General features: G+C 32.7%; 2 protein-coding genes and 1 long non-coding RNA gene across 3 annotated transcripts; 1 reads left to right on the forward strand and 2 right to left on the reverse strand.

Moving 5' to 3' along the window:
- Positions 1-16,136: 16,136 nt before the first annotated feature.
- LOC145324043 (D-alanine--D-alanine ligase-like) lies at positions 16,137-26,435 on the reverse strand. Its single transcript, XM_080166672.1, has 9 exons — positions 26,398-26,435; positions 23,841-23,913; positions 22,794-22,876; positions 21,687-21,726; positions 21,149-21,204; positions 20,568-20,613; positions 19,722-19,793; positions 19,365-19,459; positions 16,137-16,605 (listed from the first exon to the last, which is right to left on the reverse strand). The coding sequence occupies exons 3-9, from the start codon at positions 22,829-22,831 to the stop codon at positions 16,584-16,586; spliced, it is 369 nt and encodes a 122-aa protein (XP_080022798.1). The 5' UTR covers positions 22,832-22,876; positions 23,841-23,913; positions 26,398-26,435; the 3' UTR covers positions 16,137-16,583.
- Positions 26,436-26,491: 56 nt separating this feature from the next.
- On the reverse strand, positions 26,492-36,609 carry LOC145324068 (D-alanine--D-alanine ligase-like). Its single transcript, XM_080166695.1, has 8 exons — positions 36,523-36,609; positions 33,610-33,646; positions 32,457-32,522; positions 30,860-30,944; positions 29,563-29,649; positions 27,556-27,672; positions 26,871-26,960; positions 26,492-26,510 (listed from the first exon to the last, which is right to left on the reverse strand). The coding sequence occupies exons 1-8, from the start codon at positions 36,592-36,594 to the stop codon at positions 26,492-26,494; spliced, it is 573 nt and encodes a 190-aa protein (XP_080022821.1). The 5' UTR covers positions 36,595-36,609.
- A 31,476-nt stretch (positions 36,610-68,085) lies between these two features.
- LOC145324647 (uncharacterized) lies at positions 68,086-71,237 on the forward strand. The gene is made up of 3 exons (XR_013881295.1): positions 68,086-68,754; positions 69,544-70,121; positions 70,361-71,237. It is a non-coding gene; the product is annotated as an uncharacterized LOC145324647 (long non-coding RNA).
- Positions 71,238-72,089: the final 852 nt, after the last annotated feature.

Genomic DNA, 72,089 nt, shown 5'->3' on the forward strand with positions numbered 1-72,089 from the left:
CTATTTTGTGTAAGGGTACCACGCACCACTCTTAAAAAAAAACATTTTATTTTCCAAATTTATCTTTTTAAAACTAAAATTCAAATCGGGGGGAGTGCCCTTAGAGGCGAAGTCGCTAGTTTATTATAAATTAAAAAGATAAAGTAAAATCTTTTTTTGGAGGGGGGGAGGATATGTGTATTTTTTTATTATGTTATTATGTTATGTTTTGTTATGAACCTTCCCAGGACCTATGAGAAGCTACACTGTAAAGGAGAAGGATATCGGTTCAGCGGTTATCAAGATCCTTCGGTACACAAAGACAGATATACACTGATTATGTTACTTTTATATAAAGATTTGTTAATTAAGAAAATACTGTTCATAGTTATTTCTCGTATCGTATTATAAATGGCTTTCCGCGGATATAGAATGTACAATTATAAGATTAAAACTAGTTTTTTTAGCCCCGTGGTGCCGAAGGCACCGGCTAAAAAAAACTGGTTTTAACTAAAAAAACTAGTTTTAATCTTATGATTGTACATTTCTATATTCGTAGAAAACTGGATATAATACGATGCTAGACATAGTTTTTTCGTATTGATGAGAACCGGTTCATATCCACCGGATTCGAATGAATACGAGAAAAATCTTTATTGAATAAAAAACCTTATAGGTCCACTGGTTATCAGTATTATAAACAGGGAGGGAGGGGATATTGGACTGTTAATTATACTAGTGCCCAAAGTTTTAAATACATACTCCCTTATTTTTGTATTCAAAAACTTTTGGTACTTTTATAGAAATTGTTTTTAAACAAGGATGACAACATCCATAAAAGCAAAGCTCTGAAACGGTAGGACAAACGGACATTAACACTTGTATAATGTCAGAACTTAATAATCAGAATGCGAATGTATAAGAGTCAAAGCAAAATTGTTAGTAAATTTGTTGAAAAACTGCTTGATACAGGATAATGATTATGGACATACTTACATTTTTAGGACTTGATTATAGAGTTGCTTTGCTTATAATATTGTACTTTGTTGTTCCAGGAATCAGTATACCAAAAATCAGACCAATCGGATAATTAGGTCACATACAAATTTGTTGTTAAAAATGTAAAAAAATTAACATGTTTAAAATGGACGTTCGGACATTCTGGTAATGATTATAGAGTTGCTACGCTTTCTAACTAGTACCTAACTATTACAGGAATCACCATGCAAAATTTGAAATCGATAGGACAATTCTAACATGCCTAAATTAACGGAAAAAGATATTTAAGTAAGTAAAAAAAATCAACATGTTTAAAATGGACGTACGGACATTTTGGTAATGATTATAGAGTTGCTACGCTTTCTAAATCATACCTAACTACTCAAGGAATCACCATGCAAAATTTGAAATCAATAGGACAATTCTAACATGTCTAAATTAACGAAAAAAGCTATCCGTGACGGACGGACCGACGGACGGACCGACCCTAATTATAGAAAAGCTTCGCTTTTAAAAATACTCAAAACCAACCCAAAGCTTCAATGAATTAAAGAAACCAAATTGGTCCGCTGATCCTTGCATAGAAAAAAAGTAGGTATATAAAGGGATAAGACAATGTAAAATAAATTAATGTACATGATTCACAAAATTAACCCTTCTTTAGATTACGATTAGTGGTTTAAACTTTGAAAACTCAACTTAATATAAACCAACCAAACAAAATTCTCTCAGGTCCCCAAAATTCTTATAAACATTATTAAAAAAAACTTTGGGGACAAATGTAATAAACAATCCGTTGTCTCATCTCTCTCTGAGAAAAAGAAAGACAGTTAGACATCCTGTTACTTTAATATAAGAATTAATTGCACCAGTAGAAATAGAGAGAGAGGGACAATTGGCTGTTTATTACACTAGTCCCCAAAGTTTTATAATAACATTTTCCTATGACACCAACAAAATTAAGATAGATGGTCAAACATTTACCCCCCCCCCCCCCCCCGGTATGCATCTATTATGACACCCTGTATGCATCAATTTGGACACCCCGTATGCATCAATTTGGACCCGGTATGTATCAATTTGGTCACCCCAATTTTTTTTGCTTTATTGCAAATAGCTTGCCTCTTTTGTGTCCATCACATGACAAGGGAAGGAGATGGTCCATTTTATTGAGCAGTCTAATCATCTCATAACTCCATTGAGGATGAAGCCTCAGCTATTCCAGGCCAAATTTCAGGCCCTATATATTAGTAACAAAATCTCCCACTAGGAGTCTCAATTTTTAAATAAAACAAGGCACAAACCTACAAACTTTCATCAATGTTAGGTAAAAAAAATGACATATTCTACACCACACACATATTAGAATACAATTTTATTATACAATAAAGTCAGTTTAATACAAAACAACATATGGATAGTGGCAGTTGTCTAACTATATACCTCCTTATCAATAGAATATCACCACATCATACAACTCTTTCCCCTCTTTGAAATAGAATAGGGGTTAAAGATGTATCTCAGTCCAGAGGAAATTCGCGCGCGGAACGACCTCAATGGACACTAGGATTATATGGGGGGGGGGGGTATCCATTTTGACACTCACCGGGTGTCCAACTTGTTGCATACCGGGGGGGGGGGGGCTATATGTTTGACCCTTTATCTTTTTACCCCTTATCTTTCATTTTATACCCTGTATGCTTTAATTTTGACCCACTATCCATTGTTCATTACCCATTTGTCTGTTTTAAGCAAAAAAGTTGAGGTGACCAAATTAATATATACCGGGTCAAAATTGATGCATACCGGGGGGGGGGGGGGGGGGATATATGTTTGACCCTTTATATTTTTACCCCCTATCTTTAATTTTGTACCCTGTATGCTTTATTTTTGACCCACTATGTATTGTTCATTACCCATTTGTCTGTTTTAAGCAAAAAAAATTGGGGTGACCAAATTAATATATACCGGGTCAAAATTGATGCATACCGGGGGGGGGGGGGGGGGGGTATATGTTTGACCCTTTATCTTTTTACCCCCTATCTTTAATTTTGTACCCTGTATGCTTTATTTTTGACCCACTATGTATTGTTCATTACCCATTTGTCTGTTTTAAGCAAAAAAAAATTGGGGTGACTAAATTAATATATACCGGGTCAAAATTGATGCATACCGGGTGTCAAAATAGATGCATACCCCCGGGGGGGGTTTAATTTTCATGATACCGGGTATCTCCACTCCTAAACTAGGATGCTGCCGGTTCTCTCCACCCTCCCATTATAAATCCATCTTAGAAAAAAAATTCTAATGCCCTACTAAAAAATTGAAAATTGGGGGGGGGGGGGAGGGATGTACTTGATTTTATTAAATTTCACTGCCATCTTTAGTGCCCATAGAGGCTTCTAGTCCAGTTGTCTATTGGACAAGATTTCTTAATTTGTAAAAAAAATAAGGACTTTGAACTTAACGCCATCAAATCTTTTTTTATGGGAGCGGGGGGTGAAAATGATAATCTCTCCCCCTCCTCTTAAATCAGGGGTTTTAGTGAGGGAGAGAGGTCGATTCTAATATATTTCCAAAAAATTCACAATAAAACAAAAAAAGATATCAACAACACGATTTTCTATTATATATAGTTTAATTTTTGGCCGCTAGATGTCTCAAATCAAAATTTATTACAATAAGAATATCTTCATGTAAGGAAAAAAGACAATTATATTTTCTTTCAAATGTTTAATATCAACTTCAATTGTAAAGGTGTTTACGTTAATTTGGTGTTTTAAATTGTAATAATTTTAAATGAGCCTAGTTTGTAATAAAAACAAACTAATATATCAATAAAAAAGCTGTAATAAAACTAACTTTACTATAAGCCTATTATTATTTGTATTCAGTGAATTAATTTGCTGCTGATATTGCCATAATATAGCAATCAATAGGTATAACTTGCAATGTAGTATAAACAGTTCTCCGCAGTTATATAATATTTATTAAAAGATTAAAGCAAGTTTTTTAGTCTGTTGCTTCAGCATGTCCGAGCACCTAAATGCTAGGGGCGCAATCGCTAGCCTACATTTTATGTGTGAAAGGACAAGATGATTTCCTTAATTGAATAAACTAAGAACTTTGAACGTAACATGAACAAAATTTTTGAAAGTTTAATGTTTTTAAGGAAGAGGGGGGTTAAACACCTACTTCCCCCCCCCCCTCCCCCAACCTACCAACCTACTCGTGGGTACATTTTATATCAGGTAGGGAGAGAGGTCGATCCTATTATATTTCAATAAAATTCGCAACAAAACAAATAAAAGATATCAACAACACGATTTTCTATTATATATAGTTTTATTTTTGGCCGCTAGGTGTCTCAATAATAAAGTTATTACAATAAGAATATCTTTATGTTTTAATAAAAAAAACAATTATATTTTCTTGAAGACGTTTGATATTATTTTTAAAGGTGTTTACATTAATTTTATGCTTTCAATTGTAATATGTTACAAAGGTAAAGTTTTAAATAAATACAAATCATTTAGATAACCAATAAGCTCTAATGTTTGTAATTGTGGTAAAAACCTGGTAAAATCTATTATTTGTATGCAGTGAATTAATTTGCTGCTGTTAATGTTATCAAATGATGTCCACGCTACTTGCACTTTAGCCCCTAGAGGCCCCTGAAAATGGGGGAGTAGAATCTTTAAACTAAAGAAGATAAAGTATGGAATAAAATCCAGATTGAGTATTCTGCCTGGCTAGCCTGAAACAAAATTGGAACTTTTGAAGGAACATTAAAGCAATATATAAATTTATTGTGCGGACTTGGATATTTTTATATTTCAGACGCAATTACCTGATTTAAAAGACCCAATACAAAATCAGGACAGGTTCTCCGCCCTTTGGGCAGAGTTACAATACACATTCACATTCATGATGTATAATTGTAACAACTACCTAAACCAAATAAGAAAGGTCCTTTCGCAAGCATGTGAAAAAGAATCCAAAAAAATCTATCTATCTATCTTCATACAAACATATTTATCTATCTACCTGTAACCTACCCACCTATTCAATATTCATATCTATCTATCTACTTATTAAGTTGTCAAAGTAGCCTTTAAATTACCCAAATAATGCTCGACTCTTTTAATGACATATCTATCTATCAATCCATCTACATATCCATATCTATCTATCTACCTATCCATGCATATATATCTATCTATCTACCTATTAAGTTGTCAAAGTAGCTACTAAATTCCCTCAATAATGCTTGACTCTTTTGTTTTAATCTTCCGTTTATATATCTATCTATCTACCTATTTATCTTTACAGACAAATCTATCCATCTACCTATTAAGCTGTCAAAGTAGCCTCTATATTACCCAAATAATGCATGACTTTTTTACAACAAGTTTTTACAAAGATGGGGATACAAAAAAGACAAAAATAAAAAAAAAATTGTTTGACTGTTTGTCTGTCTATTTTTAACAAGAGATTTTGCTTCATCCCTGCTTATATAGTTCTCATAAAGCTTCACAAAGATTATTGAAAAGTTTTAGGATCTATTTTTTCTCAGATATACTGAAAAAATCATGTATAGCAACGAATTACTGACAATTTTCCACAAAAAGTAAACTAAATAAGATTAAAACTAGTTTTATTGGCCTAGGCCTTCAATTTAATAATTTTCTTATTTTATTATCCGTGGAAAGCTGTCCATAATACGAAACGATAAAGGCCTATTCCAAACTAAACATATTAAATTACATTTTTTAAAAATTTCTAAAAATATGTATATTTTTTTGTAGCCTAACCAAAACCCAAATTTTGTTGTAGGGTTTACTCCCAAAGTAAAATAATGGGAAAAATTATGGCTACTTTCTCTATATCTATCTATCTATCTATCTAGCTGTCTTGTTGAGGGAGGGGCTGTAATTTATACTGGTTAAACTTCTAGGGGCGCTTTCGCTACTATTATTTGAGTTTGTAAGAACCTAGTAAAAGTGTTTGACTCTGATTATGACGTAAACAAAAATTAGTCAATGAGAGGTCACTATAAATTTTACCATTGGTCAATTACAGTGTATACTGGCATCTCATTGGCTAATTTTTTTTTACGTCATAATCATAGTTAGACACTTTTACTAGGTTCATTTGTAACTGTTCTAGCTAACCACTGATCCTATTGGGTTATTCATTTTAGAGAAGCTTCACATATGTTCTGGGATGGTTTTAGGCTTTTATTTAGAATTTAGAGCCACAGCCGCTAGTATAAAATGAAGCAAATGTAAATTGAAAATATAGTGAAATCTTTATTAGATAAAAAAGTTAGCTTCACTTTTCAGAAATTTTAATAAAACTTATTGTTTTGATTTTCTTTCAACTGTCATTCAAAGTGGTATGTATAATTTATTAAAATGCAGGGAGGGAGGGGACAATGGGTTGATTAAAACAAGTCCCAAAGTTTTTTAATAACGTTTTCTTATGTATAAATTTGCTTATCAATTTTAGGGACTTTTATTGAATTTTGATTGGTTGATTAAGATGAGTGTCTAAAATATTCAACCACTAATTCTACTATACAAAATGAATTTGAATGAAATCATTCAATTTATGGGCCATTATCTTATCCCTTTAGATCCCTGATAAATATGCCTTGTTAATTTTTATATTTAAACCACATATTATTCCAACAATTGCGTTTGTTTGTGTTTGCTGCGCCACCAGCATCTAGGGGCTTTTTTGTTTTCAAATGGTGTATTGAGAGGGGCAGAAAAATAGCCTAAAACAATCCCACGCTTATATTTAGTAAAACAAAAAATAGCCTAAAACCATTATTAATTTAGGGGGGAATTAAAATACCCCTCACTTTTTTATTTAAAAAAAAAGTAAAAAAAAATTGAGGGGGAGAGGAGACCAACCAACCACCATTTTTTTAAAGTAAAAATGTGTGGGGGAGTATTTTTCTTCCAGGGGCGATTTTTTTTGGGTGGGCAGTTTTACTCGCCCCCAATATAGTTATTGGCCTGACCAGCACCTATGAGAGGCTACACTGTTAAGGAGAATTTTATCAGTTCAGCAATAAGCGATATAGATTATGAATTATTTACACTTAAATACATCCGGGTATAGTTCCTTTCGTGGCAATGCTCCTTAAGGGGCGTTTCTTCTTTTTTTTTCACAGTAGCATTTTTTCTATTTATAGCCCCTGCGGGGGGCTCTAACAATGTCGGGCAATCACCTTTCCCAATATAACCTGACCAATCCTAAAATAACCTATGAAAAGCCATTTTAAAAATACTACGAATCGCCTCTTAATTTTCCCATACATCCTGTTACTTTAAACATTAATATGATAGAACAAGGGAGGAAGGGGACATAGTGCTGTTTATTACACCAAAGTTTTCGTACTTGTTTAATAACTTTGGTGATTTAAATTGGTTGGCTCATCATGTTGAGTGTCCAAACATTTAAAGCACTAATTGTAATTTACAGAAGAGGTAGTTTTGTGTACCATCATTGGGAATGTACATAAGTTAAACGGGCTAATTCATATCCCTAAACAAAAACATTACCTTTTACTGCCCACCGCATATCTCTAACTATCTATCTGTCAAGCCATTTATTTATCCATCTATCTAATATTGCCCACGGCACATCTCTACATTTAAATACGCTGATTTGATTAATCAGCGCTACAAAAATTTTTATCAAGCAAGATAAAAAAAACTGTGCAAAATATAGAGTGTCCAGACTATTTAAAAGCTTTATAAATATATATTATATTACTTGTTTTTGATTTCCATATAATAAACAAACGCTTTTACAATTTACTTTTAAAATTAATTTCAAAACAAATATTTTACCAAAAATTAATTTGTATTTAGTTTTTTGATAATATCTTATTTCACATTATTAAAATGAGACTCCTAGCGGCAAAAATTACAACAACATATGATACAAATTTTGATAATTTCCACAATTTTTTAGTTTAATGACGGATGTAATAGGGGCTAATTCAGATACTTGATCTATTTATCTATCTGTCTATCTATATATTTATCTATCTATCTACAGATCTATCTATCCATACCCAGCTAACAAGGTCCTTAAAGATTGCTTATTAAAGATTCTGCTAAAGGAAACTTGCTCTATGCATAATCTATAATACAAAGTAGAACGATGTCTGTCTGTTTGTTTGTCTGTTTGTAGCGAAGGATCTCGTTAACCGCTGAACCGATCGGGTTTTCCTTTACAGGGTAGCTTCTCATAGGTCCCGGGAAGGTTTATAACTATTTTCTTGGGGAGTGGGACATCCCCAACCCCTTCCTAAAAAAAATTCTGTTTAAAACTAAAATTAAAATAGTAAGGTCGACTACCCCCCCCCCAAAAAAAAAAAAAATCCCCCCCCCCTAAAATTTTTTTTTTAAATTTTTCTTTTAAATCTAAAATACGAAAAATTGGTTTAATTAAACCTCTTGGAGCAAAGCCCCACGAGGCTGAGGGAGAAACCGCTAGTATATATATATAGGAGTTTATTCATTAAAGTAAAATTATAGGGTGGGAATGTACTATATGTAACTCCTGTCCCAACTTTGAATTGGGTCTTTTAAATCAGCTAATAGTTTTGGAAATATAAACACAGCCGAGTCCCTTTGACAGAATAAAGAAATTGTTATTGCGGGTTGATTTTATGCTAGATGTCGTCCATTTGTAAAGACTTATCTTCAAAATAATATACCCCCTTTGTACTGTTATCATTTTAGATTCATAAATCTTAAAAAAAACTCCTTTCTCTTGAATGACCCTGTACAATTATATATCCTTACATAAAAGTAATTATATGTCCGCTTAGCTGTTTTAAGAAAACGCTTATAGTAAAAAAAGATCTCTTTATCAGAAGAATGTTAATTTACTGAAGACTTTACAAATCAAGAACGACAATATACACAGGGAGGGAGGGGACATTGGGCTGTTTATTACACTAGTCCCCAAAGTTTTATAATAAATAATATTTGTTGACTTAACAACTTTAAAATTGGAGAGGTTGGTTTAATAAGTTGATAGTCCAAACATTTCAACCACTAATTAAAAAAGATATCTTTTTTGAATTGTAATTGGTTCACCTATACAGAGAAACCGAGAAAATCGCCTTTGCCAAAAAAACCACCAGATATTTTATTTTTAATTTTTCTTTTTAAACTAAAACCCTCCACTCCCCCCCCCCCCTTCCCCCTAGTAAATCCCGCAGTGTTAGGTACCTCAGAGGTAAGGCATAGAGATAAAACAAAATAACCCATATTTTAACCCTTACAGATCGGGGGGGGGGGGGGGGGTCATTTTTTTTGTAGGCGTCCGGTCAAAGTCGGTTGGGTAGCACCAAACTTTAAAAAAAATTCTAAATAAATCTTAATTTCTATATTATGACTTTGTATATAAGGTAGAAACCTAAATTTTTTTGGATGAATACTGATATATCAATGACCTTATGAGAAAAGTGGTGTTATGACCGTTTGACCGCACCCTGACCGACTTTATGACCGATTTTTATCCGGCTTTTACTACAGACATATATCATGAATATCGTGGCTTCTATTACAGCTAGAGACCTATAAATTTTTTGGTAAATCCTTGAGCAACAATAAACGGATAAAAATATTAATTAACGCCGCCAACCGCCGTTTTACCGCCGTAACCGCCGAAAATGGCGGTTTCCGTTATTTGCCGTTTTTTGGCGATGATCAGAAAAAGTAATTTTTTTGATATGAAAAATAAAAGTTCGTCCTAAAATTTGGTCATCCTAGCTGCAAAATTGGCCGCTCTACAGCTGTTTTAAAATTTAGCGGCTGGCCGCTAAAAAGCGGCTAAGGAGCGGCCTGACCGCTACGACTAGAAAAAGTAATTTTCTCTAAAAATACACATGAACCACCAGAAAAAAATTTTACGTCTTTATCTGTAACAGAAGCCGAGATAGAGGGGGGGGCTCAATATGACCCCCCCCCCCCTCCCGATCTATTAAGGTGGTAATAGGGGCCCGATCTGTAAGGGTTAATAGGTAAATTGAGACAGCAAATTAGTGGTTGAAACACTCAATTTAATGAAACAACAAATACATGATGTCCATGTTAGCAACCTATCAAAAATTTTTCCCTTGTCATATTATCCACAAATGTATTCTATATCCATTACCAAAACTTTTAGGGGATTTTTAGTGTCGCTGTCAATTACTTAGGCCATAAATCTACGGGGAGAAACAAAAAGCTTTTCGACATTTAAACACATCTACTGCATTTTAAATCAGCGTGTCCAAACATCATTGAAAAATTATTAAACACAACGTTTCATAGACAGTTTTCCGAGGATATAAAAATAAAATAAATATATTAATAAACCCAGTTTTGTTTGCCCTCAGGGGGTGTTAATCTATTTTAATTTTGGTGGAAAATTGTCTGTAATACAAAGCTATACATAACTTTTCAGTATGGCTGAGAACCGGTTATAATCCAGCGGACATTAATCGGATTGGAAACCATACTGGAATAGGGTTTTAAAAATGCGGTTTTGCAAAGATAGGCAGACATCCTATAAAGTTGAAGCCAGGGATCTAAAGGGATAAGACAATGGACAATATAATCATTTAAACAAAATTTCCCCATTCCTAGATTACAATTAGTAGTTGGTTCAACTTACTGAACCAACCAATCAAAATTCAATAAAAGTCCCCAAAGTTTGAAAGCTAATGAATGAGACCATATTATTTTAAAACTTTGGGGACCAGTGTAATAAACAGACCAATGTCCTCTCCCTCTCGGAGTTGAAGCACATTACCACTTACTAATGGGTTAAAAGGGCCCGCCGGAAAAAAAGTTATCTTGGAGTGAAGCTACTCCATATATTTCTGTATATTTCTTACGACCCTAGAGGCCTTATAGGAGCTTTTGAGGAGGGAGGAGTTGAATTCGATAGACAAATTTTTTATATTATGACAAGAAGTAAAAAAAAGTTTTATTATTTATGTTTGTTTTATTACTTTAGGTTAGGGTAGATACCCACACCTCCCCTCCCCAGGGTTTAGGCCTAAGTAATAGGAATAAACTGCCTCCTCTCTCATTTTCAAATTACAATTTTTTTGAAAAAGCAATCCAATTTCTTCTTTTGGATTCAATTTTCCTTGATTTTTTATTCTTTGTTAAAGATAAGGCAGGGAGAGAAGGGGCATTGAGCTGACTATTTCATTAGTCCCCAAATCAGGGATAAGGGATAGGAAACCTGGCCATAAATTAGGTCTCGGCCTGGTTTTGAAAGGGATCATGCAACTTTTACCATTTGCCTAATTTAATGACCTTACTGGCGGACGGCTCATATTGGCTACCGCTCTAAACCAATAGTGTTCTGTGATTTGGGCTTGTTTTGTATCAACCAATCACCAATTGGAGGAAAGAAGGTGTATCAACTTTTTTTTTTATAGCTAGCCGGTTCTTTTAGTAAGTAGTAGATGTAAAATTTTTCATAGAATTCAGATATGCAATCGGTTTTTTTTGTAGACCTCTTATTTTTTAAGTAATTTAAGTTTTTTAAAAAAATAATTAAGTCGGTTTTAAGGTACTAAAACGCAACAAAATAGAAGAAGAAAATGGCCAGTAAGAACAAAAATAGTAAGATCTTTAATTTGACACCTTACTTTTAAAATTCTGTTGAGTAATTATTGAAAAAATCTATTTTTTCAACCTTGGTTTAATAAAAACTTTAGACCTAAATATTTTCTCAAACAGACATAAAAAACATGGGTTCATATATACCTTTAGAATCAGAAAAATATTATGAATCGATTGTAAGCAAAATTGAAAAAAAGTAAAAAAATAAAAACAAAAACAAATGGCCAATTATATTTTTTGTTCAGGCAACACTATCGTCTTCCCTTTTTTACCCCCTCTTTACCCCCTTCCCATTTTTATACTCAATTCAAGAATTAAGACGTTGCCTGTACAATATAATATGATATTTTCATATAATTCCTTTTATTGTAGTTTATATACTATATTGTAAACTTTTTTTTTCAATTTTGCTTACAATGAATTCGTAATATTTTTCTGATTCTAAAGGTATATATGAACCCATATTTTTTTACCTGTGAAATAATAAAATCAAGTTCAAAGTTTTTATTCTCGTGGGTTAAAAAAATCGATTTTTTCAATAATTACCTGACAGAATTGAAAAAGTAAGGTGTCAAATTAAAGATCTTACTATTTTTGTTCATAATGGCCATTTTCTTTCTTTTTTTTGTTGCATTTTAGTACCTTAAAATCGACTTAATTTTTTTTTTTTAAACTTAAATTACTTAAAAAATAAGAGGTCTACAAAAAAACCAATTGCATATCTGAATTCTATGAAAAATTTTACATCTACTACTTACTAAAAGAACCAGCTAGCTATAAAAAAAAAAGTTGATACACCATCTTTTAGAAGCAGACAATTCTAGAAAAAATAATGATTTGTCTGCTACGAAAAAATAAATATAAATGGTGTTAGATCACATTAGTTTAATTATTAAATCTGCTTAGAGTTAAACATTAAAAAAGGGCCATATAGAAAAAAAACAAAAATAACGGGATTATTTTTTTGGAAAGAAGGTAGCTACGAATTTTCATTTGTTTAGTTTAAATTAGATGTTGTATTTTGAATTTTAAAAATTTAATACGGAATTGATACAACACTTTAACCATAATATTTGTACAATACAACACAGTACAGATCTATCATTACATAATAGTATCCAAAGAACTTGATAGAATGTTACCAAAGTGCATATTTATTTATTTATTTTGAATTTTAATTAGCAATGAAATTTTCAAATAAAATTTTTACTCATTAATAAAAATGCAAATAATACAAACTAAAATCTGTCTGAGGGAAACCCAACGATAGCTTTCTGACAGTTCAAATTACCAAATTAAAAGATAAAAAAATTTTGGGAGAGAAAAAACTTCATTTTAACAAAAGCCATTAATATATAGGTTTATAAAAAGTTATGTTTTTTACTTTAAACTAGCTACCTGAATTTGATTCTATACTTTATCTACACACACACACAGCTTTTTCATTAGCGTTTAGGACGAACCACTGCGCCATCTCAAAACTGGTTTATTAGGCCTAGGCTTGAAATAGGCCTGAAATAATATTTTCCTACGTTTCCCATCCCTTATCCCTGCCCCAAATAAAGTTGGCTTAACAATCTTGATGACTTTTAGTGAATTTTGATTGGTTGGTTCATTGAGTTGAGTGACAAAACATTACAAATACTAATTCAATCTGCAGAAGTGAAATTGTGAATCATCATTGGGGATGTACATAAATTTATAGGCCATTGTCTTATCCCTTTAGATCCCTGGATAGATAAGGTCACCATTCTGAAGCCATTTGGATAATTCTAATTACTTGAAAATAGTTTTTGTTAAAAGACATGATTCATTTTAGATAGACGTGGCTTTTAACAGTTTTGTTATACTTGGCAGCATATAAAAACCAGGGATCTAAAGGGGTAAGACAATTGCTGATAAATTGATGTACATCCTCTAAGATATTACAAAAAGTTACCCTTCTGTAGATGAAAATTAGTGGTTGAAACGTTTGAAAACTTAATTAACCTATCTCTCTATCTTCTTTTTACCCCAGTTGTTTTCTGCCAAAGAATTACTATCAATTGAGACAGAATGTTTTGTTTTTCTGACACTAGTTCCTTGTCGAGTATAGAAATCATCAGCCCTTTATTTTGGAACAAAAATTAAATAAGGTGGGGGTACTAGTTTTTTATTGTATGTTTTATTTCTTGGGTTAGGTTATATTGGTGTGTACTGGGTAGCCCCCTTCAGGGTTAATGCCTAATAATACAGGCATATAATACGGTTCCTCTTTAATTTCAAGCTTTTTTAGGTTTTGGGGTATTGTATAATAATGTTAATGGGGTATTGTATAATAATGTTAATGGGGTATTGTATACAATCATCCTTGTTTTTTTCATAATTTGAAAAATATGGTCCATTTGGATAATTCTAATTACTTGAAAATAGTTTTTGTTGAGACACATGATTCATTTTAACAGTTTCTTTATCTTTGGCAGCATTTTAAAACCAGGGATCTAAAGGGGTAAGACATGAATGATACATTGATGTACATCCCCAATGATGATACACAAAATTACCCCTTCAGTAGTTTAAAATAAGTGTTTGAAACAACCCCTAAGGACGTAAAGTTCTTTAGTCAACAAATAAGAAAACGTTATCAAAAAATTTTGGGGACTAGTGTAATAAACAGCTTTCTTTCTGTACTATATATAAAGTCCACAGATGAGAGGAAATGTTCATAAAACTTTGGGTACCATTAAGTTTTCCCTTCGATTGTAATCAATACCAATATTACATTTAATATTTAGGAACTACCAATCTACATTTTCAGGGAGGGAGTGGACATTAGACTGTTAATTACACTAGTACCCACTACACTAGTACGAATAAAAAACGTTAGTAAAAATATTTTGGGAACTAGTGTAATAAATAGTTCATGGTCTCTGTATAAAACCTATAAATAAAGTTAACAAATATGAGGATATTTACATTAAACTTTGGGTACCAGAATGTTTTACAGTCCAATATACCTTTCATCTATAATACAAAGTAGAACGATGTCTGTCCGTCCGTCCGTCCGTCTGAAGCTTAAGATCTCAGTAACCACTGAACCGATTGGATTCTACTCTATTGGTCCTGCGGTGGTTTTAAGCTATTTTCTTGGGGGGTTGGACTCCCCCAACCCCCCCAAAAACAAAAAAATACCCCCCCCATTTTTTTTTTCCTTTTTGTTTTGTAGAAGATTTCCTTGGTTCTTTTTTGTTTTGTAGGAGATTTCCTTGGTCCTTTTACGAATTTCGCCTCAATTTTTTTATCACCTCTTGGGGCAAAGCCATTGTCTTATCCCTTTAGATCCCTGGTATTTTTCTTCATGTAACCGGAAAGAACTATTTTTGTGATCTATTTCTAATTGAGATCTTTGGTTTCCGTTTACACATAATTTTACAAGCGAAGCTTTTCTATGGTTAGGGTCAGTGCAATCTAGAAAGATTTAATCTTTATTGTAATACTGATTCCTTGGACAACAAAGTACAATATAATAAGCAAATCATCTCTATAATCAAGTGCTAAAAATGTCATTTAATTTACAAATTTACTTACAATTTTGTTAAAACTTGTACATTTTCTGGTTATTTAGTTCTGACACTCTACTTAAAGGAAGCCTGCAAGAAATGCCACGCTTTAACTGCTGAAAGACTGCCACAAGTAGACCCAATACCCCAAATTTAAAGCCTTCAGCTTCTATAACAAAAAAGTTCTAGGCATTTTAAAATGATATTTTATGTACAATGGAAATTTAAAAGAATTGCAGTGCTAATGTTAGAAATTTTGAAATTAAACTACGTGGTCTAGAAACAAAATTGTAAGCTTATTTTTGCCATAAATTTCGGTTGCCAGTAACTAATTATATTTTTACAATAAAAATACTCATTTTTATAGTCAAAATCATTAAAAAAAATTAAGTTTAACTTGCGTTTTACCGAGTGTACTGTAGCCAATCAGAAGGCTGAATCAGCTAAACAACCAATCACAGCTGAGCTTATCTTAGTTTCCCCCTTTGTTTCCGTTTGATTTTCATTTAAAAATGCAATTTAAATCGAATTTTTTTCATTGATTTTGACTATGAGATGTGGTGTTTTTATTGTAAATATGTAATCAGTTACCGGCAATCTAAATTTCTGACAAAGATAAGGTTATAATTTTGTGTCTAGGCGACGTAATTTAATATTGTTTTTTCTTTTATAAGCATTGTAAATCTTTCAAAATTTTCATTGTAAATGAAATGCTATTTTGAAATGCCTAGAACTTTTTTGTTATTGAAGCTGAAGGCTTTAAATTTGGGGTATTGGGTCTACTTGTGGCAGTCTTTCAGTAGTTAAAGCGTGGTATTTCTTGCAGGCGTCCTTTAAGTGTTGATTTTTATTCTCTCCCAATTTTAATTTTGTTTTTTAAAACTAAAATGCACACTCCTTAAAGTGCTCCTAGAGGCCTCTAAGGGGCGTAGCCGATAGCAAGTTAAATAAAAAAACACATTAATTAAGTTTCAATTAATTTATTAATTTCAACAAAAATTTGATTAAACTTTAAAACAATAACATTTTAACCATCTATATATTTATTTAAAACTTAGATTTCAAGACTTGATATGTTAGATTAATGTATATGCACATTTGTTTTATGATCTTTACTAAACCGATCATTATCCGCTGGATTAGAACCGGTTCTTAGCTATAATAAAAAATCATGTATAGCATCGTATTACAGACAATTTTCCACAAATATCAGAGTAAAAATTATAGGATTTATATCTGTTTCGTTAGCCAGAGCCTTCGTTCCCTTGGAGCTTACAAAACTAGTTTTAATCTTATAATTTTTCAATTTAATTTCTGCGGAAACCTGTCTGTAATACGATGCAATTAATAACTATTCCTATACAAGATTTAAAATTATTTTGATATTTTTCTGTTTCTTGATAATGGTTCTTCATAGATGTTGATTACCAAGCCTATAACAGATATATCCTTGTTAGATAGATAGATAGATAGATAGATAGATAGATAGATAGATAGATAGATAGATAGATAGATAGATAGATAGATAGATAGATAGATAGATAGATAGATAGATAGATAGATAGATAGATAGATAGATAGATAGATAGATAGATAGATAGATAGATAGATAGATAGATAGATAGATAGATAGATAGATAGATAGATAGATAGATAGATAGATAGATAAATATATATAAAGATAGATATATAAATATATAGATAGTAACAGGGTGTCTATCTGTCTTTTGCTTAAGATCTTGAACCATCCCTCAATGTAGTTATAAAACTTCAAGAGACCCATGAAAAGCTACCATGCAAAGGAGAACTATAAGGGTTCAGCGGTTAGCAAGATCCTTTGTACAGATATACACAAACAAGCGTTCTAATAGTTTGATATATATATATTTCATTTCATTCGTTTAATCCTCGACTATAACAGTAGTGGTTAATACCCTAATTACAAATAATGACTTTTTAAATCATTATAGTGCAGTGCCGTTAGCTTGGTTGTATGAATAAGTTTTTAGATGTTACATAAACAAGAAAAAGTTTTTAAAATAATTATAGTTTAAAATAATTTAATAGTTAGTTTTAAAGATTTATATTAATTTATTATAGAAAAACAAAATCTTTTATAAATAATCAATAAATGTAGAAGGTTAATTAAAGATAAATATTAAAATATTGGACCCCTAGCGGCAAAAATATTAACTAAGTATTATACATGTTTTTACTCATTAATGATGAATAACGCGAAGCTTTGTTTTTTTTTTGAGGGGGAGGTGATTCTAATCTCGGCCCAACACTGTGTTATAACCAAAGATATTAATGATAGTTTCGGATCAACTGTAGTTCACGGTAAAATATTCCTGGTAATGAATCTATGAATTTAAAGGCTGTTAGCTGCCAAACGGCTGAACGTACATATAATACCTGCACACCATTTTAAGCGTCATATGAAGGCCAACAAATATTCTGTAATAGCCAAGATACAATAATGCACGGGGAAAGCTACGCTGCAGAAAAAACGTGTAAAATAGGTCTTTTTCGCGCATGTCTCTTCACTGCGAGATAATTATGCATTATTGATTTATGGCTATTCCAGATTATTTGTAGAACTTCTCTTCTTATGCCGCTTAAAACAGTGTGCGGGCATGATCTGTACGTTCAGCTGTTTGGCAGCTAGCAGCCTTTAAAATTCATAGATTTTTCGAAATATTCGTTACCAGGAATATTTTACCGTGAACTGCAGTAGATCCATGGTTTCTACTACTGCTATATCAGGATGTTTATCTTTTCTTATAAGGCATTATAGAACCCTGAATATGTACTACTGAATATGTACAATATATTAAAATAATGGAAAAAATATACTTCAAACGTCTTCAATTTAGGTTGCAAAAATATTAAAGTAATATATATAGAGCGATCAATAGTATATGTAACAACCACCCCTTTTCAAAGACCTTCTACCGACTTTGGATTGGGTCCTTGAAATCAGCTGAATCTTTCAAAAATGTAAATACAGCCGGGTGCTGGCAAAAGAACCAAGAGCAAATTGTAAACTAATGTTAACGCAAGGACGCCCAAGCTTTTTACTTTGTATTGGGGTAAAATTAGGGGTTCTATACGTTCAAGGGGAGTAATCTAACATATTTAAAAACAACTTGAGAGGTGTAGATAAGAGGATTGAAAGCCTAAAGGGATAAACACCCCTTTACCCCTTTACTTGGACGTCTATGTATCAGCTATAATGATTTCTGCATTTTACCTAGTTAATTTCGTTTTTGCATTGTTTAAATACTGTTCATTTGTTGAAAAATATTTTGAAAATTATCTATTGATCTCATAAAACTGACAATAACCCAATTACTTAAAATAAGGACATAGTTAATTTGCCACCACCTCAGGGAGAGTTCAACCCTTTATGGAAAAATAATTGAAAACAACGTAAATTCAGGCGAAAAATAAATTTGGGAACATCTGCAATATATTAGTTCTATATTTGTCGCTAGACGTCACTAAAAACTTGATAATTTTGATTTGCAACAAAGTATTCACATCATTAGGAAAAATGTCTTGTTAATCACAAATAACTAGATTTAAAAATTCAGTAGTGTAAATCGGACAAGATGATTATTAATATAATTTCATAGTCAGGAGCCTAGTTGTAAGAAATTGATAATGGGAGTTTTAAATACTTCACATAAGTTTAGACAGAAATGACAATTTTTCACAAAAATTGTCCCTTTCTTTTTCAAAAAGCAGAAGAAAGCATTAAACAGCTGAATTTAGAAAGCAAAGTTTATGGAAATTATTCTCGTCTGCTGAGCTTTAGGGTCTTTGCCATCGGATATCATTTAGTAATCTGTTTATACATCTATACTATAAATTTATTGCATAAATAGTTATCATTTATTGCTCAGTCCGTTCATCCAAGAGAAGGGGATGGGATTCTAAGAAATTATAGATTGATAGATAGATACACAGATAGATAGAAATATAAACAGATAGAAGGATATACCTAATAAATGGAAATGTGTAGAGAGCATGATCTACCAAAATATCATAAAACTTGGTATAGATAGATAGTTAGATAATAGATAGATAGATAGATATACCTAATAAATGAAAATGTGTAGAGGGCATGATCCACCAAAATATCATAAAACTTGGTATAGATAGATAGTTAGATAATAGATAGATATACCTAATAAATGGAAATGTGTAGAGGGCATGATCCACCAAAATATCATAAAACTTGGGCATACTTCTTTGCCAGGAGAGGGATAGGCCAGCTTTTATCTGTAAATACATAATTATAAAAGTACTCAATATTGAATGGTACCCAAAATATTATAAAACTTGGGCATATTTCTTTGCCAGGAGAGACATAGGCCAGCTTTTATCAATATTACAAAAATCAAATGAATGGTATAAAAATTATCATACAAAAAGTAAAAAACTATAAAATGTCTGAATAAATGAAAAGAGCTTTCTGTTATGGATGGACATACTGTCGGACCGACCCTAATTATAGAAAAGCTTTGCTTATAAAAATTTGAACCTGTTTTTCCACAATGCTATTTGGTCCAATAGAGGGCACAGGGTTTATTTCTAGTAAAACTGGCAATTCGTCCTAAGATTAAAGTAATATAAAGTCTACAAAGTTTTAGGTCATTGAAAAATAGAAGCATGTAGTTATCTGTTTATACAGATATAAATCTATTTTTTTCTAAATAATGATTAATAGAGGGCACAGGGTTTATTTCTAGTAACACTGGCAATTCATCCTAAGATTAAAGTAATATAAAGTCTTCAAAGTTTTAGGTCATTGAAAAAGAGAAGCAGGTAGTTATCTGTTTATACAGATATAAATCTATTTTGTCTAAATAATGATCAATATCGAGCAGGGTGTTTATTTCTAGTAACACTGGCAATTCATCCTAAGATAGAAAGATAGATAGATAGGTAGATAGATATATAGATGGATAGATGGATAGATGGATAGATGGATATATAGTTTTAGATAGATAGATTAAGAGATAGATAGATAGAGTATAAATACATTTTGTCTTAATAATGATCAATAAAACACATCATATTGTTTAAATAATGAACACTAGAGAGCACAGGGTTTATTTCTACTAAAACTGGCATTTCATCCTAAGTAATTATAATACATTTTGTCTAAATAATGATCAGTCTTTTTTTTCAGTCGCCTTAATTTTATTCCCAGATTAAGTTGATACTATCGGCAAGGCCCTAGTGGGCTCAAGGGGCACTTGAGGTGATTGGGGGCTTATATTCAACCCAAACACCATTTTCTGGGGGGGGGGATATAGGAATTAAATAGCTTTAAACCATCAAAAGCTTCCATAAAATGGAGAACTCATAATCCTCCTATTTTTACCTGTATGACCAAATCAAAGGACGCCAAACCAGTCAATTTTAGTGCTCTGAAAGAAAAAAAATCTATAAGTGCTTTTTTCCAAGTGTGTGTCGACCACTAACCCCCCCCCCCCTTCCCTTACACTTAATTTTTAAATAAAATAGAAAGTAAGGTAGGTTGTTTTTTTCTCCTATGCCTTACAACTGGAGGGGGGGGGGGGAGCTTACCAGTCCTGATGTAATATACAACCCCACCCCCCTTAATTTCAATTTGTTTATATGATAAGAGAGGTGCGTTTATATGCACTTTGAGGCAAAACACTAATAATAGCATCAAAGCATATAATAGCGCATCAATCTTTCCTTCAAATTTCCCAAAAATATTTAGGGTTTTCTATTCTATACTTTATCTTCTTTGAATAGCATTAATATATAATACATTAATTAATAATTAATAAGTATATTAATTGTTAAAAAAAAAGCTTTTCTAAAAAAGTTCATCTGGGATGAATAGATCTCATATATAATAGTATAATTATACATGTTAAAATCATCTTATTCATTTCAACCTTATAGCAAGGTAAACGTTTAATTTATTTTTACCTGTAAGCGATTTTAGATATTTTGATAACCTCGCCAATAACCCCTTCATTGGGACTCTAAAATAACAAGACATAGTTATTTCTTGCATCGTATTATAAACAGCTTTCCGCGGATATAAAATATACTGAAAAATACAGAAGGCACGGGCTAACAAAACTAAACCCGCTTTTAATATGTCCTGTGAAGGTTTATAACTATTTTGGGGGAGGGTACCAACACCACCCTCCCCCCTCAAGAGAAAGCTAACAACCAACGTACTTTACTGCATTATATAAACCATTTAAAAAAGGTTTAATTCTCATATAAAACCCGAGCGGTTGTGACCCTAGAATCTAGAAATATTGGAGGGCAGAAAATAGCCTAATATCATCCCTAGATTTGTTTATAAAAAAATATCCTAAAACCATCTTAGGATCTATAAGAAGCTTCACTGTAAAGTAGAAACATATAGGTTCAGCAGTTAGCAAGATCCTTTACTACAGACAAAAAAAGCATACATGATAACACTGCTACTTTGTCAGACAGATGTGAATAATACCTCTATTGGAGGGGTATCACCGTTCATGGCTTCGTTTGTCCTACAATATATACAGCATTTTAGTAATAGTTATCTATCACATCGCATTATAGACAGCTTTCTGCAGATATTAAGTTGACCCCGCCTCCCACCCACAACTTTTTTTTAACATTATTTATTTAATTTTGTTTGGAGAGGGGGGTAATATTTCTTGGGAGGCCGAGGGTGGTTGTGATCTCCCTTTGGAAATCAACTCACACCTCTTCTAAAGCCCCTAGAGGCTACTTAGGGAGCATTGTCGCTAGGTAACTTCCACTAGGGGCTGCATCACTAGAATCTAGGAAATCTGAATTTGAAGGGATAGGGAAAATAGCTTAAAACCATCCCTAAATTAAAAATTAAAGAGTCTAAAACCATCCGAGGACCTGTGTGAAGCTTTCTAGAAGAACTCAATTTGTTTGGTGGTTACTGAGATCTTAAGGTACAGACATAAAATCTTACTACTTTAATATACTTTTTAATTGGGGGGGAGGGGGGAGGTTTAGTTGACCATCCTACTTTTTAAATTTTAGTTTTTAAAAGAAAATTGTATATATTAAAAGAAAAGAAAATGGCTTAAAACCACCACAGGACCAGTATGTATATTCCCTGAATAGTAGAGCCCAATCGGTTTGATGGTTACTTAGATCTTAAGCTTCAGACAGATTGTTCTACTTTAGATATGTATATATTTTTTATGTATCACTACTTTTCTGGGACTAATCGCCCCCCCCCCTCACTATTTTTAATTTTATTTTAAAAAAGTTGGGGGGGGGGATGGGGCACTTTTTTCTAGGGTCGATTTCTCTTTTAAGGCTGGTGGTACCTCCCACAAAATAGTTATAAACCTTCCCGGGTCATAGAAGAAACTACTATCAATTTATATATATATATACATATATATCTATCTATATATCTATCTGTCTATCTATCTATAATACCTTATCCCAATGTTAGTAACAGCTAAATTTTCTAGCATATCATCAGAAGTAATATCATGGATTCTATATCTATCTATCTATCTAGCATATCATCAGAAATAATATCATGGATTCTATATCTATCTATCTATCTATCTATCTATAATACCTTATCCCAATGTTAGTAACGGCTAAATTTTCTAGCATATCATCAGAAGTAATATCATGGATTGTACAGCAAACCTCAAATCCCTGAAAAAGAATAAAAAAACATCAATCTATCATACAAAGTAAAACGATGTCTGTCTGTCTCTTTGTTTGTTTGTACTGAAGGATCTTGCTAATCACTGCTCTGATCAGGTTCTCCTCAACAGGGTAGGTTCTTATGGATCCTGTGAAGGCCTATTTTAATCTATAATGTGAGAATATATCTTCACTTACACAAATTGAGTAAATTGAAATACTTTAAATATTACTCGTACATTGTATAATTTCAAGTAAAATATATATAATTTTATTATTAATTTAAAATTACTGTATTTTAAAAATGAATAATTTTGAAACTCATTTACAATAATACCATTTAAATTTCAATAAAAAATTTAAAGATAAAATAAAAATAAAAAATTTGCTTAATTATTAAAAATGACACAAAAAAAGATTACATTTGAGACACCTAGCGACAAATTTTACAACTAAGTATAATAAAAAATCAAATGATTTAATCAATGTAATCAAATAGCAGATAATTACATGTGTTTTAAGATCTCGAAAATCGCTGGAATATGAGATGAGCCTCTAGGGGCTTTATCCAACTCCATATAGCTTGTTTTTAATATATCAATTTGATTTATAATTTTTACAGGGGGGTGGGGAGGTATACCACCTTCTAACAAAATAGCTAAAATACCATCACAGGACAAGTATCTGTATTCCCTGAAGAGTAAATCCAAATCAGTTCAGCAGTTACCGAGATCTTAAGCTTCAGACAGGGCAATACGACGAAATTACATTATTCTAATTCAGTGGTCATTAATACAAAAAACCTAACTAATTTATCTATCTATCTATATTACCTCCACTGCAAATTAAAAAAATACATCATCATCATATTTAAATGCAGTCTTAATATCATCTATCTATCTATCTATCTATCTTTCTATCTATCTATCTATCTATCTATCTATCTGTTCATCTATATATCTATCTATCTTACCTCAACAGCAGACTCAAAGAAAACCTCATCATCATATTGAAGCGCAGTCTTGATAGCATTCTCTAGCTCATCACTAAGGACAGTAATCAAACCTTTCTTAACAACTTCTGGATGCTGTGAGTATTGGTGCAAAAAATGGGGACAAATTTTAAATTGATTTGATGGGGCTGTTTATTTACGTCAAAAGTGAAGGAAGAGAAAAGGGAAGGAGGAAATAAACCCCCTAGAAAAGAGATGGGGGTATGACGCCACACCAAAGAAGATAAAGTATAGAATAGAATCCAGGTAGAAGATTCTGCCTGGCTAGCCTGAATTTAAATTGGAACATTTGAAAGACCAAATTGGCTATAAGGTTGTTAGTAAATCACATAATTTAAGTTATTATTCTGAAAAAATATTCAAAATAAATTACTTTTGCAATAATTTACTAAAAGCCTTGTAGCCAAGCTTCCACCTTTCTCTTCCCTATTCACAATGCATTAAAATCGAATTTTATGTGCAAAGCCTTAAAAAATTTAATTATGTAAGAAAATTTACAAAAAAATATTGGTCTCGGTATTTATATTATAAAACTAGGTTGCGCTCTTATGTATGTTTTTAAACAGCTGATTTATACCCAGCGAAACCTTTTTAAAAAAAGGTAGCATGCTACCTTTTTCGATATCTCTAAGAGTAGCATTTTGGCGAACTTTTGTGAGCTCGTAAGATGGTAGCTAGCTAGTATTTTAGAGCTCCTACTTTAGTAGCTTGCTACCTCATAGATTATTAGCTTTTCTGCTAACTTTGGCGACCTCGAAAATCCTAGCAGAAGAAAAAAACGCGATGTCGCTCAAACGTAGCATTTTACAGTGTTACCACACACATACATCAAACACACAATCAACCCATGATCAAAATTGATAGGGAAAAAATATAGTTTATAAATTTGCCACTAGGGACTCAAATAATTTTTTTAAGACTCTATCAATTTTTCTGTTTTCAAACTGAAAACAATAAAAATGGTAATACATAATGTTATAGAGTGTTGATAGTCTTTGGTGAAAAAAGTTATTTTTAAAAGGCATTCTTTTTTTTTTAAACAACAGCAATTATAGAAACATATCTTAATGATCATTATATTAAGCTGAGAATGGTATGGTTTATGCTAAGTTGAAAATTTATTCAATTAAGCAATGAGTTAAAACATGAATAAATTGAGAGACATGAATGAGAATGACTTATTCTTTCTATCTTCCTCTCTCCCTTTGTCTCTATCTCTTTCACTCTCTCTCTCTCTATGACTCTCTGTCTCTCTCTCGCCCCCCCCCCTCCCTACATGCGCCTTCCACTTTTCTCTATGATTAAAGCTTCCCCCTGAGTTTGGAGCATTTAGGAGTTCGTACAAGAAATGTTTCGAGTCGCCGTCGAGATCTCCTTTGATGCATTTTAATTTATGCTACTATTGTGCGACTTCGCCCCATACTCTGCTACGATATCGATGGCGAACTCGCATGCTACCTTTTGCTTGAAAGGACGATTTTCCAACGTTTATCGCCCAAAAATTAGGTGTTAATTCAAGGCGAATAGGATTCGAGGTAGCATAGGACTCGGTACATATATTGCACGAGCTCGAAGGCGACTCCACGGCGAAATGTCTTGCTGGGTACATGATAGCAACTACATCCATACATTAACTTGTGGTAGGGGGGAGGGGGGAAGAAGGGGCTGTACCCATTTAGCTGGCCCTTGAAAGTTACAAATGTGGTTAATTGTACTTACCAAAATTAAAACAACATAATATTATGTGACTTTACATCTTTGTCTAAACTGATCAAGCAGCTATTGCTGTCTCACCTCATTAAGAGGAGTGCATCAGAGGTGTCAGTCTCAATCAGATACTTATATCTAAGGGTTAAGAATTACCTTCTAATTACTTAGACTTCTTCTAAATTGTTCTAATTTCAAGCGTGTTACTCTACCATACATAATGATATATCATGAAGATCAATTAACTTTTTAACAGTATATACTAGATTTTGATACAAATTAAATTTTGTCCAACTAGTCATTGTGATTTGTACTTCAGCAATATTGTCTTTACTGCGCAAGTCAAAGATTCCTTCAAATTTCCCAGAAATTTTTAGGGTTTTCACTTCTATTCCTCCTTATTCTATGCGCCACACGCCAAAACAATTTGAAATTTGTCCCCATTTTTTGCACCAATACTTACAGCATCATCTTTGGGAAAAGATAGGGTTATTAAAAATTGAATGACTTTTCAAATAGCACATATATATATATATATATATATATATATATATATTTTAATCATTGATAAAATTTATATTCTATAAAAACTTTTTGGATCAATTCACAGGTATATGTTTGAAGGTGCCAACAATTTACTAAATCACATTTTGACTTTTTTGTTGTTTCAAAGAAAAATTAAAATTGATAATAATCTTTCTGAAACCTTTTTTTAGCCTTAAAAAGGCCGATTACAGACAGACAGACAAACAGTCTAACAGACATACAGATAGACAGACACACACACAAAGTTATTGAAAGATTGATATTCCTTGTGGTGACTTTTGTGATTCCGATCCCTCTACTCCCTGTGTTAATGAATATATAATATGTGGATATATTGACATGGGAAAATTGTCATCAACTTAGGTTGCTGATATGAGCCTCATTTATTGGTCAGTTCGTCCATCCAGTAGGAGGGAAGGGGATGAGGTATTGTTATTTTATTTATCTGTCAGTATCACTTTATTAGAGAACATGAAAATCTGGTGCAACACCATTAGATTAATATTAGAAATGAAAATATTTTTCGTCTGCAAAGTTTTAGGTCTTTTAAATAATAGGTAGTTGTCTGTTTATTCATATATACTATAAATCTATTGGTGCAACATCCATATAATAATATATCCATTATTGGAGTACAAGAATATCTGGTGCAACATCCACATAATAATATATCCATTATTAGAGTACAAGAATATCTGGTGCAACATCCACATAATAATATATCCATTATTGGAGTACAAGAATATCTGGTGCAACATCCACATAATATTATATCCATTGCCTGTGTTTGGTTTGATAAAACAGGGGAACCCGATTCGTTTCTCTATCCTGTAAGCATAATAAGATCTCAAGAACTGCTTGTATATAAAAAAAGTTTACCAATAGATTTATATATTATATTATATTATATATTTATATATAACTTTAAAACCAATACAATCCTATTTTATAAAGGGGTAGGATTTTTTTGTCAGAAACTGAAGGTTTCAATTAATTTATTGTTTCAATAACTAATAAACTGAATAAGCACTTATTTTTAGGGAAACTTAATTCGCCCTTGGCTGGTTTTAGGCTAATTTATTTCTAGATTTAGGGATGGGTTTACACTGTTTTCTATGCTTTTTTTACACCCTTGAGGACAGATCTTATTTTATTATATCTGAACCAAACCTTGCTTAACACTGTGCATGGTTATTTACATACATTAGATAAACTATTTGATTGCACTACCTTTGTCTTAGAAATTCTAACTGTGCACCGTACTAAGTTGTAACTCTTTTGGGCCAAGTTTCTTCTTTATCTCATGCACCTGAAATAGCAGCAGTAGGACCCATTTTGAACGTCTTTGGTTATGACACAGTGTTGAGTCAAGATTAGGACCTATTACCTCCCCAACGATGAGGATATGCTTTGGTTTACTTACCTATCAACTAACTCATCATGCTTGGGAATATCAAAACTTTTATACAGCAATGATCTTGGCACGGGTAAACCAATACCTCGCAGCATATTGATAGCTTCATACTTGTTATTTGTATGCCTAGATAGATAGATAGATGAAAAGATAGATAGATAGATAGATATATAGATCTTGGCACTGGTAAACCAATACCTCGCAGCATATTGATAGCTTCATACTTGTTATTTGTATGCCTAGATAGATAGATAGATGAAAAGATAGATAGATAGATAGATATATAGATCTTGGGACGGGTAAACCAATACCTCGCAACATATTGATAGCTTTATTCTTGTTATTTATATGCCTAGATATAGATCGATAGATAGATATATAGATAGATATATAGATAGATAGACAGATAGATAGATAGATAGATAGACAGATAGATAGATAGATAGATAGAGCGACAGATAGATAGATAGATAGATAGAGCGACAGATAGATAGATAGATAGATAAATATGTAAATAGATTGATAGATAGATAGATAATTAGAGATATAAATCAAATGTTTGGACTAGCCCTTAATAATTTGTTTTTAAACTAGAAAATTGTGAAAATCATCCAAATTTATATTATATGCAGTTATAATTTTTGCCGCTAGGAGTCTCATTCTTTAATGAATAACTGTAATTTCGACACAAATTTTGAACACAAAGATGTTTTTAAATTATTGAAATTAAATAAAATATTTATCAAACTAAATTTTATGTTTTTTTTGTAAGTTTAGTTAATAAGATTAATTGAGTAAATCCTTTAATTGTTCTAGTATATTTATAACCTAGGATAGATTGATTTCAGTTACGTTACTTATACAATAGATTAACAAATGTATTTTTGTAAGCGCTGAATAATTATTTTAGCGTTATAATTAATGTTACGTATTATCGACTGATGGATTTTAAATTGTAAGGGAAGTCATTAAATCTAGTAAATACTAATCTAAATATTAATTCAAATTTATAAGCCTTTTTGTGAATTTTTTAACTTGTTAAGGGAAAAGTAGGTTGCGGGTAAAATCCGTAAAGTTTGTGTGTTTTAAGTTAAAAACAGTAGTAGAACGATAAAAATTTATGTCAACTTAATCAAAAAAAATTTTTTATAGTTCTTTTGAATAAGAAATACACATATTTAGTGAATATTATCGTTCTATAACAGATATATCCTTGTTAGATAGATAGATAGATAGAAGGATATATAGATAGATAGATAGATAGATAGATAGATAGATAGATAGATAGATAGATAGATAGATAGATAGATAGATAGATAGATAGATAGATAGATAGATAGATAGATAGATAGATAGATAGATAGATAGATAGATAGATAGATAGATAGATAGATAGATAGATAGATAGATAGATAGATAGATAGATAGATAGATGGATAGATGGATATATGGATATATGGATATATGGATATATGGATAGATGGATAGATGGATAGATGGATAGATGGATAGATGGATAGATGGATAGATGAATAGATGAATAGATGGATAGATGGATAGATGGATAGATGGATAGATGGATATATGGATATATGGATAGATGGATAGATGGATAGATGGATAGATGGATAGATGGATAGATGGATAGATGGATAGATGGATACATGGATACATGGATACATGGATACATGGATACATGGATAGATGGATAGATGGATAGATAGATAGATAGATAGATAGATAGATAGATAGATAGATAGATAGATAGATAGATAGATAGATAGATAGATAGATAGATAGATAGATAGATAGATAGATAGATAGATAGATAGATAGATAGATAGATAGATAGATAGATAGATAGATAGATAGATAGATAGATAGATAGATAGATAGATAGATAGATAGATAGATAGATAGATAGATAGATAGATAGTTAGATAGATAGATAGATAGATAGGTAGATAGATAGATAGATAGATAGATAGATAGATAGATAGATAGATAGATACTTACTTTGTCTGAATAGCTCCAGAATTAGAGAATGGTATCCCCTCTCTATCAAAGAATGCCTGCAACTCTCCACTTTCGGCAAGCTTTCCTCTAGTCATTATTAATCCTTATATTTACAGACAGACGGACAGACCAGGGAGTAAGGAAGGGGACAATAGGCAATTAATTCAATTTAAGAGGGTTCGCTGAAAAGAAATGAAAACCAGATTTATCAAGAAAATTTTACCAAAATTGTAAAGAGATCATGGTAACCTAATTTAGAACAAAATTAGTTCTAAGAAAAAAATCATTTACTTGAAAATTAAATTATCAACACATCACATTGTAGTAAACATTCTGTAATTAATCACTAGAAAAATCTTGTTTAGAACTACCTCAACCCTTCTCATATATTTATAACTGACCCCTAGATTCTAGCGGTTCTTAGATTATTTCATACATAAATATCACAGTAGAGTTTCTATACATGAAATGACATTTTCTTGGGAAAAAATATTTGTTAAAACCAGCCATTAATAACAAATTTTTCTGTCTGCATATTCAAAACTAGCTCATCTAGTTAGCGGGGCATTGATGCGCAAGTATCCAAAGTCATTCAGAATCTGCTGTATTCGTGCACATTCCCTTTAAGCCAGTACCTAAAGTCTGAGACTCCTAAAAATTGAATAATCGATCCATTGTCCCCTCCCTTACTCACTGCGGACAGACAGACAGATGGAATGGCTTTAGACTATTTTTGTGTTTCCTCTCTCTCTAACCTTTTGAATAGTAAGTCCCTAAATGAAATAGGCGCAGCTGCTAGTACTTTAATTAAAACTAGAGGTCTCTAGGGGTACTTACTTGAGAAGGGGGGAAGTTTAATTTGAAGAAAAAATTAGGGGTGGGTGGGTAATTTTTCTAGGGGCGAAGTGAGGAGTTGAATTCAAAAATTAAAATTTATATTTAAAAGATAAAAATTTTTTAGGGGGAAAGACCCCTAAAAAAGACATCTTTTAATTTAGTTTTTTTAATAATTTTTTTTTGGTGGGGGGTTATTTTTTTCTAGGGGCGATTTCTCTTGGGTGGTACCATCCCCAAAAATAGTTATAAACCTTCCCGGTTAAGCGGTTAGTGAGATCCTTCAGTACAAACAGACAGACATCGTTCTATTACTAAAGTAAAATGATGTTTGTTTATTTCTATACTTTTTTAAAAAATCTAAATTTAAAAAAATGGGTTTTGGGATTCAACTCCCCTTTCAAGAGCCTCCAGAGGCCTCTAGGGGCGTAGCCGCTAGTGAATACTATGTAAGGATTGATTCCTGGTCTGAATAAGTATAACTTCTGGTTTCAGGGTGTGGCCGCCAATTTTAGCTTTGAACATTATCTTGTCCACATCTGCACATTCTATGATAGATAGATAGATAATTTGTTTGATATGTAGATAATTTGATAAATCCTATTATATAAAGTAATAAGCGTTTTTTGTCTGTCCCAAAGGATCTCGCTAACCGCTGAACCGATATTGTTTACCTTTACTGTGATGCTTCTTATAGGTGCTGGGAAGGTTTTAAACTATTCTTCATCCCTCTTCCCCCCAAAAATATTTTTTTAACTCTTTTGAAACTCAAATTTAAAATTGGATGAGGTCGACTTTTCCCCCTCCTACCAGTGCCCCTAGAGGCTTCTAGGGGCTTAGCTACTAGTCCTTATACTAAAGTAACAGGATGTCTGTGTGTCTGTCTGTCTGTGTGTACCGAAGGATCTCGCTAACCGCTGAACCGATCGGGTTCTCCTTAACAGGGTAGATTCTCATATGTCCCGGGAAGGTTTATAACTATTTTGGGGGAGGGTACCACCACCCTCCCTAGAGAAATTAAATTTTTTAAAAATTTACCAATTTTAGAAATAGAGTTCAACGAAAAATAAACATCAAACGTAAATTTTTTTTTACTTTTTCTTTTAAAATCTAAAATAAGAAATTGAATTATCAAATTCGACTCTCTCCTTCTCAAGTGCCCCTAGAGGCCTCTAGGGGCGTAGCCGCTAGTAGATAAATAAAGAGATAGTTTTGACTAAAATTTTATACTTAAGCGTTTTTATAACATCCAGATAAAATGATGGCTTGTATTTAACCCCAATGCTGATACATAAAACTACCTGTAGAAAAAAATTGGTGGTTGTGAAACGTTTGAACACTCAACTTATTGAATTAACCAATCAAAAATCAATAAAAGCCCCCAAACTTGTTAATTAAACAAATAAATTAATAATTATGAAAGAACTAAAGTAAATATGTTATGCAAGAAAGTTGTCGAATTTTGTCTGTTATGTAGTTGTAATTTTTGCCGTTAGGAGTCTCATTTAAAAAAAATTTAAATCTAAATTTTCCCAAAATTAAAACAGCAAGATTATAAGAATTTAAATATAAAAAAATAAGGTATAAAACATTTTTATATAATTATTCAGTTAGTTAATGTGAAATAATTGATTAGGTTTTTCTTTATTTAAGTCTCAGCTTAATATTATTTTAGAATGAAAAGTCATAAGTACTTAGCTTAAATTTAATTTTAGTACGTAGTATTTCTGTCAGCGCTTATATTTCCATTGGGCGCTTTATTTATCACTTAAGTTCAGACATGGATTATAAACATACTGAAATATTTTTTATAACAGTGGTTTACAGACAAATATTAAAAATCCAATGTTAGTTAGCCCCGAGTCGATTAGGTAGCAAGAAAGAAAATATATGAAATAAGCCAATTTCTAAAACCGGTTCTAATCCTGCGGACATTAATCGTATTCCAAGCCATACTAAAATAGTTATTTATCCCAACGTATTATAGACAAATTTCCGCGGATAGTAAACCTTAGAAACAGTTCTAATCCAGTGGATGTTAATCGGATTAGAAGTCATACCTGATCCGTAATGCATTTTCCAGGGCTGGTCTTGCAACACTTCCAACACACAAGCATCATACTTTCCTACATAAATACATGTAACTTATCATGTAAATGTCTCAAAGTTCAGCCATGTGACTTCATAAAAATGGGGGAGATGAGAGGAGAAGTGGGAAAGAAAACCCATAAAAAAGAGATGGAAAATCCCCAATTTTTATGACGTCACATGGCTAATTTTTGAGACACTTTGTAAAGTTACCAAAAACATCCATAAAAAGTAAAGGTCTGAAACTTTCTTCTTTGAATAAAACTGTAGATAGATATAGATCTTAGCATGGGTAAACCAATACATTAATACTTGTTTTTTATAGAGATTCATAGATAGATGGATAGCTAGATGGACAGATAGATGGCTAAATATATAGACGGATATATGGATGAATAGATAGATGGATAGATATAAACATTCCAACACAAAACATCCATAAAAAGTATAGCTCTGAAACTGTAGGACAAACGAACATTAACACTTGTAGATAGATAGACAGATGGACAGAAACATTACTACACAAAACATCCATATAAAGTACTTGATTATAAAGATGCTTAGCTGATCGCTCATAACCTTGTACTTTGTTGTCCTAGGAATCAGTATTACAAAAATCAGATCAATCGGATTATTACATCACATAAAAATTTGTTGTTAAAAGTTAAAATAAATATGTTTAAAATGGACATGCGACATTCAGGTTAACGATTATAGAGTTGCTACGCTTTCTAAATCGTACCCATTTACTACAGAAATCACCATGCAAAGTTTGAAATTGATAGGAGGACAATTTTAACATGCCTAAATTAATGAAAAAAGTTATCTGTTCCAGATGGACGTACGGAGGGACCGAGCCCAACAATAGAAAAACTTTGCTTTTATAAAGTAAATAAACTTTTCAGTCAGATTGAGAGCCATCCTAAAAAGTTATTTATGGTATCGTATTATAGATAGCTTTCCGCGGGTAATAAGTCTTAGAACCGGTTCTAATCCAGTGGATACAAATCGGATTTGAAGCCGTACCATAATTTTTATTTATGGCACCGTATTATAGACAGCTATCCGAAAATTGTAAGTCTTAGAACCAGTTCTAATCCAGCGGATATTAATCGGATTGGTTACCTGAGTTGTTTATCTGTTCCACAATTTGAAATCCTTCCTGAAAACAAAATATCTATAATACAAAGTATAACAATGTCTGTCCGTCTGTCTGTTTCTCCATATGTCTGTCAATCCGTCTGTTTGGGAAGCTTTAGTACATCTATTAAGAATGTATCCAAGGAAGGTTTTAGGCTATTTTTTTTTTTATAAGAAAAGCCTTCCTTAAATTCTGGTGGTGACGCATTCAGTGTTAAGCTTGTTCGTTCAAGTAAATTAACTTTTGTACAAGGGATGTGTTTCGTTAAAAAAACTAAAATAGATTTATAAATTTTAAAAAATAACAAAAAGGTTTCTGAAAATTTAAAATAAAATTTTGTTGAAATTTTGATTAGAATTTACAAGTTTAGAAGTTCTTTTTAATGAGACAGGATTAATAAAGTCAGGTAATTCAAGTCTTGATAGTTTTTAGAATACTTGTAAATCATTAGAGCGCCGTTAATAATTTTTCAGCACTTACATTAATATAGCTTATATTTTAAATATTTTAATACAAATACCTGAACAATATTTATCCTGGCTTTAAAATATATGAGAACAAAAATAAGGGTTGTTCCAATCAATTTTATAAACTAAACTAAAAAGCAAAGAAGTAAGGTTTTCTTAAATAAATATTTTATATCATTTTCATAAATTTTAAAAATAGTTGTGTTCAAAATTTGTGTCAAATTTACAGTTATCTATTGAAGAATGAGACTTCTAGCGGTTAAAACTTAAACTATATAAAATAAAAGTTTTGATACACAACTTTTTTTGTTAAATAAGGACTAGTCTGTCAATTCTATATCTGTCTGTATGAATTTCTGTCTGTTTTTCCGTCAAAAAAGTATAACAATGTCTATCCATCAGTTTGTCCATCTGTGATTCTGTCTGTATATCTATGTCTGTCTATACATATGTCCATCAATATGTCTGTCTGTTTGTCATTCCGTCTGTCTGGGAAGCTTCAGTACATATATTTAGAATCTATTTAAAGATGGTTTCAGGCTATATTTTTATAAAGAAAACCGCTAAGGGTGACTCCTTAAGTTTATTTGTACAAATAAATAAACTTTTAGAGATTGGTTGTGTTACGTTCCAAAAAACTACGTAATTTTGTGGGTTAAAAAATTCACAAAAATAATATTTTGTTTAGCGTTTACTAAATTACATAACTTCCCTAACAATGTATGTGTCAGTATAACGTATGTGGCAATCATCATAACGCTGAAATTAGTTAATCAGCGCTTACAGAAATATTTCGTAATTATTTTAAGTAATGCTTAAAATTAATGATAGATTCTGACGTACCGACATTCTGTCTATTCTAGCCCATAATTATACTAGAACAATTATAAGGTCTACTCAATTAATTTTATTAACTTAACTTACAAAAAAAACATAAAATATTGTTTATTAAATATTTTATGTCATTTCTTATAATTTAAAAACATCTTTGTGTTCAAAATTTGTGTAAAATATACAGTTATTCATTAAAGAATGAGACTCCTAGCGGCAAAAATTACAACTACATATTATACAAATTTGATGATTTCTGCAATTTTCTAGTTTAATGAAAAATTAAATAGGGGCTAGTCCAGATATTTGATCTATCTATCTATCTATCTATTTGATCTATCTATCTATATATATATATATATCTTTCTATCTATCTATATATATAATATATATATATATATCTTTGAAGTTTTACATTGACATCTGAAGAGTGCAAACATGCACGAAACAATTTGTAATGTCTAAATAAATATGTAAAATTCATATTTTGTTTGTGAGTTAACCTCTTATATATATCTTTCTATTTATCTACCTTAACCCTTACAGATCGGGGGGGGGGGGGGGGGGGCTTAAAGAGTAAGGTAAGATGGAGAGCTGTAACTTCATGACTTTTTAAGTTTAGTAATTATACGTCGGCAAGAGTTGATTTTATTAGGATATCTGGTCTGTGTCGGTCGTGGTGTCCGGTCAAAGTCGGTTGGGTAGCAAAAAAAAATAGAAAAAATTCTAAATTAATCTTAATTTCTACATTATGACTTTTGTGTATAAGGTAGAAACCTAAAATTTTTTGGTGAATACTTAGTTATCAATGACCTTCTGAGAAAAGTGGTGTTATGACCGTTTGACCGCTCTCTGACCGACTTTATGACCGATTTTTGTCCGGCTTTTACTAAAGACATATATCATGAATATCGTGACTTCTATTACAGCTAGAGACCTAAATTTTTTTTGGTAAATCCTTGAGCAATAATAAACAGATAAAAATATTAGTTTTCGCCGCCATCCGCCGTTTTACCGCCGTAACCGCCGAAAATGGCGGTTTCCGTTATTTGCCATTTTTCGGCGATGATCAGAAAAAGTAATTTTTTTGTTATGAAAAATAAAAGTTCGTCCTAAAATTTGGTCATCCTAGCTGCAAAATTGGCCGCTCTACAGCTGTTTTAAAATTTAGCAGCTGGCCGCTAAAAAGCGGCTAAGGAGCGGTCTGACCGCTATGACTAGAAAAAGTAATTTTCTCTAAACCACCAGAAAAAAATTTACGTCTTTATCTGTACCAGGAGCCGAGATAGAGGGGGGGGGCTGAAAGAGCCCCCCCCCCCCCCCCCGATCTATTAAGGTGGGAATTGGGGCCCGATCTCTAAGGGTTAACAGATTGCTCATGCTCCCCATCAGTAGAGCACACAACAACCCTAACTATCTATCTATAATATATATCTATCTATATATCCACCTTAACAGATTGTTCATGCTCTCCCTCAGTAGACCCTACTACAACCCCAACTATCTATCTATCTAATATATATATATATCTATCTATCTATTATATATATCTATCGATCTATCTATCTATCTATTTATCTATCATATCTATCTATCTACCTTAACAGATTGTTCATGCTCCCCCTCAGTAGACCCTACTACAACTCCAACCAGCTTTTTCTTCATTTTCATTTTGTTTTTCTTAAATCTGAAAATTAATAAGGAAATATTTTTCACAACTCTATAGTTGCTTTATGGAAAGAAAAATAGCCTAAAACCAAATCAAGACTTTCACAAATCATCCCTGAAAAGGACCAGCTGTTTCCAAGATCTTTGGCTTCAGACAAAAATGCCTTACTATTTAATATTATAGGATTATGCAAGTAATAGGATGATTGTCTGTGCTTTCATGAAAGTTTTCATTGGTATTGTTTATTAAGTTAAATTTGTTTTTGAGTGTCCAAATTTTTCTACCACTATTAAAGTAATTCTACCACTAATTGTAATCTACAGAAGGGATTATTTTGTGTATTATCATAGGGTAATACTGTAGATCATTTTAATGGCCATTGTCTTATCCCTACAGATTCCTGAAAAAGTGATAATTGATTTTGATGTTTTAGAGATATTAATGATCACAAACAATTCATTCTTAAACGTTTTTTTTCTAATATGGGTTCGAAACCGATTAATATCCGCTGGATTAGAACCAGTGCTCAGCCACATACTAAAAAATTATGTATAGCATCGTATTACAAACAACTTCAACGATTATTAAAAAAAATCATAATTTTAATATAGAAGGCAGAAGGCCCAGGTTAACAAAACTGGTTTTACTATCCGTGAAAAGCTGTTTATAATACAATGCAATGTATAACTGTTAACACTTTCAATGTGAAACCAGTTCTCAGCCATACTGAAAAATCATGTATAGCAAAGTATTACAGACAATTTTCCTCAAATATTAAATAAAAATCATAAAACTAAAACCAGTTTTGTTAAACAGGGACTTTTTGCCCTCAGGGCTAATCTCATGAATTTTCATTTTAATATCAGTGGAAAGCTGTCTATAATACGATTCGATAAATAACTATTAATCCATTCAATGTGAAACTGCACTAGGAACTAAAATGTTTTTCCTCTGAGTAAAAATGTTTATATGAATATAATATTTATGTATTTTTTCTTCTAATAATTTGTCGGGTCAGCAAATTTTAAAAGTCTGAAAGTTGACTTTATATCGGCGGCTTCATTAGGCACCAGGGATCTAAAGGGATAAGACATTGGCTGATAAATGTACGTGCATCCCCAATTATGATACATAAAGCTACCCCATCTGTACTCCATCTGTACTAGATTAAAGTTAGTGGTTTAAATGTTTGGACACTCAACTTAGTTAGCCAACCAGTGAAAATTCAATAAAAGACCCCAAAGTTGTTAGGCTATCAAATAAGAAAATATTACAATAAAACTTTGGGGACTAGAATAATAAACATCCCAATGTCCCCTCCCTCCCTGTCAAAGGCAATCTTTTTAAAGAGGCAGTTCTAAAATTAATTTGAAAATTAAAGTAATAATCATCCTGATATAGAAGTAATAATATGTATGTTTGTCTGTCTTACCATTGTAATAACATCTGAACCATGGTATTAGGTTAAGTAACACCCATCAAACAACCAACTCTTTGATTAAATAGCGCCTGTTTTGAACCAATGCATTCCTCTTCAAGTTGTGCACCTGACATAGCAGCAGTGGGAACCCTTTTTAACGTCTTTAGGTATGATGCAGTGTTAAGCCAAGATTCAAACATTTCCCCTACCGACAACGGATCTGGCCACAATCGCGGATTGCAAATAAGTTCATCCTAAAAAGACAAACAGCCTAAAGAACTCACCACTTAACTTAAGCACACTGTATTGAGAAAAATTTGAAAAATTCATGAAATTGGATAAAAACACGCAGATACTAAAATAATAATAGCCAAGAAGATAAAATTATAAATTTGTTTTTTTATCAATTAAATTTTCTTTACATTTTTTATCATAGTTTATCTATAAAAATACTTTTATAAAAGTAACAGTATGTTAGTGTGTCTGTTTGTAACAAAGGATCTCGCTAACTGCTGAACCAATATGATTCTCCTTTACAATGTAGCTTCTCATAGGTCCCGGGAAGGTTTATTATGGTGATACCCTCTTCCAAGATATATCGCCCATAGAAAAAAAATTCAATGCTCTAAGTCATGGGAGGGAGGGAACATTGGACTGGAAATTATTCTGGTACCCAAAGTTTTATTATATTATTTGACTGATTAATAAGAAAAATCAGCCATTGTCTTATCCCTTATCCCTTATACCTGTTTAAAGCTATATGCTTGATTGCTAATGTACATGTTTTTCCTTATCATTAATGATTACTACTAAAAACGTCTATCACCCTTTAATCTAATTTGTCATGTAAACAAGGATGACAACATCCATAACAGCATTAAGCTCAACAAAACCAAAGATATGATATACATTCCCAAATAGTGATACATAAAATTATCCCTTCTGTAGACTAAAATTAGTGGTTGAAACGCTTGGACACTTAATTTACCAATCAATCAAATTTTTGTCCCCAAAGTTGTTAAGCTTTGATAAAGAAAACGTTATTGTAAAACTTTGGGGACTAGTGTAATAAACAACACATTGTCCCCTCTCTCCCTGCAACTAATGAATAATCAAACAAAATTTTGTAATTATGACTAATTGTCCTTGGAATCTTTTTTTCATTATAACTGAAAATTTAAAATGATGCACTTTATTAAGTAGTTATATCTAATTGTAGAGGTTTAAATATATGTTTAATAATAAATATATATGCGAGGTTTTAAGTTCATAGGACAATTCCAGAATTAACAATTATAAAGTCCCCAAAATTTGTGAGCCAACTAATAAGAAAATGTTATAATAAAACTATGTGGACTAAATAATAAACAACAGCCCATTGTCTCCTCCCTCCCTGCAAATTTACAATCATTGCTATCTGTTGCAGATATAGAAGCCATTAAGATTTTTTTTTCTACAGACGGACGTTTCAAATTATAGAGTAGCTTCGGTCCCAAAACTTATTTCGTATGTTTTCTTCCTTAGTTACAAAAAGTATATTTTTAACAGCATAGCTTTTCTTTAATTATGATCATCTTTTCGTACATTAGCTTTTTTCATTAATTTAGAAAGGTTAGAATTGTCCTATTGATTTCAAATTTTGGATGATGATTTTTGGTACAATATAGAAAGCGTAGCAACTCCTTAATACTTATCAGATAAGCGGTATGTCCATTTCAAACAAGCAAATTTTTCATATTCTGCCGCCATACTGATGAGCCATAAAAGGGCGAAACACAGTGACTATGGATAGTTATAAAGTAGTAAGAAATTTCTGTCTGAATCTAAAGATCTCGGAAATTGCTTGTGTACAATTTACTTTGTCTGTCAGTCTGTCGGTCAACGTCAAGTTTCAAAAGAATGATTAATTATTAACCTACTATGTAAAGCAGTAAGCTTTTTTAATATCTGTAGCTAACTATAAAAGTAGTTGTCTGGAATATATATCTATAATAATACATTTATTATTTCACTAACTGCTGAATCGATATGGTTCTCATTAATATTGAAGCTTTAAATCGCACCATAGAAAAAAATTACCCAACCAAAATTGATATGAAAAAATCCTCATTTAAAATGGGGAAGCCATATCTTCCCAAATTATTATGGGGGCTATTATAGGCTGTAAGTCGGATGTCTATTACACTAGTCCCCAAAGTTTTATAATAACGTTTTCTTACAACTTTGGGTACTTTATTATATTTTGATTGGGTGTTTTATTAAATTGAATGTTCAAACGTTTTAATATAAAGAAGAGGTAATTTGGGGATGTACATCAATTTATTGGCTATTGTCTTATCCCTTTAGATCCCTAACTTTAACTACTTATAGATATTGTCATCCTTGTTATTTATAGAATCATGCCTAAATTCAAATTTGTCATAGTAGATTACAATCAAAAAAAGTTATTTTTGGAGAAAAAATGTTGTAAGCGTAAGCTTAGACTTTGGACGTAGACTTTATGTCGGGTTTAATTAGATTCAATAGTTAAGTATAGATGGATAGATATATAGATTTACATTGTATAAATAGATAATCCTATTATATAAAGTAGTAAGCTTTTTTTTGTCTTTAGGAAAGGATATCGCTAACCGTTGAGATGATATGGTTCTCCTTTACAGTGATACCTCTTACAGGGCATAGGATGGTTTTAGGCGATTTTACTTTTATAAATAAGTCTGGGTATGTATGGTTTTATGCTATTTTTTTTGCCTTTCCATATCCCTTTGAACATAGAGCCCACAGATGATAGGGGAGCAACCGCTAATATATTATTAATAGAAATAAATTTATTTAATATCGGGACCTATGAGAAGCTACCCTGTCGAGGAGAACCGGATCGATTCAGGGGTTAGCAAGCTCCTAAGGTACAGACCGACACACACAGATCCTGTTACTTTATTATAAGGAAATTAAGAGTATATAAGTGTATTTCATGTAAATGAAAGTACTTTCAAGTAATTAACAAGGTTGACAACATTCATAAAAATAAAGCTAAGGGAGGGAGGAAACATTGGGCTGTTTATTACACTAGTCCCCCAAGTTTAATAATAACGTTTTTATAATTGTTGGCTTAAAAACTTTGGGGACTTTTAATGACTTTTTCGATTGGTTGGGTCATTGGTGTCCAAACGTTTCAACCACTAATTGTAATCTAAAGATAGGTGTTTTGTGTATAATCATTGGGGATGTAGATCAAAATATTGGACATTGTCTTATCCCTTTAGATCCCTGCATTTTTCCAATAGTGTTAGGGTCTGACTGACGTACGGATGGACAGGCATAGTTAAATTATAAGTAGTTTCGCTACTAAAAACATTTCATTGCAATGCTGAAAAATTTTAAGATAGATAGATAAAAGTAAAAACAATAGTGACAACATCCAAAAAAGTGAATCCCATCAAATCAAACAGTAGGATGAACAGACGTACATATTTGGGGAATTATTATTGCGTTTTTATATCATTACATGAATCTGAGGTAACTTTACAAAAATGTGTTAAAAATCAGCCATTTGACGTCATAAAAATTAGGGATTATCCATCTGTTTTTCAGGGGTTTTCTTTCCAACTTTTTCTCTAACAATGACGTCAGATGGCTGATTTTTGAAACAATTTGTAAAGTTGAAAATTTGAGTCTAATTGTAGAAAAGCTGCGCTTTTGAAAAAAAATCTAGATAGATAAATGAATGCAGAAAAAATGGGATATTTTAGGAAATACTTTATATATGTTCTTTTTCTCTTTGAAGTTTTTACAATACAGCCAATTATTTTGAATAGCTGATAGACAGACGAACAGATAGATTATCAGAGAGATAAAAGCCGATATATAGACAGATAGACATACAGATTGACATACAGATATACAGACAAGAGAGAGACAGACAAATAGATAGACATGCAAATAGACAAAACGAAAGAAACAAACATAGATGAATAGATAGACATGCAAATTGACAAAAAGAAAGAAACAAACAGATAAATAGACAGACAGACAGACAATAGAAAATAGAGAGAAACACAGACACACAGACATATAAATAGACAGAGAGATAGAGAAAGAAACAGATAGCCAAACATATAGAAAAAAAAATACAGTTAGACAGAAAGACAAACAGACAGACATAAAGATAGACAGACATATAGACAGAAAAACAGAAGGACATACAGATATACAGACAGATAGATAGATAGATAGACAGACAGATAGACAGACAGATAGACAGACAGATAGACAGACAGATAGACAGACAGATAGACAGACAGATAGACAGACAGATAGACAGACAGATAGACAGACAGATAGACAGACAGATAGACAGACAGATAGACAGACAGATAGACAGACAGATAGACAGACAGATAGACAGACAGATAGACAGACAGATAGACAGACAGATAGACAGACAGATAGACAGACAGATAAACAGACAGATAGACAGACAGATAGACAGACAGATAGACAGACAGATATACAGACAGATAGACAGACAGATAGACAGACAGATAGACAGACAGATAGACAGACAGATAGACAGACAGATAGACAGACAGATAGACAGACAGATAGACAGACAGATAGACAGACAGATAGACAGACAGATAGACAGACAGATAGACAGACAGATAGATAGACAGACAGATAGATAGACAGATAGACAGACATACAGATGGACATACAGACATACAAACAGATAGACAGACAGATAGACAGGCAGATAGACATACAGATAGACAGACAGATAGACATACAGATAGACAGACAGGCAGACAGACAGTAGACAAACAGATAAACATACAGATAAACAGTCAGATAGACAAAGATAGATATACAGACAGATAGACAGACAGATAGACAGACAGATAGACAGACAGATAGACAGACAAATAGACAGACATATAGACAGACATATAGACAGACAGATAGAAAGACAGATATACAAACAGATAGACAGACAGATAAGACAGGAAGATAGACAAATAGATAGATAGATAGATAGACAGACAGATTATCAGACAGATAAAAAGACAGACAAATAGATAGACATACAAATAGACAAACAGACAGATAAACAGACAGATAGACAGACATGTACATTTGTAAGACAATCATGCTCTTACTTAAAAGTGTTTTGCTGTATTTTCCAAACACTTTTACACAGTAAATTATGACGCAAGCTGAATTCAATGAAGTTTCCATATAAAAGCCAAAATTTTTAGTAGCGAAGCTTAAAGTTAATCGCTGGTATATAATTAAGTGTCTTTCCAAATAAAAAAAAAATTCTTTATTTAGTTATTTTTATGTTGAAATAATGACAAACGTTCTTTTTTATTGTCTAAATCTAATTTTTGTCGTTATTTTAAAACTGTTTCTCTCTTTAAATTTAATAGATTTATTATTACTTGGATGTTGCACCAGATTATGATGTCCTCAGACAAAGTGATGCTCAAAGCTGGCTAAAAAACGATACCCCCAATCCAGCCCCCTTACCAAATCCTCTGCCATTCTACTGAATGAACAAACTGGCCAATAAATAAATGAGTTTCATATTTGCAAGCTAAATAATTGACTATAAATTTTCTCCTGTCAATATATCCACGTTTACTACATCCATTATAAATTCTGTGACGTGAGGGGAGAAAAAGAATTTTGTAAAATGATTTTGTATTTTCTATATTTAATTTTACAGTTCATTTCAATTTAACAAGGATGACAATATCCCAAAGAAGATTTATCTTCTTTGCAATATCCATTGAACTAACGACCTAACTTTTGGTTAACTTTCCAACTCACAAAAAGGCGTTCAGATTTAATCAGAAAACTAAAGGAGCTTAAAAGGGATGGAAAGATAAACCATTTTACTTCTAATGAAAATGGTGTTATCAATGTCACTTTGAGCAAAGGAGCGGCTCCTAAACGGCTTACTTTGGATTACAAAAATGACAACTCTAAAACTTACTATGTGGGTGAGTTACTCCAACTTGTCTCCTGTAAAATATGATAAACAATCCGAAAGTGAATCAAACTAGAATATAATGGTGTAAAAATGGGATGAATATTTTATTTTTGAAAAACCCGAATTTAAAACTAATCTCTATCTGTTATCACTTAATATTTATTTTACTATGTATATGTTCTGTGTAAATTATCATAGCATTAAAAATGGGTTGTTTAATGCTTTTTTTTCTTTGGTACATTTAAACAAAAATAATATAGGCATTCAAATTAAAAATGGATGTTGAGTTAGTTAATAATCTTGGACATAATTCTTTGCAATTAGATTCAAATTTAAATCATTCGTGTTCTTACTTTGAAAACCATGAATTTGTAAACTTCATTGGAAAGAGGGAGGAAAAGTTTTCAGTCTATAGTCAGAATATTAGAAGTATAAATAATAAAATCGACGATATACAAGAATTATTATCGGAGATAGAAACTGAAAAATTTTCTTTTAGTATTCTATTATTTCAAGAAATTTGGGCAGCAAATAACGCACAGACCACTAGATTAGAAAATTATCAAGATATTATCTTACAAACAAGGGAAGGAAAAAGGGGTGGGGGTTTAGGAATATATCTTAAGCAAAACTTAAGTTATGAAATTATTGATGAATTATCATATATTTTAGAGGGCGAATTTGAGACTCAATTCATAAAAGTATTTTTTGGTAAGAACAAATTTAAGATTATAGGCAATATTTACAGAATTCCTGGTGGTAACTTAAATAACTTTATAGAATGGTTTGGAGAAAAATTAACATTTCTTAAAACTGACCCAGTTTTAAAAAAATCTGATGAAATTATATTTGGGGGTGATTTCAATGCAAATTTTCTAAACTTTGATTCCCACAACCAAACAAATGATCTTTTGAACCTATTAATATCCACTTCTTTTCTACCAATGATTACTCTACCTACTAGAATTTGTCAAAATTCAGCAACTCTCATTGATAACATATTTAGCAATAAAAAGCAAGAATTTTATGAAAGCGGCCTAATTATATCTTCTATTTCTGATCATCTCCCAATTTTTTACTTAAATGTAACTTGTGAAAAAAATACTTCAAACCAAAAACAATATTATTATGATATGAGTCCAAATAACATAGAAAACTTTAAAGAGAAACTCTCTTCACAAAATTGGGAAGGTGTTAATAATGATAATATTCCGAAAACTGCCTTTGAAAGTTTTGGTAACATATTAGAAAAGTACTTTAAAGAGAGTTTCCCTTTAAAAGAAAAATGTGTAAACAAAGGAAAAGTTCCTATTAACCCGTGGATGTCACAGGAGTTATTAAAAATCAGAAAAGCCAAAAATAGGGCCTTTAAAAACAAACTTAAACATAGGACTGAATCTGCTGAAAATAAATTTAAATGCCTAAATAATAAATTCAAAAAACTTGCTAGAAAAGAGAAGAAAAAATATTACCATGAAAGATTTGAAGATTGTGTTACTGATATCAGAAAGACTTGGTCGCTAATTAACTTAATTGTCAAGAAAAAAAAGTGTAAAAATGACGTGCCTTGTGTTTTTACAGATGCACAAAAATCCTATAATACTTTCTCTGAGATAGCCAATGGCTTTAATGACTTTTTTGTTGATGTTGGGCCAAGACTTTCTGAATCAATACCTCAATCTTCTAAATCTTTCAGGGATTTCTTGGGGGATCAATATGATGAAGAATTTAACTTTCAGGAAGTAAACTCTTTTATTATCAATATAACTTTGTCCAAATTAAAATCAAAATCAAGTGTAGGTAATGATAATATCTCTATGAAACTTTTAAAAGAAATAATGCCAATAATTGTAAAGCCTATCATTCACCTGTTTATGACGGACTGAATAAGCCCCAATCAGAATACAGTGCCTGTGTGTTTCTTGACCTTAAAAAGGCATTTGACACGTGTGATATACCAATTTTACTATCCAAACTAAAACACTATGGTTTTAAAGGTGTATCTGCAAAATGGTTTGAAAATTATCTAACTAATAGAAAACAGTATGTTGAAATAAATGGTGTAAAGTCCAAAGAAAAAGTATTAACCCATGGAGTACCACAGGGCTCTGTCATTGGACCAATTTTGTTCTTGTTGTATATAAACGACCTTCCAAATTCAACAACCTTATTTTGTAGCCTTTTTGCAGATGACACAATATTTTGTAAAACCTCAAGTAATTTAGAAACCATAAAAACATCATTAAATGAAGAATTAGATAAGGCATCAGTATGGTTTAGGGCAAATAAACTTTCTTTAAATGTATCTAAAACAAAATACATGGTCTTCAGACTTAGCAGTATGCAACCTGTCAATAATAACTTTAGAATCTTCATTAATGGGGAGGAAGTTGAGAGAATCAGCAATGAAAATGAAACAAAGTCTTTTAAATTTGTTGGGGTACATCTTGATGAATTTCTCAATTGGAATGAGCATACAAAAATGGTAAAAAACAAAGTTTCTAGTTTTCTATATGCATTAAATCAAATAAAAAATGTTCTCCCATCAAAAACTTTGAAAACGATTTATTCCTCAATGATTTTGCCTCACTTAAATTATTCTAATATCACATGGGGTCTCTCTAAAAGTAAAGATATTGATCAAATAAGAAAACACCAAAAAAGGGCAATAAGGATTATTGTAGGTGCTAATTATAATGCACACACTGAAATTTTGTTTGGACAATCTAAAATCTTAAAATTTGATGATTTGGTAAATTTAAACATTTTAAATTTTATAAGTAAATTTTTTCATAAGAAACTCCCAGAAAGCTTTGATAACATGTTTAAAAGTTCTTTCTTCTCAGAGATCAAAAAAGTTACTGATAAGTATACCTAAAACAAAACATCTTGAATATTTTCCAGCAGTGTCATTTCCAAAACTTTGGAATAACTTGAGAAATGAAATAAGGCTTTCAGACTCTGTAAAGAAATCATTGTCCATGATTAAAAAAGATTATCTTTTAAATTATAAATCATTTCATTGCAACAAAAGAAAATGCTTTTCCTGTAAGAAATAAAATCTGTACCAACTTCTGTAACTGTAAATACTTATTTAGTCAACCCACTTAATTATTGATCTATTAAATTCGTGTAAATATCTTTATATAATAAATAATTTTTGTAATTTCTGGCTATAAATAAAATGATAAATGAAATCAATTAAAGGGGTAAATTTACGGCCTACTCCAAGGCTTAATTACTCCTTGCTATGCAATTTTTAAAATATGATTTTATATGTATATTTAATAATTTAAATGTATTGCATTAGTTAATAAATTCTATTCTATTCTATTAATGTGAAGCTCTTAAATCAGAAGGAAGGACAAACGAAAATTAACATGTTTAACCCTTTACAGTCGGGCCCCTTGCCGCACCTTAATCAGTCGGGGGGGGGGGGGGGCGTTCAACGCCCCCCCTTATTATCTCATTTCCTATTAGAGCTAGAGGGCTAATTTTTTTTGTGCAAGTCCCCTGTTTAATAATGAATTTAAGACCTCTTTTAAGTCTAAGTCAATTTTCGCTTCCTTCACCCTTTTATTTAACAACCTTTGTTATTAGGTCTTTTTTTACTTAAAAATTTCAAACGGCTGTAATTTTCTTATTTTTGAAGCTAGAAGAAAATTTTTTTTCCAGAAAATGTTTATCTTTATTTAATTTTTACATTTGAAATATCAAAATAAAAATTTTAGCGGCCGCAGTTGTACTTGGCAGCTGCCAGCTGCCAGCCGCCGCAGTCGGCGGGAAAACGGCGGCGGATCTTGCATTTAGCAATCTAATTGCATTATGAAATTAATTGATGTGACTCGTAAGAAATCAAAACCCTTCGAATTAAAGTGAAAGTTTTTGCATGGATAAGATATAAGACAATGAACGATAAATTAAAGTACATAAACAATAATGATTCACAAAATGACCCCTTCTGGAGATTAAAAATAGTGGTTGAAAGGTTTGAACACTCATCTTATTGAACCAACCAATCAAAATTAATAAAGTCCTTAAAATTGTCAAACCAGCTAATAGGAATTTAGGAAAATGTGATTATAAAACTTTGGGGACTCTTGTGATAAACAGCCCATTGTCCCCTCTCTCTATAAAGGTTTTTGACTAATTTAGGGGAAAGTGCACAATCGATATAGTCGCTTATTATCAAAATGTGGTATAAATGCGCTGATATATAATATTAGCGCTTAAAAAATAGTTTCCAATTTTTTTAATATCTGCAAGACTTACTTCACAACTGTGTAATTTATTTCTTTATTTAAAGTTAAATTAACTAACTTATTTCTATCTTTTAATTTAAACAAAATTTAAAAAAGGATATTTAACTTTAACAAAATTAATTTATCGGTTCATTAAAGTCTTTTAATATGCAAAAAATCTAACATGATAGTTAGAATGTTACATTTTTTTATAAAAAGAACCTCCTAGCGGAATATAATTAGACTACATTTTTCTTTTTAAATTGTTTCATGGCCCTCTTATCTTTATTGGATCTCATAAACGAATGCTCGACACCCGACACTAGTGCTGGAGGTCAACTGAAATAGAGTTGCCGATTGTGTACAGAGTTTCCTCATGCTATCTCAATATTTACTACTAACTAAAAAAGCTCCAAAAAACATTTGAAAAATAAAAATTTTCAATGTATTATGTATAAATCTTTTATTGGAAGTTTGAAGCTTTTTTAGCTAGTAGTAAATACTGAAATAGCATGAGGAAAATATGTACATAATCGGCAACTCAAATTCATTTGACCTTGCCAGAAACCCGACACCACATATTAAATTTTGTAGCTTTGTATCTAACTATCTTTCGCTCTCTCTCTTTTCCCTCTCTCTTTTTTTCTCTCTCTTTCTCACGATCTATTTATACATACACTAGCGGCTACGCCCCTAGAGGCCTCTAGGGGCACTTGAGGAGGAGAGAGTCGAATTTAATAATTAAATTTCTTATTTTAGATTTTTAAAAAAAGTAAAAAAAAAACATTTGGGGGGGGGACAAAATTTTTTTTTTTTGGGTGCCCCCCCCCTCATTTTTAATTTTAGTTAAAAAAAAATTAAACCCAAGAAAATAGTTATAAACCTTCCCGGGACCTATGAGAAGCTACCCTGTTAAGGAGAACCCGATCGGTTCAGCGGTTAGCGAGATCCTTCGGTACAGACACAAGACAGACAAACATCCTGTTACTTTAGTATAAGGATATAAATACTTTTCTGTTATCTATCTATCTATTTTATTTCAAACTATTATTTTTTGTCTATGTATATTTCACTGTCTCATGTCTAAATACTATCTGTCTATCATGGAACATTTAAGGGAAAACAAGGATGACAACATCCAAAAAAAATAGGAATATTTTCAAACGCAAAGTATTAAAAACTTATAAATCTATTTGCACAATTATAGAATAACAAAGATTTCAAAAATTGTTGAATTTTAAGAAAGTTAATTTAGATATAAATGTAAATTTTTATAGGAATCGTCATTTAAAAATTATAGAATTTTTCTATATGAAAAAAGGCTGGAAGTTAATGTACTTACCTTCTATAGAGTTGCTACGCCTCTTAGATAATACTAAATCATTACAGAAATCATCATTCTTGAAATCAAATTAAGATGGCTAATTCAGCTTAAAAGAAGGTTACTTCCTATAATATTATATAAATAGATAATATCTTCTTATGGGAATATTTTTCATTGTCCTGAGTTGGATTTAGCATATTTTTCACACACTTTAACTTTTCTCCTTCCCATATAGATTAGGGATGATGCAGCTAGAGTTAAATACAGAAGTGCTTTTCTTTTTTCCAGGTGGGAGGGAACATTTGGCTGTAATTATTACACAATTCCCCAATAATCATAAAAATGCTTTCTTATTTGTTGGCTTTACAACTTTTGGGACTTGAATTAATTGTGGTTGGTTCATTAACCCTTAACGGTCGGAGGGGGGGGGGGGGCGTTAAACGCCCCCCCCCCATACGGTTTTTTCTATCTCATTTTCTGTGTGTGAAAGATAAAGAGCCCAAACTGCTTGACTTTTTAAGTATGGGTTATGACACATAACTGAGAGTTGGAATTTTTTGATTATCTCCATCCTGGCGGGCACAGGATGCCATCAAACCTGGCAGGGTCATCCAGGTAAAGAGCAAAAATATTTTTTTGACTAAAACAAAGCATTTTATCATACCATAATACTAAAAAATCCTCAATGATGTAATGAAATACAGGTGTTCAAGTCACTTTCAGGTTCCAGATGCGATCCTGCAGGTCCTGATCCTGCAGGTCTCCAGAAATCTTTAAAAGGCTCCTGTGGCCGCAATTTTTGACTTAGAGACTTCAAATTTTAAACTTAAGCTTTTCTTACATGTCTACATAACGTATTAAAATTTCATGAAGATCCGCCGACGTTTTACCGCTGACCACTGACTGCGGCGGCTGGCAGCTGCCAAGTACAGCTGCGGCCGCTAAAATTAATATTTTGATATTTCTAATTTAAAATTTACATAAAGAAAAACATTTTCTGGAAAAAAAATTTTCTTCTAGCTTCAAAAATAAAAAAATTACAGCCGTTTGAAATTTTTAAGTAAAAAAAGACCTAAAAACAAAGGTTGTTAAATAAAAGGGTGAAGGAAGCGAAAATTGACTTAGACTTATAAAAGGTCGGAAATTCATTATCAAACAGGAGACTTGCACAAAAAAATTTAGGACTCTAGCTCTAATAGGAACTGAGATAATAAGTGGGGGCATTGAACGCCCCCCCCCCCCCCCCCCCGACCGATTAAGGTGCGGCAAGGGGCCCGACTGTAATTTACAAACACTAATTGTAATTTACAGAAGAGGTAATTTGGTGTAAAATCATTGGGAATTTACATCAATTTGTCGGACATTGTCTTATCCTTTTAAATCCCTGTTTTTTCCCCCAATGACGTGAAAAGCTGAAAATATTTAATGTGAGCAAATTTGTTCATTTTGTTTAAAGTTCTAAAAGTTCACAAACCTATTATTCAAATCAAAGAGAGAGAGGGGAGAATGAGCTTCTTATTATACTATACTATATAATAAAGGTTTCTTATTCATTGTCAATAATTTTGGAGACTTTAGTAAATTTTGATTCGTTGATTTATCAAGTTGAGTGTCAAGCGTTTCAACCAATAATTGTAATCTACACAAGGAGTAGTTTTATCGTCATTGTTGATGTACATCAATTAAATTGGCTATTGTCTTATCCCTTTAATAATACACTTTTCTTATAGAACGTCCGTCGGTCAATTGGTGACAATTTTATAAGCGAAGCCTTCTACAATTAGGGTCTGACAGTCCATATATGTTCAAAGTGGGGGTTTAAAAGGGGTGTTTACCCTCCTCAAACTTTGAAAACCCTATAAGTTTAAAATATTCAGTTTACCCCCCTTTAAAACCTTTCAAACTCCCTTCAAAATAAGAAAGCTTAGACGTCCTTTTGACCGTTTATCCCCAAGAAATAACTATTTAAGATAAAGTAGGTATTTTAGAATAATCCTATTATTTACAAATTTGCCATATGAGGTTTGAAGCAATTAAATACAAATTTATATTAAATACATGTTGATTTATTGGCTTTGTACAGGATTTAATCATTCTTTGAGTTTTATTTTATGTTGATTCTAAGGACAACAAGGTACAATGTTATAAATGTTATGAAGCAACTCTGCAATCAACATTTATGTATGATATTAACATATTCATCTGATTTTAGAGCAATTATTCATAGGAGAACAAAGTTCAATTTTATGAGCGAGGTATCTCTATAGTAAATTCGTTTTTCTGTATCCTGTATTTATACAATTTTGCAACAAATTAATATACAATTTTAACAATTTGGTTTGACATACAAACGAATTAATTGCTCTGCTTATTAAGTTCTGATGTTTTATGGATGGGGTCAGGGGCGTCCAAGCTTTTTATTTTGGGGGGGTTAAAATTTTTTTAAGGGGGGGGGGGGGTAATTCGGTTTTGGGGGGGTAATCGCCCCATTACCCCCCCCCCCCCCCCCTTGGACGTCTATGGATGGGGTCATGCTTTTTTTATATAAACTAGAATTTATAATGTACACTTCAATTTTGATAAACAATATACCCCTACCACAGATTAAAATCATTGGTGGGTGAGTTTATATTTCTAAAGTCCTAAAATTTGTTAAGTAAACCAAAAAGAAAACATTATTATAAAACTATAATAAACAGCCTATTGTCACTTCCCTCCCTGAGTTTTTCTATAATTATTGGGGATGTACATCACTTTATTGTCCATTGTATTATCCCTTTAGATCTCTGCTATTTATTGCAACTTATATATTAATATTTTTAAATCAAGGATCTAAAGGGATAAGACAATAGCTGATAAATTAATTTACATCAATTAAAGTCCCCAAAGTTATAAAGCCAACAAATAAGCAAACATTATTATAAAACTTTAGGAACTAGTGTAATAAACATCACAATGTCCCCTCTCTCCCTGGACTTATAAATACATATATTTGCAATGCAAATTTTTGCAACATATTTGCAATTTCTAATCCCCGCGAATATTGCTATCGCACGACAGTTTCACTAAGACTAAAGCACAAAATGAAACTTGAGTCAAAACATAACATTTTCTATCTTTCTATCTAGCTATCTATATCTAGATGTATATATTAAACAAGGATGACAATATTCATAATAGCTTAACTTTACATGTATAGCATCGTATTATAGGCAATTTTCCATAAATATTAAAATGAAAATCATAAAATTAATACAAGTTTTGTTAGCCCGTTCCTTCACCCCCTTTGTAGCTAGTAATCTTATGTAATTTTAATATCTGCAGAAAGCTGTTTTTAATACTATGCAAGATATATCTATTATTGTAGAAAATCTTTGTGTTTAATATATGGATAGATAGATAGTTTTTGCATAATATCTTGTATTTTTGTATTATGGAAATGTTGTAGACTATACATTTTTTGACCAATCAAAGAAAGAAGGATAAATTATGTTATAAACAACTTTCCACGGATATAAAATATACAATTAAAACAATCTTTATATTTGTAGATAAACTAGACATAATACGATGCTAGAAATAATTTTTTAGTGTGGCTGAGAAACTGTTCTAATCTAATATTAATCTGTTCGAGGGGATCTTATTTTATTAAGGAACTTATTAGATAATAGCGATTGCGCCCCTAGCATCTAGGAACTATGTCCTTGAAGGGTTGGGTAGAAAGCAAAAAATAAAAATAAAAATAAAAAATATATCCACGTATATCCTATATCTATTAATACAGAGCCCTTGATTCTTGTTTTAAGCAAGTTACACTTTAAGGCCAAGAGAGAGGGGACAATGCACTGTTTATTACACTAGTCTCCAAAGTTTTATTATAACGTTTCTAATTCGTTGGCTTAACAACCTTTGTAACTATAGTAAATTTAGATTCGTTGTTTTATCATGTTGAGTGTTCAAACATCATCATTGGGGATGTACATTAATTTATCAGCCATTGTCTTATCCCCATAGATACCTGGTTTTAGGCTAGGTTAACTCTATTAGATTATGTTTTTTAAATTTGTTTTCATATTTGTTGCCCTATATTGGAAAATGTGTTTTTCAAGCATTATTTTTGAAGATTGCAACAATATGCGTTCATGGAAAAAGGATCATAGCCGTGCAAGGGTGGTGGTAAAGAGGGCGTTTACACCCTCCCCCCCCCCCCCCTAAAACTTTGAAACCCCTATTTTGCAGAGAGAGAGAGGGGACAATGAGTTGGTTAATACACTAGTTCCCAAAGTTTTATAATTAGTTTTTAATTAATAATGAATTTGAAAGGCTCAAAAGGTCTTTTGTGCATTTTGATCATTTAATTCATTAGGTTGAGTGTTTAAACGTTTCAACCACTACTAGTAATCTGCAGAATGAATTTTGTGTATCATCATTGGGGATGTATATCAATTTATCGGCCATTGTCTTATCCCTTTAGATTCTGTAAATTTTTGTATTCTTATCCCTTATTCCTGTAAATGCGCTAGAAGCTTTTCCTCATATTTGCATCAAAATTACTTAATCCCATCTCTTAAACCTATTTTATTCATTGCCGTGGGGGGTATGGGATGTTGAGGTCGGGGGTCCAAAAGGAACAATGGCCGATAAATTGATATCTACATTCCTAATGATGATACACAAAATTGGTAGATTACAATTGGTAGTTTGGACAATCAACTAAATAAACCAACCAATCAAAATTAAATAAAAGTTCCCAAAGATGTTAAGCCACCTAACAAGAAAAAGTTACTATACGACTTTGGGAACTAATGTAATAAATAGCCCAATAATCCCTCCCTTTCTGATGAATATGTATGTCCATAAAGATCTTTAAAACGTCTGAATCATTAGCATTTGTTTAATTTGTTAAGGGGGGGGGGGGGAGAAGTACACCCCCACCCTCCCCAGAAAAAAAAGAGTAAAGCTTAAAAGTTGAAGGAAAAATGTAGTTGTGAAATATTTTATGAGAAACAAGGATGTCTACATCCCAGGGAGGGAGAGGACAATGGGCTGTTAATTAAACTAGTCCCCAAAGTTTTCATAAATGGTGGCTTAACAAATTTGGGGACGTTTATTGAGTTTTGATTGAAAGGTTCATTAAATTGAGTGTTTAAACGTTTTAACCACTAATTTTACGCTACAGAAAGGGTAATTTTGTAAAACATCATTGGAGATGTACAACAATTTATAGGCCATTATCATATCCCTTTAGATACCTAATGTATAGTATATTTAATAATTCCATATGTATAGTGCTCCCAATGATAGTAAACAAGATGTACCCCTTTTGTAATTTAGAATTATTTGTAGAAAAGTGTGTAAACTTGTTAAGTCCTAAAATTTTTTCAGGCAGACAAAAGAAGAATCTTATTATAAAACTTTGGGAACCACTATTATTTAAATGCTATTGTCCCCTCCCTCTCTGATTGATCAGTATACTGACCGTAAAAAAAACACTTGAAGAGTTGCTACGCTTCCCAAATGAATTGTGAAATATTTTATGATCCCACAATAGAATAAACGTCGTATTTTTCATGAGAAAAATGCATATTTTGACAGGGATCTAAAGGGGTAAGACAATGGCCGATAAATTGAAGTACATCCCCAATAATGATACACAAAATTACCCTTCTATTGGTTACTGTGTAGGTAAAATTTTTGAAAACTTAACTTAATGAACTAACCAATTAAAATTAATAAAAAGTCCCTGAATTAAACAAACGTCATTAAAATACTTTAAGGACTAGCTTAATAAACAGCCCATTGTCCCCTTCGTTCCTGCATATTTTGACATATCTATTTATCCATATTTTTCAATGTATCTTTATTTGCTTATCTATCGATCTATCCTTTTAATAACTATCTATACATATAACCTTCTATTTGCTATCTAGCTAACTTTCTGTTTGCTATCTTTTAAGTTCTATCCTTTTATATCCTATCTATCTATCCTTCTATTTCTTATCTGTATATCCTTTTATTTGCTATCTATCTATCAAAATATCACCTAAAAGATGTTTTTGCGATTAACTTCAGTTTTTCATATTTTTCAATATGCCCTAAAGTTCATTTCTGCTGTAAACAAACATGTTTGTCCCATGCAGGGAGGGGACATTGGGCTTTTTATTACACTAGTCCCAAAAATTTTATAATAACATTTTCTTTTTTTGTTGGCTTTAACAACTTTAGGGGCTTTTATTAAAATTTTACTGGTTTGTTCAGTATGCTGAATGCCTAAACATTTCAACTACTTATTGTAATAATCTATATAACGGGTAATTTTGAGTATTATCATTGGGGATGCACATCCACTTATCATACATTGTCTTTTCCTTGTTCCCTGTGCTTATCCTCAGGGATCTTAAGGGATAAGACATTGAACGATAATCCAAAGGTAATATATTTAAACAAAATTGTCCCTTTTATTAAGAAAAAATTATTTGTGGAAAAGCTTGGACACAAAATTTTAGATTTCTTATTTTAGATGCCAACGAATGGGATAATGTTTTTATAAATCTTTGGAAAACATTTCAAATTAGGGGATTGCGATTGTCTGTGCTCTAGGCACTTTGAGGTAAACTACACACAGTGTGTTCGAAGGTGCTTTGACTTTTGTGTCAGAACCTAAATTGGGACATAGTGCATTTCATTACCATAGGTTGGGTAACTTCATTTCACTTTTCAATAAAACTTAAAATGCAGTCGTTTTTGAGAAAATTATATTTAAAAATTTCAATTTTCATCCATTAGGAGTTACCGAATAATCATGACAAGAAAAGCAAAGATTAAATATTTAAAATTTTGAACAAGTTTGCTTTTATAAAGTTCTCCATAAAACCACTCCTGAAGTGAGTTGATTCATGGCCATTTTTATCAGTTGCTTTGCTAAGGTCACGGAAATTTAGCCTTAATAAATCATATATAGAGAGTTTTTATGACAGACTTTATGAAAGCAAAGTTGTTCAAAATTTTAAATAAATAATCTTTGCTTTTCTTGTCATGATTATGCGGTAACTCCTATTGAAAATTTGAACTTTAAATTTTCAAATCTAATTTTCTTAAAAACGGCTGCATTTTAGATTTTATTGAAAATTGATATGAAGTTACCTAACCCAGGGTAACGAAATGCAATATGTTACAATTTAGGTTCAGACACAAAATTCAAAGCACTTTCATACAAAGCACCATTTTAAGAATCATGAATGTTTTAACTTTTATCCTTATTAAAGGACAAGCTTTTATATAATTAGGGTTGGCCCGTCAATGGTTAATTTAGACATGTTAGAGTTGTCCTAGCAATTTCATACTTAACATAATGTTTCCTATGACAGCAACGCAACTTTCCATAAGAAAGCAAAGCGTTATCGAAAGTCCGTACGTCCATTTAAAACATGTCTTATTTAATTATTGTATGTATCTGATTTATTCAATAATTTTGTTTAACTTACAAATTAATGTTCTGCTTTTTAAGTTCTGACACTCTACAATTGTTAATGTACGTTTGTCATTCTTACTGATTTTAAAGCTCCACTTTTTTTTGGATGTTGTCATCCTTGTTTTTATATTCAAATTAGCAAAATTTAAAATTTAAAGTCATAAAGAAGAATATTAGATGACCTAATCATCCTTAGGGGCAATATTGAAAAAATTAAAATATTTGACATTTAATTCTTTTAGCTTTTCCTGATATTTTAGGTAGGGTTGGGCCGGCATTTACCGGATATCCGGCTGATTTCTAATGCCAGATATCCGGTTCCGGCCGGATATCTGGCTAACGTCCGATATCCGGCAAATTCCTGGATATCCGGCCGGATAACCGGATATCCGGAATAAAAAATCAGCCAGATATCCTGTAACCGGATAGTTTTAATATCCGGTATCCGGCCGGATATTGAAAATGTCCAGATATCCGGCTGGATAACCGGCCAAACCGGATATCCGGCCCAACCCTAATCTTAGGGGATAAGTCAATGGGAGGTTAATTTATATCAATTGCAAATGAAACTTCTGTAGATTAAGATTAATGGTTGAAAAGTTTGAAACCAAGTTTTTGAACCAACAAATAAATTAGATGACCTAAACATCATTAGGGGCAATATTGAAAAGAAAAAAAAATATTTGGGAAATTTCGATATTTTTCCAATTTTACTGATACATAGTAATCCTAACAATATAAAGTGTGATAAAACATTAATTCTTATAATAAAGTAACATGATGTTTGTCTGCCAGTATGTATGTCTGTCTATCTATACCCAAGGATATCCGCTGAACCTATATGGTTCTCCTTTACAGGATAGCTAGCTTCTCATATGGCCTTTGGTAAAGTGCCACTGCCCTCCTAAGAGAAATCGCCCCTAAAAAATAATTCAACCATCCCCACCCCCTAAAAAAATTCCCCCCCTCCCCACCCTACAAAAAATATTTTGTTACCGTTTCTGTTTGAATTTGATAAACTATAAATAATTGGGTTATCAAATGCAACTCCCCCGCCTTCTTATCTGCCCCTGGAGGCCTCTAGGGGCGTAGCCGCTAGTTATGATTAATGCAAAAGAATTGACTGAAAACTCGACAGACGAAAGGATAGATGGAAAATATTAACTAATCTAAATTATGAAAATTATCAGCTTATTTTTTTTATGAAACTATCATTAAATTTAAACTTAACATGAGAAATATGATGATTAATATAAGTACATCTTTTCTTATCTCTTTAGATCTCCTACTTTAACCAGATAGAAAATAGTATTTTTTTTTGGTGTTTTCAATCTAATATAATATTTTAAGTTAATAGTCCTATCCGTTCTTCCCTAATTTTCAAGTCCCCAAATTTATTAAGCAAACAAATTAAAAAAAAACATTATTTTAAAACTTTGGAGACAAGTGTAATAAACAGCCAAATGTCCCCTCTCTCCCTGATATAACATTAATCTTACAGTGTCAAACACACGTTTTGCTATACATCAAGTTTGTCAAAATATGCAGCACATATTATAGGAAATATTTTTAATATATTTTATCTTTTAATGTAAAGTAGTTGGAGGTTTGTTTGTCTGAAGCTAAAGATCTCTGAAAAATAATGATCCAATAGATCTATAATATATGTATATACAGATAATTACCTGTCCCCCCTTCCCAATGACCTAAAAGTTTGCAGACACGATAGGTTCAGCAGTAAGTGAGATCCTTCAATGCACACAGGCAGAAAAATAAAATTAATTAATTGCCTAAAACACAATCTTTTGACCTATGTGAAACTTCCCTATAAAGGAGAACTCAATCAGTTCAGTTGAAATCTTAAGCTTCAGACAAAAAGAACAGAACAGAATTCAAATTATTACAAAGAAGATAAAGTATAGAATAGAATCCAGGTAGAAGATTCTGCCTGGCTAGCCTGAATTTAAATTGGAACATTTGAAGGACCAAATTGGCTATAAGGCTGTTAGTAAATCACATGATTTAAGTTATTATTCAGAAAAAATATTCAAAATAAATTCCTTTTGCAATAATTTACTAAAAGCCTTGTAGCCAAGCTTCCACCTTTCTCTTCCCTATTCACAATGCATTAAAATCGAATTTTATGTGCAAAGCCTTAAAAAATTTAATTATGTCAGAAAATTTACAAAAAATATTGGTCTCGGTATTTATATTATAAAACTAGGTTGCGCTCTTATGTATGTTTTTAAACAGCTGATTTATACATGATAGCAACTACATCCATACATTAACTTGTGGTAGGGGGGGGGGGAGGGGGGAAGAAGGGGCTGTACCCATTTAGCTGGCCTTTGAAAGTTACAAATGTGGTCAATCGTACTTATTAAAATTAAAACAATATGATGTTAAGTAACTTTACATCTTTGTCTAAACCGACCAAGCAGTTAATGATGTCTCACTTCAATAAGAGGTGTGAATTAGAGATGTCAGTCTCAATCAGATACTTATACTTAAAGGATAAGAATTATCTTTTGAATACATAGACTTTTTCTTAATTGTTCTAATTTCAAGCGTGTTACACTACAATACATAATTTTAAATTATGAAGATCAATTAACATTTTAACAACATATACTAGATTTTGATATAAATTAAATTTTGTCCAACTAGTCATTGTGATTTGTACTTTAGCATTATTGTCTTTACTGCGCAAGTCAAAGATTCCTTCAAATTTCCCAGAAATTTTTAGGGTTTTCACTTCTATTCCTCCTTATTCTATGAATTATTATCTATATATACATCTATCTATCTATCCCTTCATCTATCTATCCATCTAACTATCTATCTCACACTATATATATATATAAAACATATTAAACACTTTGTTTAAGTCTCAGTGCACTTGTTGTAACTGATTCCTAACAATTTTCTCTCACAAAAGCATTGCTGTCATTGTTCAACAAAAAATTGTTGAGAAAGATTTGACAAGATATATTTACATTTAGGGGGCAAGTGTTGCAAACAATCAATTTGATACTTAGTAGCACAACTTTAGTTTTTTACAAGCCCAAGTTCATGAATGTACAAATCTTTTATTTGAACTAAAGTTGATTTATAAATCTAAAAAAAAACAATTTTAGGTGAGATTTGACAAGATATGATATGGGTGGCAAGTGTTCTAAGCGATCACTTTGATATTTAACCCATTAGTGCCGAACCGGGCATTAAAACCCGGTTCCAAAAAATGGAAAAAAAAACGGTTTCCGGCTTCATAATTGCATCATTCTCAGTAGAAATCCCCCCTCTACTACCCTGGAGCAGGCAGTTTAGCTTACTTCCGTTTTCCGGTATAGCTCAACAAAATTTGAAAATCATGAAAATTCAAAATACCCCTTCTAATTTTTTTGTTTTTATAGTAAAGTCGCTAATTTTTTCGTGAAATCTAATGTTTATTGACAAGTACATCTATTTGTGAATTTGATTTATTCAAATTATTATTTTTTATATGATTTTTATCGTTTTTTACGCCCTATTATGACCCGGTTTGGCTTGGCCATAAATACCCGACAGTTTTAAAACCCGGCTCGGTTTCGGTTTTTATTACCTGGTTTTAACTTTTCAACCAATAAAAATAACAGTTTACGTCATTAGTAAGGATTTGAGCCACCCTAATAACCCTAGTAATCTCCATAGGTGTCACCCAATAGTTTTATTCTCGTTTTCTGATATGTAACACCCAAATTTTATATGTTCTTTTTTTGTAGTGTGTGTCTTTTAAAACTTTGAGCAATGGTTTTTTTTACCCGAAAACGGCAACACCTATAGCCGAAACACTAAATTTGAAATAAATCGCTTCGTATTATACTTGTAGCTCTATAGATTACATGAGGTTGTGTAGTTTTCAATTTATGATCGTATCAAAGTTCTAAAAAGTGTTCATCTCACTTTTGGCGTTCAAAAATTACATTTTTCGATTTTTGGTCGAAATAACCGAGTTTTTACAGCAAAACCGGGTTTTAACGCCGGCGGAAACCACCCAAAACGGGTAATAATGCCTAGTTGGTATTTATGGTCGAGCCAAACCGGGTTTTTTTGCAACTTTCCTGTGCACGCCACTAGAGCAAAACAAAAAAATACGAATTCCGTTTTGACCATTATAAAGCTTCCCTGAAACTTTCTGCTCGATCGGCCCATAAAAGTGGCGCTCGGCACTAATGGGTTAATAGCCCAACTCTTCATCTAAGATATACAAATAGTTTCTTTACAAGCCCAAGTAATCATTTGTGAAAAATCTTTTATTGATAGGAAAATTAATTCAAATACTGTAAAATAAGCAAATTTTGGTAAAATTTGACAAGATAGATTTACATTTAGTGTTGCAAGCAATCAATTTGATATATCACAACTTTTTAAATCTAAGATACAAAAGTAGTTATTTTACTAGATCAAGTAAAAAAACTTAAAAAAAAACAATTTTAGGTGAAATTTGACAAGATATACTTACACTTATATCATATGTTGCAAACGATCAAATTTATATTTAATTGCTCAATTACACTATTTCAAAGCAGGGACATTCCAGCTTTTTTTTGGGTAGTATGAGGGGTTTCAAAGGTTTGAAGGAGGTAATCTAGTGTATTTATAAAATTTGCTAGCTGGTTAAATATTTGAGGGGGGAAATTTGATGTATTCTTTAATTTTGAGGGGGGTAAGTATCTTTATCTTCTTTGAGCTGTGTAAATATTTCCAACACTATTTGCTGACTGATATTCAAAAATCCAATTGAAAGTTGGCACAGGTTCTCCACCCCATAAACATATGTACAGTTATTTAGCTCATGTTCCCTCTATCATTTTTCTTAATTAGGAAAAATTAAAACAAATATATAATTGTGATCCAGTACTACAATTGAGTTTAAAGATAACCCTTGAAAAGAGAAACAAATATTATTAGTAGCAACATTAGCTTAGGAATTTATCTATTTATGCATATCTATTAATACATCTAATCTATCTATTCATCTATTTATCTATCAATCTATTCATATTGAAAAGAGAAACAAATATTATTAGTGGCAAGAAAAGAATATTAGATTTAGACATATCCAGCTATCTATTTTGCTATCTATCTATCTAGCTATTAAATTTAGACATCTATTATGCAATAGTAATTAAAATCTTAAAACAAAATAAATTTAATTTTATTTGTATTTCTTTTTGCATAAATTGACTTTAAGCTGTATATACAATACATTATATATATGCAATAGTTTCAAAATCATAACTAAAACGTTTTCCTATAGAAAAAGTAGTAAGTTTTTTTTTCTGAAGCTTGAGATTTCCAAAACTACAGAACTTTAAGTTTAGATTTAAGTTTTAGGATGGTTTTAGGCTATTTACTTTCATTTTCTTATCCTTATCTTTTAGAAAACAGAGACCCTATATTTAGGGGCACAGCCGCTAGTACAGTAAATACCAGAAAGGGAGGGGACATAAGACTGTAAATTATACCTGTACCCAATATTTTAGTTAGCTTCAAACATTTTGGGACTTTTTTTGATTGGTTAGTGACCAACTTTTATTATATCTACAGATTTTGTTTTTTATCATGGGGGTGTAAATAATTTCATTGTTCATTGTCTTATCCCTTTAGATCCATGGTAAGTCTTATATAAGTGATATAGACAGACTTACATAAGTTAATGATAGAGTAGACTTAATATTCAATTCAAAATGCAAACAGATTTTTAAGTATTTATTATATTGGATTAAATGCAGTTTTTGAGTAAATAAGATTATATATTGATACTATATTTAGAAATGATTAAATATGTTAATAAGTCAAAACTACTGATTATTCAAAGCTGGAAAGTTCTGAAGTAGCAGGATGTCTGTCTGTATATCAGGACACCAAGCAACAGGATGACTGTCTGTTTAATTAATACAATGTATTAATTAACTATGCACTTTGAAGGGGTAGAATATCTGCCTATGCAAACTATCTAAAGTAGTAGGATGTCTGTGAATAGCTGTATTGGTCTTAATAAAGACTCGAACCCAAACCAGATAATGTTCTGTGTTAGGACTCTCAATATCAACTGACTTAAATATATTTTCTCTTTATTCTTTCTGAGAGCAATTAAAGAGTAATTAAGAGTAACAACTAACATATGTCTGCAAACTTAAATATATGACATCACAACATAAATATATGACATTTACCCCCTTCTGAAACCATCCAGCTAAGCATGGTTTCACCATCCATCAGGCTGATCCAATAAACTGGGATCAATGTCTTCACTGGGTGAACCTACATCGAAATTAACCCCGGCCTCCAGTCCTTCCTCTCCTTCACCCACTGGAGGAGGAGTGTTCAGCGCTCCTCCACCAACCTCAGCCGAGACACCCACTGTTGCCGCCATGACAGCATTACTCGCTGCAGCAGTTACGGGCCCTCCTACAGCAACCATCACAGCATCATTTACCGCTGAGGCGGTATCATTCGCAACAGCCACCTCTGCAGCAACCGCTGGCCCATCTGCCGGCATTGCCACCTCCATATCAACACCACCAGTGACCTGAACACCTCCCGAAACCAACATCACCCCGTTGTTAGCCCCAGCACCGCCAGAAGTTCCAGCCTGTTGCAACTGCCAATATGCCGCCGCCGGTAAGTCATTGTTTATTCTGCGCCGGATCTCGCTAAGCTCACTAAAAATATTGGACAGGTGCCTTTGCACTTCAGCCTCTTTTTGCGCCATCTCAGAAATAGCCTCTTGAACCTTAGTTCCCTGCCCTGCCAAAACACTTTCCACCTGTTGGCCCACCTGCTGTCCCAACTTGGTTGAACTACTTTCCCAATTATCAGTCATTGCTGTCTGTACACTTTGTACCATATAAGAAGTCTTTTGCTGTGCAGTAGTAGCCACCATTTGCTGCATCTCTGTATCTACCTTCCTTATACAGTCCATTAGATCCCTCTTATGCGTGGCCAACATATCTTTAATCCGATTATGACTGTCCGTCTGCCAAAGCTTCTGTGCAGTGTTCAAACTTTTGACTGATTCTCTTACAGCTTCACGAATTTTTTCCTCAATCATAGGCTTTAGAGTCACAGCAACAGAATTACTGATTCTACCTATATCTTCATCACTGAGCGGCGCCAAGCCACGTTTGTCATTCTTGCGCTCAGCTTTATTTCTCTCAACCTCAGCACGTAAATCTGGTAACTCCCTCTTTTGTTTAGGCCCAAGAGAATCTGCCCCAGCAGGCCGCTTGACCACGCCCCTTCTGGAAGTACCTTCCCCAGCATCATTATAAGCCTTGCTGGCTCCCCTTCTGGAAGTACCTTCCCCAGCATCATCATAAGCCTTGCTGGCTCCCTTAGTCCTGACCGACCCAGCAGCCTGATTTGGCACAAACTTACCAAACCTGCGCCGTCCCTCACCAGAACCAGTATCTGCCACCTTTCCAGGCTTGTCCGTTGGAGGCTCAGTCCAACTGTCTAGCTCCGAACCACTCTGTTCACTAGGCAGACGATCCCTGGAATCAAGCTCAACCTCAAGGCTCACGTTGCCAACATCTTCATACCCAGGCTCATACCTGGGCGATTCTACATCATACTGCCTCCTATCATCTCTTCTATACACAACATGCCGCCGATTAGCTCTACCAGCATCCAACATCTCAACAGACGGTTCACGCTCCTCCCACCGACCAGACGCCCGCTGATACCGCCTTTCGTTTCCATCTCCATTTCCTGATAATAATCAATAATTAAATATTAACATTTTAATATTTTAATATTTTAACATTTTTCATATATAAGACGACATTCAAAACGAAATACTTTACATAAATTATATTTATCAGGGATGCCAAATTTTAATTACTGTTTTCCCGATAACGCGAAAATTTAACGCAGTTACACAGTCTGCCTAAACAACCAACACACAGCAATCCAACAACCACCCCCGCAGCTCCCATCACAGCCATAACAAAATGCTGCCAACTATTAGTCAACCAATCAACCGAGGTATTATACAAATGTACAAACCAATCTTCTGTCACCTCTACAACAAAAGCATTTGAATTAGCAGCCAATTCCGAAAGTTTAGCCTCTTCCACAGACTCCAACACCTGTCCTTTCTCTCCCTTATCCAACAGATGCTCAAAATTCAATGGTACCTCCAACCAACTATCCTCCAGCCGTTTAGTCTGAACCAGCTGCATTCCTGCCCCCTTGTTGCCTAGATATAATCCAGGTTTAACTCTCACAAATACTGGATTTTTCCTACACTCGACAACCATCAACAAGGAAACATTTTTAACTAATCTTGTGAACGGTTCTACAGCAACAATTCTATCATCCATCAACAAAGAAAATGACCAAGATAACACGGCAAATTTGCTCCTAAAGTCACATTCAACCATCTTTTTTTACATACAGACACAAGTTCCATCTCCCCTAGATGTTGTACCAACAAATTTCCGACTTGTTTGATGTTGGAATGAAACAAATTATTCTCCCAACACCCCTGTTCTGCCTGCAAAATCCTTTCCACCTGATGATATGAAGAAGTTAGCTGTAATAATAAAGCACCATCCTCCTCCTTTCTTCGCATCCAAGGAAAAAAATTCTTTTTAGCAGTTGTAATCCACAAAAATACATCAGGAACGTTGGTATGAAAATAATGCAAATCAGTCAGAAAATCAGAAAACTCCACTTTTTTCCCCAGTTTCAATCCCAACGAAAACTGTGGAGAAATCGCCAACCAACTTTGGCCACCCTGATTATTAGCATCATCCGCCATATTAGAAAATGTAAACAAAGTTAAATTTACAATTTCAACAGTCCGAAAATAACTAAAATGACGTCTATCTTCCTGTGATTTATTGTGAACTATCACTCGATCAAGCCCAAGCCGCAGATCAGACTCCAGACAATGTGCACCAATGAACTGATCCTCAAGAAAACAACTGTTATCAGGTAACATTGAAATTTGTATATTTTTCAAATAACTTGTAATCTGAACTTCTTGAAAAGTATTAGGCACAAAGGTATTATTTAAATAAATACCATCCCCTCTGCACTGAGGGTCAATCCCATACGTCATCATATCATCATACAGAATGGTACCATTTATGAAATAAGTCATTGACCGGTCATAAAACGCTACAGGCAACCGTCGTCCATCTATGTCTAACACCCTCTGTTCCTCCATCCTTTTACAATCTTCACTAGAAATTAACTCATCACTACTAACAACAGCTGGTGCCCCTAAATGTATGTGGCTATATTTGCCACAATACCAGGTGTGAACCGTTCTGTCGACGTGACATTGTACCGCGGGCAAAAATCTCACTCCCACTTTTTTTAACAGATGACCGCTGATTGTTCCATTAAACTCATGCTGACCAAATACTGTACATTCTGAAGCCCTCAACTCAGGACCGTCGCCAACACACTCCTTTACTAGCACAGGTATCACATCAGCCCCACAGGGTATCAAACACAATCCCCAAATTAAAAAATATTTACCTGATTTAAATTTATTATTATGACCAGACATTATTAGCTGATAACTGTTCACCAATTCACCCGCAAATATCAACTGATTTAGCCTTTCATTGCAGGACAACTTTCTACCTACTAGCTTTGTCAGCACATATTTGTTATTAAAATAATCAAATAACAATTCATGAACTCTTATTATAATATATTTTTTAAATATTTATATGTATTTATATAATATTTTTTTTTTTTTTTTCAAAAATAATTATTATCAGCTCTCCTTTCCCTACTTTCTCCGTCCTCGAGTTCCTATCTGAACATGTACCACAGGACCCCCTACCTGAGATCTTAACCTCCTCCCAGTGTCCCATAAATATTTCGCCACCCGTGATCCACTTTTCTTAATTGTAACTAATCTTTCAGGTGAAGATTGCGGCGGCGCCGTAGTCAAAAACGACTGTTCCGATGAAAGCTCAACCTCGTCAAAATTACCCTCAACTACAGGAGCAGGCACCACAGATTCATCTGTCACTCCCACCTCTACTCCTTCCCCTACAGGTATAATTTCTCTATTAACGTTCCACTCATTTCCATCCCCTGAAACTCTGTCATTATTAACCTCAACCTCACTCTCCTTCTCCTGAATCTCGTCACTCTGTCTTTCCTCTGCCAATTCAAAACCATCATTTTCAGATGACAAATACACAACATCTTCACTCTCTCTCTCCTCTACAGTTTCTCTCTCTACAGGCATATTGTCAACCTCCAAAAATATCTCATCGGACGGACAAATTTCAGGTAAAGGAAAAACGTTAAAATTAACCTCCTCCCCTAAAACTTCCGTTCGAGCATGAATTTTTCGAATTTTATCCCTAGCCACAACCTGATTTTTCTTGATGGGATTATTCCCAAAAGGTGCCAACTCATACAATGCATCCGAAAATTTCTTAACTACAATAAAAGGCCCTCCATAAAAAGACTGTAATTTCTTGGACACGTCAGTCTTCACAATATTAAAGAAAGCATAACAAACATCTGTCACTCTCAATGCTTCCCTCTGTACTCTGTGTTTATTTTGAACCTCTAAATATAACTTAGATTTTGTAGAAATTCTCTTAATTACATCCTCCATATTTTTCAGAAATTCCAAATACGACCGCGAGGATGAAGATTCAACAGACGGGACTGGCGATAGAAAATCGAGGGGAATACGTGGCTGCTGACCGAAAAAATGGAGAATATCCAGTTCTAGTACTCTTGGAGCAATTAATCACTAACGTAGCCAAAGGTAATTTTTTAGCCCAGTCCTTTGTTCCATGATTTTCATCTACTTTCAAAGCAGCATACAAACTCTGATTTTGCCTCTCTACAGGATTCGAATTTGGATTCCTGGGGGGAATTAGGACAGTATCCACCCCCAATCCTTTCATCACACCTTTAAACACACTGCTTGTAAAATTTGTACCTCTATCCGATCTCTAAGCCCTAAATAAACCATAGGTAGGTACAAAATTTTCCAATATAGCCTTTACAGTTGTTTCAGTTTTAGCATCAACCAACGGACATGTAAAAACATATCTAGAAAATAAACAAACCATGATTAAGACAAATTTAACCGTCTGTCCCTGATGATAACATGGAGTCCAAGGACCAACTAGATCCACTGACATATTAGCAAAAACTTCACTACTTTGAACAGAATGAGTTATAGGTGAAACATGTTTAGGATTACTTCCAGCCTTTTTCAAACATGTAATACAATTTCGTATTCTCGATTCCACAAACTTATTCACGCCAGGCATAAAAAATCTCTCATTTATTTTACGTATTGTCTCCTGCACCCCTCTATGTCCAGAACCATATCCACCATGAGCTGAATCAAATATATCATTGTATAAAGAAAGAGGCACTACAGGCCTCTCGACAAAACCCCCTTCGGCCAAAGGCTGTCTGAAAATTACAACCCCCTCTAGCACATACATATGGCCAATAAGATTGTACAATAGTTCTTTTCTGCCCGATAACTCCGCCCTCTCATAAGACGACAACTGTCTCCTTTCCAATATCCATAACCTTATTTCATTTAGGATCTCGTCCTGCTGAAGACTACTTTGCCAGACAAACTCAACATCCACCTCATCCTCTGCAGAATGTACCTGCATAATGGAATAGATTTGATCCAGAAATGGTGAATCATCCAGGTAAGGATCCAAAATTTTATTATCCGTCTCTCTACACTCCTGACAATCCTTCAGTCGATGATCCTTACAATCTAACTCAGTTCTCGACAAATAATCTACATTCACATGCTTAGTCCCCTGTCGATGGATAACTGTAAAGTCAAAACTTTGCAAGAAAGTTATCCATCGATAGGTGACACCGTTTATTGATCCTTTAGCCCAACGTTTATAATGCACTAGTGAAATACTGTCTGTCCGAACCAAAAATTCACAAAACCTACAAAAGTGTAAAAAATTCTTTAATGCATATACTAATGCACCTAATTCTCCTTTATAGGAAGGATAATTTTGTTCTGCAGCATTACACTTTTTACTACAGACACCAAACACTCTCTCTACACCATCCTGTTCTTGTGAAATAATCCCTGCAAAATACTGAGAACTATAATCTACATCCACGATAAAAAGATTAGGATTATCCCATTGAGGATAGCCTTTACACATCTCAGTCTTGAACATTTCCATAAATTCAGTCCATACTCTGTCCAATTCTTCTGTCCACTTTATTATAGTGTCATTCCTGTGACTATCCAACATGCATGACCTCTTGGCATAATCAGCAAAATATCCTCTGTAATAATTAGTAAATCCCAAAAACTTCTGCAACTCCTTTCCTGTTCTAGGCTTGCCCCAATCCTTAATCCGTTCCAAATATGCAGGATTTATTTTCAATCCATCGGCACTAATAACATGCCCCAAATAATGGCATTCTCTAGTCAATAAATCACACTTATCTAAATTCAATTTCAGGTTGACCTGCCTAAGAACTTGAAACAGTGCCTGCAGATGCTCTACATGTTCCTCTGGACTTGATGAAAACACGATCAGATCGTCCAAGTAACTGATACAGAATCCATACATACCTGGCAGGATAGACAGCACCTTATCCATCAGAGCACAGAACAGGCTGGGTGCATTACACAACCCAAATGGCAACCTGTTAAACAAATACATCCTGTTTGCTGCACTAAAAGCTGTCAACGGTTTAGAGTCTTCATCCATAGTCATCGAATGGTAGGCAGCTGTCAAATCAAGAGTACTGAACACCTTGCCAGAACCCAGCTTCGTCAGATTATCAGAAATCAGTGGCAGCGGCCACGCCACCCGCTTAGTCACGTTGTTCAAATTGCGGAAGTCGATGACAAACCTCAACTTAGCCTCTGCTCCAGGTGCAGCCTTCTTTTTCACAGCAAAAATAGGACCAGACCAATCCGAGAAACCCTCCTCAATAATGCCGGCGTCCAGCCATTTGGTTAACTGTTCTTTCAACTTAGCATCGTACTCTGGATTCAATGGAATATTTCTGGCCTTCACAGGTTTAGCTCCAGGTAACAATTCTATATTATATGTCATTAATCGACAATCACCAATATCTGAATCATTCATTGAACAGATATCAAAATTTTCCAAACAAATTTTAATAATCCTAGGTTTCAATTCTGGATTTTCCTTAATCATCTGGTTTTCATCTAACTTCAATTTTTGAATAATAAACTGTACCCGTTCATGCATTTTTTGCCCCGACAACTTTTCTGGCTTATCCAACTCATTAATTGTTTTATTACAGGTGACATCTTGATTATCCATGATGAAACAATGCCCCATCTTCACATTTCTCAACAAGGTAATAGGTTTTATTGACGCATTAACTACATTAACCACGCAGGACCCATCTTTCCGTGGCTGATACACCCCCTCAATAATCATAATCCCATTGCCACTTGTCATCTTAGAAGAATTAGGGGACACGTACCAAAGCCCATCATTCTTTAATCCAGTCACATGCACCACAGCTGTAGATCCTCCAGGATAAAAAATAGTTTTATCCAGCAACTTCACATTATACTTCGTTGAATATAACTCTCCAAACCCACCCCCCTCCTTTATCCCTGGCAAGGTAGGTTTAGATGGAATTTCAGAATTCATTCGTCCGGACAAAATAGGAATTTTCTGTATCTCCGCCACCACCTGTTTCTGTAAACAGGAATTAATAGGAACAGATTCCCCACAGAATTCAAACTTATCCTCATCCAAACAAATATTAATTTTATTCTTTTTCAGGAAATCAGATCCAAGATTTACCAACCTACTCGTCACCTCAGGTACATAAAATATCTCCGTAAACACAGCTTGAGTTCCAGCAAATCTAAATTTCAACTCAACATATCCAATAATATTAACTTTCTTTAAATCTACTGAATACGCTGATAATTTAGCAGGACAAAACTCAATTCCATGTTTGTCAAGAATCTCTCTAGATATCAAAGAATTAAAATTATTTCCTGTATCAATAATTCCTAACTCCTTCACCGGAATATCAGCCCCTGGCACAAAAAATTCTAAATCCGCACAAATAGGCATTTTCGTTATCTTCAAAAACTTCACAATCTCTTGAAAACACTAGTCATTACAATTAATTAATATATCCATGTTAATTAATTTTAAATTTTAGATATACATCATTCCACTACACAGCAGTCAGCCCTCCATCCGTCACCAGCCGCCAACATACTGTTCGATTTATGAAATCCTGTACATCTTCCAGACTACCAGCATCACACAGCTACACACCAAGCCTTTTCTCATACAAGTAAGTACCTCTCAAAGTATTAACATTTACTTCAACTTTGCATAGGTACCTATCAAATATAATATATAGTAAATATATATATAAATAGATATATATATTGTTTTCATTAACACGATCACACCTTGACTGAAGAATAAGCAAGACAGTAATACTTTATAAAGTTGAGAGCAATTATCTGAATACAAAACAGCAAAATTAACTATTTACACATAGCAAACCCAGAAAAAATCAATTACAGTACTATAGCCTATATAATGAATACGAATAAAAGAACGATCTATAAATTTCATTTCATGAAATTTATATATCGAATCGATCATATCCATTACATAGGATATTGCTGAAAATTGTTCCTGGCTATGTCAGCAATCATAGCCTCATACTGTTTCTCATCTCTGCTCTTTTCAGAATCCACAACAGGCCCCACCTGATTGACTGTCTTCTTCAGAAACTGCTCAGGTATTACCCTATTATTAGGTACTCCAGGACCCTCTTTCTTTTCGCTACCGGCTGAGAAAAACCTAGCTTTGGTCTTTCCTATGCGAGAATCAGGAGCTGGCGGCTTACCGTCTCTCTTCTGCCAGCAACTAGCCACTACATGACCTTTTTTCCCACAATACCAACAAATCATAGTTTTAGCCTTCGAATTCAGAGCGCCAATCACGTTCTCAACCTGATCCCAAGGAATATCATCATCCCCTTCAAT

Source organism: Acartia tonsa, chromosome 7, assembly GCF_053477335.1.
Source record: "Acartia tonsa isolate MP-2025a chromosome 7, ASM5347733v1, whole genome shotgun sequence".
Taxonomy (NCBI): Eukaryota; Metazoa; Arthropoda; class Copepoda; order Calanoida; family Acartiidae; genus Acartia; species Acartia tonsa.

Bases quoted from the DNA above. Each gene is read 5' to 3' on its own strand.
- LOC145324068 (XM_080166695.1), bottom strand. From the start codon at position 36,594: ATGAAAATGAAGAAAAAGCTGGTTGGAGTTGTAGTAGGGTCTACTGAG. The intron at 30,945-32,456 runs GTATGACTTCTA...TATCTATCATAG, and splicing joins GAAAATGCATTACGGATCAG to AATGTGCAGATGTGGACAAG. The intron at 27,673-29,562 runs GTAAGTATCTAT...CTATCTATCTAG, and splicing joins TCTGGAGCTATTCAGACAAA to GCATACAAATAACAAGTATG.
- LOC145324043 (XM_080166672.1), bottom strand. From the start codon at position 22,831: ATGCTAGAAAATTTAGCCGTTACTAACATTGGGATAAG. The intron at 21,205-21,686 runs GTATTATTCACA...TTGTTATTTTAG, and splicing joins GTGATACCCCTCCAATAGAG to AGTCCCAATGAAGGGGTTAT. The intron at 20,614-21,148 runs GTAAAAATAAAT...TTTTTCTTTCAG, and splicing joins ATATCTAAAATCGCTTACAG to AGCACTAAAATTGACTGGTT.